This window comes from Danio aesculapii, chromosome 23 (genome assembly GCF_903798145.1).
Source record: "Danio aesculapii chromosome 23, fDanAes4.1, whole genome shotgun sequence".
NCBI lineage: Eukaryota > Metazoa > Chordata > Actinopteri > Cypriniformes > Danionidae > Danio > Danio aesculapii.
Window position 1 is genome coordinate 12,354,555 of NC_079457.1, and position 72,089 is coordinate 12,426,643.

At 36.6% G+C, this 72,089-nt stretch overlaps 5 protein-coding genes across 7 annotated transcripts in view; 2 read left to right on the forward strand and 3 right to left on the reverse strand.

The window, feature by feature from the left end:
• Positions 1–7,261: 7,261 nt before the first annotated feature.
• LOC130216792 (tubulin alpha-1B chain) lies at positions 7,262–10,781 on the forward strand. Its single transcript, XM_056448666.1, has 4 exons — positions 7,262–7,383; positions 9,043–9,265; positions 9,377–9,525; positions 9,601–10,781. The coding sequence occupies exons 1-4, from the start codon at positions 7,381–7,383 to the stop codon at positions 10,579–10,581; spliced, it is 1,356 nt and encodes a 451-aa protein (XP_056304641.1). The 5' UTR covers positions 7,262–7,380; the 3' UTR covers positions 10,582–10,781.
• Positions 10,782–11,252: 471 nt separating this feature from the next.
• pmelb (premelanosome protein b) lies at positions 11,253–24,483 on the reverse strand. The gene is made up of 12 exons (XM_056449675.1): positions 24,423–24,483; positions 23,591–23,704; positions 20,185–20,331; positions 19,974–20,105; positions 19,730–19,891; positions 17,303–17,665; positions 15,793–15,987; positions 15,544–15,681; positions 15,356–15,461; positions 11,875–12,080; positions 11,707–11,797; positions 11,253–11,527 (listed from the first exon to the last, which is right to left on the reverse strand). The coding sequence occupies exons 1-12, from the start codon at positions 24,475–24,477 to the stop codon at positions 11,389–11,391; spliced, it is 1,848 nt and encodes a 615-aa protein (XP_056305650.1). The 5' UTR covers positions 24,478–24,483; the 3' UTR covers positions 11,253–11,388.
• Positions 24,484–33,230: 8,747 nt separating this feature from the next.
• On the reverse strand, positions 33,231–49,455 carry ccnt1 (cyclin T1). Of its 2 annotated transcripts, XM_056449600.1 has the most exons (10): positions 49,268–49,455; positions 48,423–48,504; positions 48,203–48,331; positions 45,140–45,200; positions 41,939–42,001; positions 41,776–41,821; positions 41,367–41,530; positions 41,200–41,270; positions 39,017–39,524; positions 33,231–36,152 (listed from the first exon to the last, which is right to left on the reverse strand). In XM_056449600.1, exons 1-10 carry the CDS (start codon positions 49,435–49,437, stop codon positions 35,419–35,421), a joined length of 2,028 nt encoding a protein of 675 aa, XP_056305575.1. In that variant the 5' UTR covers positions 49,438–49,455; the 3' UTR covers positions 33,231–35,418. The 2 variants fall into 2 exon arrangements, with proteins under 2 accessions (XP_056305575.1, XP_056305574.1); XM_056449599.1 differs by having other exon boundaries at positions 41,776–42,001; positions 49,268–49,445.
• A 3,579-nt stretch (positions 49,456–53,034) lies between these two features.
• On the forward strand, positions 53,035–57,555 carry tmem18 (transmembrane protein 18). Its single transcript, XM_056449276.1, has 5 exons — positions 53,035–53,208; positions 53,347–53,464; positions 55,325–55,379; positions 55,475–55,568; positions 57,085–57,555. The coding sequence occupies exons 1-5, from the start codon at positions 53,116–53,118 to the stop codon at positions 57,181–57,183; spliced, it is 459 nt and encodes a 152-aa protein (XP_056305251.1). The 5' UTR covers positions 53,035–53,115; the 3' UTR covers positions 57,184–57,555.
• Positions 57,556–69,733: 12,178 nt separating this feature from the next.
• Positions 69,734–72,089, reverse strand: part of LOC130217843 (uncharacterized) — a 7,583-nt gene continuing 5,227 nt past the window's right edge. For both annotated transcript variants that reach the window (XR_008835907.1, XM_056450057.1), the window contains 4 exons: positions 71,773–72,089; positions 71,534–71,692; positions 70,601–70,693; positions 69,734–70,382 (listed from right to left, as the gene is read on the reverse strand). The exon at positions 71,773–72,089 is cut by the window's right edge. Coding sequence is in view for 1 of the 2 variants with exons in the window: in XM_056450057.1 (XP_056306032.1) it covers positions 70,068–70,382; positions 70,601–70,693; positions 71,534–71,692; positions 71,773–72,089 (884 nt within the window). In the remaining variant the exon portion in view is untranslated. The remainder of the gene's footprint in view (positions 70,383–70,600; positions 70,694–71,533; positions 71,693–71,772) is intronic.

The window sequence follows — 72,089 nt, forward strand, 5'->3', positions numbered from 1 at the left end:
TAAATCACCTTTCCTCCCTATTCTGATGCTCAGTTTGAACTGCAGCAGATCGTCTTGACCATGTCTATTGTCTACAACAGTTGGCTGTTCATTCTGCTGTTGCAATAAATCAGAGATTAAGCCGAAGAAAAATTAAATTAAATTAAATTAAATTAAATTAAATTAAATTAAATTAAATTAAATTAAATTAAATTAAATTAAATTAAATTAAATTAAATTAAATTAAATTAAATTAAATTAAAAGACAGTTGTCATAATTTAACCCAGACTCTCTGTCTGTGTATGTGTTATTAGAGTATATACGTGAATCGTAAATAGTTGCAGCAATTCTCTTCAACTCAGACACTCTGAAGACACTAAAACTAAGGTTTCTAGTATAAACAAAATAAAATATTACGAGGACACCAGTTCTTCCTTGAGTAAATTTCATGTGAGCCCAAAAAGCTTATGTTCTTAAATATCAATATATGTTCTGAGCCACACATGGTTGCGGGGCTTTGAAAAATGATGGTTCTCTCTTAGGAATGTGCTGTTTGTCCTCTGTCATGGTTACCTGCTTTGTTTCTGCTTCTGCCGTGCACACATATAACGTCTCGCACATACATCTAAAACATCGGATTGCAATTCATAAATGCAACATTCATACTTTCTCCTATTTTAGTTAGGTTACTAGCACATGCTCTTCTTTTCTCCTCCATCTTTCCTTTCCTTGTTTTATACACGAGTGTTCATTTTTCTGTTTATAGGCTGGTTGCTAACAACAGTTGAGCAGTGAAAACAATAAAGCCCACAGGTATCACACAGATCTCTCTACATGTTTTGAATAATTATGCCTTCCTTTAGCTAAGGGTTTACTCAAATTATTACTAATTACTAATATATCTGCTTTTATTTGTATTATTATAAATTACATTATTCATTCAATTATAACTATTTCATTCGGTCATTCATTTTCTTTTCGGCTCATTCCTTTTTTTAATCTGGGGTCGCCACAGCGAATGAATGAACCGCCAACTTATCCAGCATATGTTTTACGCAGCGGATGCCCTTCCAGCTGCAACCCATCACTGGGAAACATCCATACACACTCATTCACACACATACACTACGGACAATTTAGCTTACCTAATTCACCTATACCACGTCTTTTGGACTTATGGGGGAAACTGGAGCACCCGGAGGAAACCCACGCCAACACGGGAAGAACATGCAAACTGCCAACTGACCCAGCTGAGGCTCGAACCAGCGACCTTCTTGCCGAGATGCGATCGTGCTACCCACTGCGCCACGATGCAGCCCCAATTATAATTATTTGATTGAATTTAAATTATTCAAATTATGTAAGAAACTGTCTAAGACTGTCTTATGTGGCTGACCAGCCTTTATGTGTGTGTGTGTGTGTGTGTGTGTGTGTGTGCATGTGTGTGTGCTATGATCACCAGCAGTGTTGCTCTTGCAGGTTGCTGGACAACACTTACATTCAACTGCACTACAAATCCCATCATGCACTTCATACACACACCTGGCCTACATTCCCCATGATTGCAAACAGACACAGTTGAAGCTGTTTAAGACTAATTACACAGACTATTTCTACACCTTTCAAACACACACACCTTTCTGAGTCTTGTAAGCTGTTAAGTGAACATTATGACATGTGTTTTGCCTTGCCTTGTACCAGTCTTTACTTTGTTTGTAAATTTTTTATGTTGTTTGCCGCCCGAATCAACCACTCGCCTGTTATTGACCACTCTTCTGGATTTGCCTGTATGTTATCTGTATATACATATACAGGGGCAGCGCTAAGGGGGGAAGTTAGGATGATTCTAAGGCCCCACCACGAACCACAAACCCCCACCCCCTCCTCCACCCTTTACTTCCGTCTGTGACAAATCCACCATTCCACCCCCCCACCCCTCTTCACTTTGGTCCTCGACAACATCCCCCACAGTCAAAATTATTAGCCCTCCTGTAAATATTTTTCTTCTTTTTCTAATATTTCTCAAATGATTTTCAACAGAGCACAGAATTTTTCACAGTATTTCCTATCATATTTTTCCTTTTGGACAAAGTCTTATTTGCTTTATTTCGGCTAGAATAAAAGCAGTTTTTTATTTTTTATAAATGCCATTTTATGGTCAATATTATTAGCCCCCTCAAGCTATATTGTTTTGATTGTCTACAAAACAAACCATCATTATACGATGACTTTCCTAATTACGCTAGTGAAGCCTTTAAATTGCACTTTAATGAACACTAGTATCTTGAAAAATATCTAGTAAAATATTATTTACTGTCATCATGACAAAGATTAAATAAATCAGTTATTAGAAATGAATTATTAAATCTATTAAGTTTAGAAATTAGTTGAAAAAATCTTCTCTCCATTAAAATATAAAAATATAAAAAACTCAAATTTAACAAGAAGGCTAATAATTCTGACTGCATCTATATAGTTCATAAACAAAGGATGTCCAAGCAAATTTAGTGTAGTTCTTTGATTTTCTAGTTTTTAAGCCCAAATATTACACGACTGCCCTGAAACAGACTGCATCTCTGTTGCTTTTTCAGCATAATCTCTGCTTCTGTTCACTGCAGTGCACAACCCATTAAGACAAGGACCAAAAATCAATACTGTCAATGACGCAGGCCTAAAAAAGGCCTACAGCTGTTCTGCAAAGATAAAGGGGTATAACAGGAAGACATAGCAATACACCGATAAGCAAATTGATATGCAAATACTGAAGGACATCGTACATGATTAGCTGCTCTTCCGCCTTTACTACTTCCGGATGTTAACTGCACTGGAGATATTTCGATATCAGAACAATAGGGCTTAAATAAACATTACACAGAATATTCTTATTTGATATATGTCAGTGTTTGAATTTCTATGTGTAATAAATGTGACAGAATGTTGTATAATTGGCCTATAAAGCTTCTGCATTATTATAACAACATTGATTTCCAATTACATTTTTTTCCCTGAAAAGGAGCAACACGAACTACTTACTGTAGCTCTTTCACCGCCAGAGTTTTGGTTTATAAGGTTGCTAATTTTTACCCCTAATTTTTTTAATGTATACACTACCTGACAGAAGTCTTTTGGTCAATCCCAGTAGTAAGAGCAACAAATAATAACTTGACTTCTAGTTGATCATTTGGAAAAGTGGTAGAAGGAAGATTTTTCAGATAAATCATCTATTGAACTGCATCCCAATCATCACAAATACTGCAGAAGACCTATTAGAACCCACATGGACACAAGTATCTCACAGTAATCAGTCAAGTTTTGTAAAGAAAAATTCATGGTTTGGGTTTACATTCAGTATGGAGGTGTGCGAGAGATCTGCAGAGTGGATGGCAACATCAACAGCCTGAGTTATCAAGACATTTGTGCTGCCCATTACATTACAAAACACAGGAGAGGGCAAATTCTTCAGCAGGACAGCGCTCCTTCACATACTTCAGCCTCCACATCAAAGTTCCTGAAAGCAAAGAAGGTTAAGGTGCTCCAGGATTGGCCAGCCCAGTCACCAGACATGAACATTATTGAGCATGTCTGGGGTAAGATGAAGGAGGAGGCATTGAAGATGAATCCAAAGTATCTTGATGAACTCTAACTATACTGTACATTATTTCTGTTAAGTGACAAGACTTTTGTTTAAGCAAAGTCAGACCTTAGTGTCCTAAGTAAATAATTAAAAATCAAGGCATGCTCATATTTGATTTTGGTAAAATAAGCTTAATCTAGAGGCCTTTGCCTTTCATATAAGCCACTTCTGATACCAAATGATCAACTAGAAGTCAAGTTATTAATTGTTGTTCCTAAAACTTGGAAAGTTGACAGGACTTTTGTCAGGTAGTGTATATGACAATGTTATATATCAAAATAAAAAAAGTAGTTTCTGCATTTAAACAAAAAAGCTATTTATTTTATCTTCATGTGTGTTCATGTTTTATCAATAATGCATTTTCAAGATAATATTATATATCATTATCAGTGTTTGTTTGCGCATGTGCATGTTTGTGTGTGCGTAATACACATACCTATAAAACTTTGTATATTTGCGTAATACACACACACATATATAAGTCCATTGCTCACTTAATATGAGTTAGAGACTGACATTAAGTACACACAGTCAGTGGCAGGACACCAACTAGGTTCTGTAGTTTATGTTGAAAGTTTTCTCACCACTGGCAACTGCACACAGACCCCATCCCTCCAGTCCTATTCTCAAAGCAGCAGCTGTGAACATTCCCTGCAGTATCCCAGCCAATAGGACACTTCCGATGGACTTTTGCCATGTTGTCAGCACACTATTAAATGTACAAACAAAATGCGATTATAAAAAAGTATGTTAATAATGAAAGGTTATTATACTGTTAAATTTATTGAAATAAGCTCAGGAAATAAGAGTCAGAAAGACTAAGCAAACAGCCTGAAATACCAGTGATGGCTGAGCTGGAGAAATAAGTGTGAGGTTTAAACCGATCTTTGTGCTCAGACATCCAGACCCTGCAATTAGGAACGTACAGTCATGGGTATGTTTAAACACACAAACAGGCTTCCAGTTTTGCAGAAACCCAGTTTCAGCTGTGAACAGCGGACTGACACTGACAGGGCAAAGAGGGGGAAAAAAGTCAAGTCGATCACGTGACAAATGCGATGACATCATTTCAGCAAAATCTAGGACACGGAGGGAGGAGAGACTGCAAGCAGGACAGTGGGAGGGTTCATGGTACCATGCAACACTAGGCCTGGTCTGATAGCATCTACTGTGAGACTGTCTCCACAGATTTACTTTAAAGTGCACTGCTCACAAACTCAGTGGTCCCTGTGGATGATAAGCTTTAATTGAACTTTTTCATTTTAATTCTCAACCATGTGTAATAGTCAAAAATAATATCTAATATGACTAAATAAATGTGATGCAAGACTATTGTCTCTAATGGCAAGTCAGGGGTATTGCAATACAGTAATAAACAGCTGTGTTTGTGGCAACCTAGAATTTACAGTATGATTTATATTAACCATATACAGAAAATGCTCATCTTTATTGTTTAATTCAATTTTATTTGTATAGCACTTTTCACAATAATTATTGGTTCAAAGCAGCTTTACAAAAGATGCACATTATTATTTTACAATCAAAATCAGAAAAGTTACTATAATTATGGTATTAGTTACCATAATTTTATTAGTTGCTAATTACTTTAATTAATTTGTATCTAATAGCTTTTAGCAGTTAAAGCTGTTAGCATAGTTACCCACATGGAAAGAACCTATATGAGGATATATGCGCATATATGAAACCTATATGCAGTATATATGCACATATATAATATATACGCTGCATATATGCGTATGTATGCCACATATAGGCAAAATTGAGGTGAATATATGTGCATATACAGGCCATATAGGTCTCCTGTATTGCTTCTTTATATCCACATATAAGCCCTATATGTACATACATGTCTCCTATCTCATATCACACTTTGGCAACTGTCATACATGATACCTACTGTAGCTCATATTTTCTATTATCAAGGCAATGACTAAGAGCTAACAAAAAAAAACGCAAAAAAAGTATGTATGTGCGAACACTTGAAAGTGGTATCACATGTAATTGGCATGTTATGGAATTTACCTATGGCAAACACACACACAATATATATATATATATATATATATATATATATATAAATACATACACACATATATATATGCCTGCGTGTGTGTGTATGTGTGTGTGTACTTATAATATAAATATATGAACATATAATATAGGAAAATGTCAAATTTTATGCCACATATATTAAAAACCTATATCAAAATCTGTATTAAAACATTTGTTTATATAGTTTCTTTCCGTGTGGGTAATCTGCAGTTATTTAGTATATATGTGATGTTTATGTGTAGATGTTCAATGAAGTGTATTTGTGTATTAAGTGTATGTGTTGTTCTCAAAGTCTTCAATGGCTGGCATCATGTCTGTACAGGTCTTGGATCTATTATGTCTATTAAAACATCAGAAAGTTATTAAAATATTATTTTTAGTGTTTTTTCTACAGTAATGTGATATTTGTTCTTTCATTAAATGATTTGAAAGTTGATTTGAAACATGAATCTTATATTATCTGCAAACTGATCATTACAATTATCAAATTACAGAACATTATTCGTTTTGGTTTTGATGATAAAATAAACATCTTCATAACATGTTAAAATAATATTACATTTTAAGCAGGTGAAAGAAAGCAAATCCAAACCTAAAGGATGATAAAAGGTTTCAATCTTAAGCACAATTTAGTGTTATAAAGATTCACAAATATGATTTAATATTTCAGAATTCATTTAAGATTAAGAACAGAAAGTCACAGTTTACGAAATACTACAGTGCTGCAGTTAAAGTCTGTGTCCATAAAATTAAATTTCACTGTATAATTTACAGTAACAAAAAAGGGCGCCACAGTGGTTAGCGCTGTTGCATCACAACAAGAAGGTCGCTGGTTCGAGCCCCAGCTGGGTCAGTTGGCATTTCTGTGTGGAGTTTGCATGTTCTCCTCGTGTTCATGTGGGTTTCCTCCACAGTCCAAATGCATGCGGTATAGGTGAATTGAATAAGCTAAATTGGCCTTATGTGTGTGAATGAGTGTGTATGGGTTTTTCCTAGTACTGGGTTGCGGTTGGAAGGGCATCCGCTGTGTAAAGCATATGCTGGATAAATTGGTGGTTCATTCCGCTGTGGCAACCCCTTAATAATAAAAAGACTAAGCCGTATAAAAAAAAAATGAATGAATGAAAACAAACTACATAGCATAGAAAAACGACGAGGTTTCATAGGCCCATGTGTTCATCACAAAATATCAGATAGCCTAGATTTTAAAGGTAGCTATTAGAAATATTAAATAAATTTGACGACTTATATATTTTAAACTATTAGGGAGATTTGAAACCTCACACAATACAACATTAAATTAAAATTAAAGTAAAATATCGATGATTTCCATAATTAAACCAAACGTTTTAATAACGCCTCACTATAAAAAACCGTGTGTTTTGATAGCTCGCATGAAAGGAATAATTTACAAACCTAAATGACGACAACAGCTTTCAGTCTGAAGCACATTTTAGCATGTGTATCAAGTGTAAGCGAGTAAAGGAATATCAGGTGTGCAGTTCACTGCACTGATTTACATCGCTCTAATCCTCCTTCCTCGTTGGACGTCACGCTGACTTTGGCTCCTCCCCTTCATCCTCCACACAGACTGCCTCAATCTTGGACAGCGGGTTCACAGTTACTCCCAACTATATAGAAATTTCCTCCTGCCTCCTGACACCCGTCTCATCGCTCCATCCCCTCCAGAACAATGGTGAGTGCACATATTTTCCCGTTCACTTCATATAACGTCGCGCCAAGCATTCGCGTCTATAAGTGTGTGTGTCATTTAATCCTCGTCTGGTGTTTTTCAAAGCTGCTTTTCTTTGTCATTCAGCGCGCGCCCTTTGCTTAAAATGGAGGCGAGGCTCGCGACATTGCGACGATGTGACGCCGCGCAGAGATTTATTACCTTTTTACCTGTAATTATAAGTATTAGGATGAATGTTGCATTTAAATCTGTTATTCATCATGCATTTGGCTTTTAAATGCCTTTACAAGCGCACAGCAGATTACATTCATCCATCCATCAAGCCATTCATTCATTCATTCGCTCATAATGGTGATTCAGAATATGCTTGACATTTCAAGCTGTTTGTCAAGCGTCATTATAAATAACATAATGAGTATTTTTTCTTGTAAATGATGCATAAACCCTTTTTTGTTTTTCACAAAATAGCTATATAGGCTATTGCACCTGTCTCAAGGGTGCATCTCCATCTTACATGATGAAATGGAATTGAAATGCATTGCAGTGATAACCAAGAGAGCGTGCATTTGTCTCAATCGTTATACATTCTTATAGAATATAATAATGCATTATCTTTTTATTTAGAATTTGGTGTTATTTATTTATTTAGAAATAAAATCATAGCTTTTTAACTTGCAAAGGTGACTTAAATGAGATCTTAAAAATGCACACAAAGATTTACATTTCCTCCCCATTTTTTGGGTTGCAAGCTCTTCTGTCAACACAAATTGACAGAATTTTCTTGAAATTTGCATCCACCCCTCCTCCCATCCGCATGAGGAGTAAACTGGGTGGGGACTGCAGCTGTCTGCAGAAGCTCATGTCTGGCCTGTGCAGTAGATGACTGCATTTCTATTCCTGTATTCCTATTCCACAGCTGTTATTATGCCCATTGAGATTTTACATTAAATGCTTAAAGCTTGTATTTATTTTCTGAGATTCTTTAAATTACATTTCTGTGATCTGCCTTCATTCTATTGCCAGGGCAGCTTGACAATGCAATAAAATATTCAAAATATATATGACCATATATAAAAATGGAAGAAATGTTTATTCAAAAAGACACACCGATAAAGCAATGTTCTAATCTTGCTTCAAATTGTCATTAAGTGCATCCATTTCTGCTTCTACAAAAAATCATATGAAATATAAATTCCTCCTTATTGAAATCCACCATCTTATGTAAACCGTCAAGGTGACTTAAAAAGGGAAAAAGGTAGTTTTCCGTCAAGGTTTTTATTGTTCTCTTTCAGCGGCTTGTCGTGCATGGTTTGGCAAGCCTGTTCTATGTGGGTGGGGCATCTGCCTTGTTCCCATTCTGCTGCCTCATTCCCTTTGAATAAAAAGAACTGACTGCTTTCTTTGTTCTTCCTTTTGGTGACCATCAAGTCTTTCTAATGCTATTTTACCACTTTATGTGTCTGTCCATAAGGTAAATATAATTTAGCAGGGGATTACATTGCATCTGTGGTACATTTCTCATGCAGAGATGTTGTTTCTATTGTTGTACCCTAATGACGCTTGAATAGAATGATGCTTTTGCACTTTTTGAGAACCAGCAAAACTGTCATGATTATGTTATTAACTATAATAACAGAAATTCTTCCCCATTGCTCTTCGCAGCGTGAGTGCATCTCTATCCACGTCGGTCAGGCTGGAGTCCAGATTGGCAATGCCTGCTGGGAGCTGTATTGTCTTGAGCATGGCATCCAGCCGGACGGACAGATGCCCAGCGACAAAACCATCGGAGGAGGCGATGACTCCTTCAACACCTTCTTCAGTGAGACCGGAGCTGGAAAGCACGTCCCCAGGGCTGTGTTTGTAGACCTGGAGCCCACTGTCATTGGTGAGATCATGTTGCTAAATTTTAAAATAGATCATTATGTATTATTTTGTTAATAATTTATTAATTTGATTGGCTAGTTTAATAACATTTCTTCTTGACCCGTCTGTCCAGATGAGGTGCGCACTGGGACATACCGTCAGCTGTTCCACCCTGAGCAGCTCATCACAGGAAAGGAAGATGCTGCTAATAACTATGCTCGTGGTCACTACACTATTGGAAAAGAAATCATTGACCTGGTGCTGGACAGGATTCGCAAACTGGTAGGTAGTTTTCAATAAACAAACATCAAATTAATGAAACGTTATGTTGCGATTGACCAATTGCTTTGTTTTTAGGCCGACCAGTGCACAGGTCTCCAGGGTTTCCTGGTCTTCCACAGCTTTGGTGGTGGTACCGGTTCTGGCTTCACCTCTCTGCTGATGGAGCGTCTGTCCGTCGACTATGGCAAGAAGTCCAAGCTTGAGTTCTCCATCTACCCCGCTCCTCAGGTCTCCACCGCTGTGGTAGAGCCTTACAACTCCATCCTGACCACTCACACCACCCTAGAGCACTCCGACTGTGCCTTCATGGTAGACAATGAGGCCATTTATGATATCTGCCGTAGGAACCTTGACATTGAGCGCCCTACTTACACCAACCTCAACAGGCTGATCAGTCAGATTGTGTCCTCCATCACAGCCTCCCTTAGGTTTGATGGTGCCCTCAATGTGGATCTCACGGAGTTCCAGACCAACTTGGTGCCCTATCCTCGTATCCACTTCCCTCTGGCTACCTATGCCCCAGTGATCTCCGCAGAGAAGGCTTACCATGAGCAGCTCTCTGTGGCTGAAATCACCAATGCTTGCTTCGAGCCGGCCAATCAGATGGTCAAATGCGACCCACGTCACGGCAAGTACATGGCTTGCTGCCTGCTGTACCGTGGTGATGTGGTGCCCAAAGATGTGAACGCCGCAATCGCCACCATCAAGACCAAGCGCACCATCCAGTTTGTGGACTGGTGTCCCACTGGTTTCAAGGTTGGCATCAACTACCAGCCTCCCACTGTGGTTCCAGGTGGTGATCTGGCTAAAGTGCAGAGGGCCGTGTGCATGCTGAGCAACACCACAGCTATTGCTGAGGCCTGGGCTCGTCTGGATCATAAGTTTGATCTGATGTACGCCAAGCGTGCCTTTGTGCACTGGTATGTGGGTGAGGGTATGGAGGAGGGAGAGTTCTCTGAGGCCAGAGAGGACATGGCTGCCCTGGAGAAAGATTATGAGGAGGTTGGTGTCGACTCCATCGAGGGTGAGGGAGAAGAAGAGGGCGAGGAGTATTAAAATATTCACTAAATGTCTAAAACTGAAAACAGTAGACCGCTAATTTACACACGATAAACATGAGGTATCAAGTGTAAAGTCTACTCCTAAATGTTAGAGACACATTCTTGATAAATTGTTGTGTTGTTATGGCCAGTATGATTATTATTTGTGGAATTTGCTTGCCAAATTTGGAATAAATTGATGGTGATGTGCTACAATCTGTCTACGTGCAGTTCTTTAAAAATCTTTCTTGTACATGTTAACATAAGCTTTTGGTTTTAAGACATTCTGGGCATTGAAGATAAGTAATCTGCTTACTAACCTTTGGCAGGTTTGGCTTCCAACCACTTGGGATGAAGGAAAAGTAGATTAGTAGTCACTCAGTGGTCGGTATTAAGGCCATTCTAGGTTTTTAGGGAGGTGCAAGTGAGTAACAGCAATAGTTTGGTAGCACAGATGAAGGAAAGCAGGTCATGATATCAAAAAGGACTTATAGTAAACAGCCTAAAGATAAGATAATTATCTAAGATAATGAGGCCAGAAAGTAATAGCAGCTTTTGTGATATTTTATTCAATTGTGTTTAAAAATGAATGCATGGGGAATTTAGGTTTCCTTCTTAAATTCAAGTTTAAAGTACAGATGCTATAATTAAAAACAGTTTTTGGTAGAAAAAAGTGTTTTGTGGTCAAATGTTTGTACAAAAATAATACAAAATCCAATTCAAACATTAAAGATTGAAAAGTGGTACAAAAGGTTCAAATTTCTTAATGCTATTCAAAATAGTGCCAATGCTACCTACATTCTTTCACCATTGAATGTAAAATTCACACTACTCCTTTTTTCTGATCCACCGTCTGCTGGTTCATCAGGCTCCAGAAAAGCGCTGGCATCGAGCACACGCCGGCATCATTTGATTGGCATGCCGCAGGATCCTCAGTCAGCCTTTGGTACCCTTTAAGATGCCTAGAAAGGTTAAAACATCAAGGCCAGTCAGTGTTTTCCAACTATGTTAATGTTCACACAAATCTCTTAATGATTAAGGGGAAGGGGGAAACCTAAAGCATTGCTTGAATAATTCATAATACTTCACAAATAATTAATGCCAGCTAAATAAATCAGTGGATGCTTTAAAAATGACTCACTTATATGCAAAAGCTACAGCCGCCATTGCTGATACGACAGTCAAGATGCCCAACAACAGGGCAGCGGCACCTGCGGGTGTCAACTTGGAACCTGCTAAACGATATAATTGCACAATCACTCTCGTTTTGGATTACCATGCATGGTGTTGCAAGATTAAATAAGCTCACCTATGTTAATGTTAACCCTGGCATTTGTGACAGCCATACTGACGTCATTCGCCATGGACACGTTAATGCAGAAGGTTCCAGAGTCATTGAAGAAATGGCGAAGGATGAGTTGGCAATCTGAAGATGGGCTCACGGCATTGCAGATGGTCATAACTGGTGCGTGACAGTCAGCATCCGACACTATAGTGCACACTTCAGTGGGGATGCTAAAAAGACAAGGCTCATGAATTCTACACTTCATTCATATATTGCTTAAAATGATTCTCTGAAGTAAATACTACACAAAAACAAATGCTAATTTCTACATTTAGGGTTTCCGCAGATTTCACAAAGTTAAATTTAAGACATTTTTAAGACCATTATGAATGAAATTTTAGACTTACACAGGGCTAAATGCTAAAGATTTATTTCCAAATATCCCAGTTGGAAAATATTTACACTTAACCTATTAAAAATGATTATAATTTAATAATATAATAATAAAAAATATAAGTCAGGTCAGTATCCTCAGCAGTAAATAAATGGGAAACTTTTAAGCAAATTTTACTATAAGTAATGATATGCTATATTTAAATAAATAGTAAAACGTTTTATTGAGATTGTTGGTGATTGTATGGGTGTTAATGGCGAGTGTGGGCAGCTATACATGAACAAAGGAAAATTAAGACCTGTTAAAAAAGATCTAAGACCTATAACACAATATTTCAGTAAATTTAGGACTTTTTAAGGTCTAAAATTTAGCTTTTGAGATTTAAGACTTTTTAAGACCCCACAGACACCCTGATGTTATATAATTTAGTTCTGAAAAGTAGTATATGATAATAGAATAAAAGAAATTTTAAATTGTATATTATGTTTTGAGAAATTAACTTGTAGGTGTATATTCATTGGAATTGTTTATGGTTACAATGATTTTTATTTTTTTTAATTATGTAAAATCTGTGATATCTTGTGTTTTTCACTGTTTTCTAGTTGTATTTACACAGTTTTTTAGTAGTTGTTCATTTGTTTTGTTATGTGTAGTAGTCATCTGCTGTTTTATGACATTTAGGATTCATTTTCTACTCAAATTGACACATTCATACAAAACAAAACTTGACTGCTAGCCTTGTGCATCGAAGATTGAGTTCTCTATGTTCGGTTATGTACTTCATAGCATTTGTGACAGTATGTTCAGTCATTCATTCTTTTCCTTCAGTTTAGTTCCTTTATTCATCAGAGGTCGCCACAGCGGAATGAACTGACACCTTATCCAGCATGTTTTACACAGTGGATGCCCTTCCAGCCGCAGCCCACCACTGGAAAACCCATATACAACGGCCAATTTAGCTTATTCAATTCACCTATAGCGCATGTCTTTGGACTGTGGGGGAAACCGCAGTACCCGGAGGAAACCCATGTCCCAACTGACCCAGCTGGGGCTCAAACCAGCAACCTTTTTGCTGTGAGGTGACAGTGCTAACCACTGAGCCACCATGCTGCCCTGTCGGTAAAGTATCAGATTGTAATCTGTGCATAAGTCAGACCTTTCAAAAAAACTCTTCCTCTGAATTCACAAATTCTTCATAAATATAGGAACTGATAGAATGTTTACATTGTTACGTCAAATAATCAAGTAAAACCTACTTAACAAATATTTGACTTCTATAAAACTTAGTTTAGTCATCCAAAAATTAAAATTCTGTTATTAATTACCGTCATGTCATTCTAATCCAGAGATCTTCAGATATTTTTGACAAAATCTTGCTTCATAGACAATAAGGGTTCGGAAAAGTCTAAAACCAAAACAGCCAAAAGTCCAAGTGACTTCATTGGTTCAAGAACACTTTTGTGTGCCAAAAAAACCCTGTAAAAATGACTTTATTTGCCAGTGCCTTCTGTCCCAGATCAAGGTGCATGTTTATGTGGATTTTCCCCTTATTACAGTTGGACCACTGAAGTCAAATGTTTTGACATGTTTTTGTTCCTTTATTAGACTTTTAATGTCTTGGGACCATTGCTGTCTATGGAGGTTGAGGGAGCTCTCAGATTTTATCTAAAATATCTTAATTTGTGAAGACGAACGAAGGTCTCAGAGGATTGGAATGACACAATGGTGAGTAATTAAACAGAATGTTAATTTCTGGGTGAACTCATTAGTTATGTTACCATCTACATATTTTTAGCCAGTTTTGGATATGCACATTAAACATGGTTAATGGAAATACCAAGATGAGCATACATTTTGCCATACAATTTACAACATTGCGCATGAGTAAAGGTGGGTCCTAGTATCTGCGCCACACTAGCCACGATGGAAAAAATTGTCTTGCTTTTAGCTCTGCGAAACATGCGAACATCACCCAACTTTAAAATGATTTTGAGGCGGAGAAAGGAAAGGGCAGTCATCGCAGCTTGCGCCTATGGTTTATATATGGTGTCCTCCACCATTCACAGGAATTTGTGGGTACGAGAGAGATCTCATAGCTGGTGGTAGCAAATTGTGGCAGGCTTTAATGAGGAACAGTGGGTCCAAAATCTTAGGATAAGCACACACATGCTCTTTCTTCTACGTCATTAAACCGTGGAGAAGTACCACATTGTAGCAAGTTTAATCTCGTACAAAACGGGATGCCTCAATAAATCCGATCTGCCTGTTTACATGATAGTCACATTGTCACATATCCTATTTATATCTAATTTATTTCCACATATGAAGGAGGCCTGAAACTGATCTCTGAATATCCGAATGCATGTATTTTTTTTTGTGTTTACACTGTCATACAGATCCGATCTGTGTCACATATGAGAAATAAATCGGAATTGGGTCACATTTAACTGGCAGTGTAAACAGGGCCTTAGATATTGCTTGATATTAATAGCAGGTTTGGCATGCTGTCCCGGGAGGGAACCCTGAGGTCCAAGATAATTAAGGCCAGGGCTCCCGTCTGGTCAATGAGCATGTAAGGAGGTCTGAGATCAGGTAGTTCTCGATAACTCCCATTGGTAAAGGAGGAAAAGATGGGAGGGGGATGGGGTGGATGGGGGATTCTTTAGAAATTAAGATAAGGGAATAAGGTGAGACTGACTATTTATTGTGAGTTTGGAATAATATGACTGGTTTATTAATGATTGCAGATGAGAGAATGGCTGCAATCCATCACATCAAGTACTCCTCCTGAAATTAGTTTGTGAAACTTCACAAAGAAAAGATTTATGCGGCTTCTCTTACCGCAGTAAATTCAGTTTTTAAATTTTATATTTGGCGCCAGTTTACCAGGAAGTGACTATTTTGTTTTCTTTGACTCATTCGATGCAAACTCTGCTTTATTCGCACATCTTTAATGCGATATTCCAGTTTTGCACATAAATTTATTTAACATTTTTGGATGGAAACATATCTAGTGACTTAAAAAGCACAAACAAAAATCTGGCTAAAAACAGATTCTTTTTTCTCAGTGTATATTTTATGGATCCAACTGCATGTTTTGGAAGATCTCACCTTCCTTGGCAAGAAACAGTGAAATCGACAGCATTCTGCTCCATCTCAGTTAGCAGAAAGCCATCAGCTACAGCCACCTGGACGATCTGCACACTCTCAATGCCCTCTGAACAAACAAGCTTACATTATTCTTCAAGGCCGATAGCGTAATGCAAAGAAACATGATCTGATAAAGGGAGGAGGCTCACCGATAATCTCGATATCAGTTGAGAAGGATCCATAGCGGTAAATCACACAGCCATTTATGTTTGGGGCCTGACGCTTTATTATCGACACATGGGCTTGGTTTTCAATAGACTCATCCTCCACCATTGCCATGTCTGTGGCTGATGTTTTGGGAAATTAATTTTTACATTTATATAAAACGTTTGGTTTATATTATTACATCTGATAAAACATCTTTATTGAAAATATAGGAATAAAGAAAAACAACTTACCAGTTGCCTTCAGTGGAGTGTTTGTCACAACATTCAGTGTTTCAGACATCTTAAAATCAGGTATAAGATCAACAACCTGCTTCTCGAGGCCGGATTTTGATAGATCTCCATTAGTAGGTGCAGGTGGAACAGTTTTCATTGCTGACAGGGGTGTGGATTTCACAAAGGGTGCTGAAAAATGTCTGGTAGGATGATCTGTTGAATCATGAAGTAAACGATAAACACTTTGACTTTTACTTTGGCTGGTATTAGCGCTGAATGAAGCTTGTGTCAAGAATAAAAATGGTGACTTTTTTCCCCCTCACAATTCTGACTTTGAGCTCTTGCAGATGACTTTCAGAGAACATCCGAATTGCAAGAAATATTAAAATATTAATAATGTTTATTGTAAAGGATACCTAGCCTATACATTACAGTGAGGAGTACTAAATCTGCAGTAAAAAGCAAAGAAGTTGAGGACTTATACTTTTACATAACATTATACTGAGCTCAAACCTATTTATTTATTTTTTACAAAATTAATGTAGTTACACCATGGTAGCTGAACCACAAATTCATTACGATTTTGCTCCACTAACCATAGTTTCACCATGGTATTCATTAGAGATGCACTGAAACGAAAAACTCTGAGCCAAAACCGAAACTTCTGGATGCATTTGGCTGAAAAATGCAATTATTTCATAAGACTTTTTACATAATAAAATTAATAACCAATGAAATAACCACATTTTATTGGCAAAAAAAGTTATTGGCAGCAAAGTAGTGCTACTGCAAGAGGCAGCAATAAGTAAATGACATAAAAATGTCCTTTCAATGCATTATTTGAGTGGTGATATACGAGTGAGTAATTTTTAGTTATTTGACTTTTACACTGAGCATGTGCAGATCATACATTGAGAAGTATAAGTGTACAGGAGTGGAATATCCACAAAGTAGAATATTATGCTATTTTAAACTTGCGTGCATAAGCTTGTCGATTACATGCTCTTTAGCTCTTGTCTTTGGTAATAGAACAACAATAACCCACCCTTGCATGATGCAAGCCATTGAAATGAATGGGTTTCATAGTGCACTGCTTCCCGGGTCCATTGTGACACCACTTCACACAGCGCAGTGACAACGGCTGGAAGGAGATTAAAACCAGAACACTGCTACACAGAAATTTCATCTTATAATTTCAGCCATTTTTTTCTTTCGGCTGACAATTGGCTGATAATTTTTTTTGGCCAAAAATTCAGTGCATCCCTAGTATTCATAATAAAACTGTGGATAGTAATCCATTCATCAAGAAAACATGCGTAATACCCATGTACTATAATAAAACCATGGTTCACTTTCATAAGGGTGGGTAACTTCTATTTGTAGGACATTCGACTACAAGTTTATTCATTAGAACATTTCCTTTTAATATTTAAATTTATATATATATTGTAGTAAATTGTAGTAAAAAATACATAATTTGTGTATTTTGTCCAGCAGTGTCAGTAAAGAGTTAAAGCATGCAGTGCACCTGTAGCGAGGTGTTCGCTGGGGTGTTTGGGGCTCTCAGAGGTGAAGGTGTTGGCAGTGGATCCTTCAACTGGAGGATTCGGTGGTCCCGAACAAGACGGATCTGGAATAGCTGCCTGCACAACAACTTGTGGCTTGAAGGGTCCAGATGCAATGTAAGTGTGTGTGACGGTGGATTCCCTGGATATTACAGTGCCACTGCCATCTCCGAAGTTCCAGTTGAAAGTCACGTCAGATTTGCTCAAGTACTCACTGGGGTCGTGAAGGGTGATGCTGAAGGCCACTGCTCTGTTCTGGACGAATTTGTGATCGCCTTGGTCTTTGTCGTTTACCTGCGTCAGAGAAACCGCAAAGGGAATCTGGTCTAGAAATATTGGGATGAAATAAAGTATAATGTCATTCATGGTAAGCTTACAAGAAATGATGTACTAAAATCTGTCCTGCTTTTGAAAAATTACAAAGCAACACGATTACCATTCATTCATTTTCTTTTCAGCTTATTACCTTTATTAATCTGGGGTCATCCACAGCGGAATAAACTGCCAACTTATCCAGCATATGTTTTACGCAGTGGCTGCCCTTCCAGCTGCAACCCATCACTGGGAAACATCCATACACTCCCATTCACATACATACATACATAACATGCAAACTACACAGAAATGCCAACTGGCCCAGCCGGGGATCGAACCAGCGACCTTCTTGCTGTGAGGCGATCATGCTACCCAATGCGTCACAGTGCTGCCCGATTACCATCCATCCAGCTAAAATTATTCATTATGCGACAGACCAGTACGTGGCAATCTACAAGTGTTGTCACCTAATTTAATAGCCAAATCGTAGTATGTAGTGAAAACCAATAACACTGGCTATTAAATAAATATATATATATTTTTTTTATTAGAAGTCATATGCCTTCATAATCTTTAATAAAAAATAAGAGGCATCTCTAGTTTCTTGTGTGAGAGTGGGACATGCCAACCCTATGAGATTAACCAATGGACCCTTTTCACAAGACTGTTATGATTATCTTAAATACTTGAATGTTTATAATATTTTGATTTTAAAAAAATGTATGTTATCAGTTTTACAGACGAGAACTGGAATGAGGTAATATATATAATCTATAGATCCTCTATTTGTGCTAGACATAGCCTTATTCAATTTTAAGTGGTACACAGACTTCACCTTTCCAAGGTCAAGCTGGCAAGGATGTGTTCCTCTGTTGACCCCATCTGTACAAGATGCAAGCGGTCCCCTGCTAGATTAGCCCAGATTATCTGTATTTTGATCAAATATTTTTTTTTATCTTACCTCAGAATAATTTGTAAAGATGTTTGTGCAAATCCCTTAAAGTCTGTCTTGGGTATAGTACGTGTAAATAACAACTTGTCAAAAAGTGAACTGGACTGCATTGCCATTGCCTTTCTCTTTTGGCAAGACGTTTGATTTTAATCAATTGGTATCAATAATTTCCCCCTTCTTTTAAACAGTGGGCCAATGATGTGTTGCATTTCTTTTGTCTGGAAAAAAATTTGACTTAATTTAAATGGTTCTGGGTTCAGGTTTACTGCCATGTGGCGTCCTTTCATAAATTACTTCCAAAGCCAAATGTAATTGCAAGTGGACAAAATGATGCTGATGCTGAGGTCTTGAATGTATTGTACTGATGTTGTCTTCATTTTTTTGTCTTTGTTTATATGTGCACAATGTTAAACCACTATGTTTGTATATTTGTTGTGTTGTTAGTCATGTTGATTAATGAATGTATGTTTTGTGACTATTTAAATAAATAAAAAAGGGAAACAAGTTTGTACATTTATATGTATTTATGTATGTATTATATCATTGTGTCAAATTGACGCTTGTGCAAGATGTTTCTAATGCAGCGTCTATGGGGCTAAGAGTAAATTGGACATTGTTCTTTCCTCTGGATGCCCTTATAAGTCTCATACTTATTCTGTAGGAAACACATAGGATGTAAAAGGTTTGGACACCCCTGAGCTAAAGTATTTAACACTTATTATTATGGCAGTATGAAGTACAGTAAGGCTAAAAGACGGTGAAGCGAAAGCAAAATGCTGAGCAATTGCTGATGAGAGACGACTGCGATGTGGTATGAAATCAGCAGAGCTTTTATTATTCCATAATATACCACATCCTGTTCTTCCTAGTGATTTCATAATCACGCTGTTTTATCATAGTACATGCATTTGCAGTCTAATAAAACACACAACATATCAAAAAAGCATGCCGTTTCCCTGTTTTCTGTAAAACCAAACCGGAAATCAAGGGTTCATGTTATCATTAGCATGAACACACAACACAAGGTCCGTTGTCACTACTTAAAATTGCTTGTTTTTATGAAAAAATCTTACATATTTGCCCTTTAACTTCTGCTTGATGCCAACATTTGAGTTAGACTCACCAATGATCGAGAACTGTGTGGATGCAAATCCAATGGGGATGAATCTATCTTTTTGCCTGTAGTGATAGATGACAACATCCATTATATAAGAGCCGAGTGGAACATCATCAGTGTCGATGGTCAGCGAAGAGGATGGACCGTCGCAAACCTGCCAGTATTTACCTATAAATCACAAGAGGAGACGCTAAAGTGAGTACACTAGCTGTGAAAATGCACCTTGCAATACAGCAAGTGCTTTCCTTACCCCAAGTTTTCCATACAAACACATATGGAGGTGGCTTGTCTCCCTGTCTGGAAAAGAGATGAGCATTTGGAGACACAGCGTTCCATGAGTTTTCCTCTGGATACACAGGCTCGCCTTCGTGAAACTGCGTGCCTAAATTAGAAAAGTTTCCATATTATTAAGGTGAAATTGTGCTTTGTAAATAGTCTGAGATTAAGATCAGAGAAGATACCATTGATGGTGCAGTTTTTTGCCCAAACAACTTGTCCATCAGGCAGGACCTTCTGGTTATGAGGGAACACGATGTCAATGGTGAAGCTGATTTTAGCACCGGTCAAGGTGGGGGCATCATTTCCCACATCAAACTTCAGCTGGCCACCTGTAGAAAGGCACATTTATGCATATGTGCTATTAAAAATAAGAGTCCTAAAAGAGGATTTTTGCAGTGATGCCACAGAAGAACGTGCTGTTTCAGAAATGTAACTTTAATAAAGACAGTGATATAATAAATGTGAAATTTACTTTAATAAACGTACTGTATGTTGATTATTAAGCTATAACCAGTGGTCCTAAGCGTTTGTATTAAACTAATTTATATTTTACTAAAAAAAATAAAAGCATTATGTACTTGTAATTATGTATTGTATTATTGATGAGGTAAAAAAGTATGGACAATAGCCAAAAATACATGCATGGGTCAAAATTAAAGACATTTCTTTTATGCAATGAAGATTTTGTATAAATGTCCTACTGCACATGTATCAACACTGAATTTTTGCTAAGTAATGTGCTTTGCTAAGCACTACAAATAGTAAACTTTAAAAGGAGATTTAATCAATATTAAGATTTCTTTGAACCCTCAGATTCCTGATCTTCAAATAATTGTATCTCAGCTACATATTGTCCTTTGCTAACATTCATTCATTTACTTTTTGGCTTAGTCTCTTTATTAATCAGGGGTCGCAGTAGATGCCCTTCCAGCAGCAACCCATCACTGGAAAACACCCATACACAGCCATTTACACACATACACTACAGACAATTTAGCTTACCCAATTCACCTATACCACATCTTTGGACTGTGGGTGAAACCGGAGCACCTGGAGGAAACCCACGTGGATGCGGGGAGAACATGCAAACTCCACACAGAAATGCCAACTGGCCCAGCCGATGCTCAAACCAGCAACCTTCTCGCTGTAAGGCGAGAGCGCTACCCACTGTGCCGTGATGTATGGATCTCAATTTGAAAATATCGACATTTGTGACTGGTTTTGAAGTTCAGGGTGACATACTATATGAATCGTAGTGTGAAAAATTCACATTTGATTATGGCTGTCAGGATAAACGGGGTGTCTGCAGGTTCTATCAAGTTAAATTTAAGACTTTTTAAGACCCTTTTATACCAGTTCATGAATTTTAAGGGCAGAATTTTAAAGGGCAGCCTTGGGCTGAAGGGGGTACAGTTCGGGGACCACAGGATCTCATCTTTGTTATTAGCAGACGATGTTGTACTGTTGGCTTGATCGAACATGGACCTTCAGCATGCACTAGGGTGGTTTGCTGCCGAGTGTGACGTGGCTGGGATGAGAATCAGCACCTCCAAGTCCGAGGCCATGGTGTTCCACCGGAAAAAGGTGGTTTGCCATCTCCAGGTTAGAGGAAAGTCCTTACCCCAGGTGGAGAAGTTCAAGTATCTTGGGGTTTGGTGCAGCGGCAGCAGTAATGTGATCTATGTATAGGTCCGTTGAGGTAAAGAAGGAGCTGAGCTGAAAGGCCAAGCTCTTAATTTACCGGTCAATCTACATTTCAACTCTCACCTATGGTCATGAGCTTTGGGTCATGACCAAAAGGACAAGATCTCAGATACAAGCGGCCGAAATAAGTTTTCTTTGCAGGGTGGCAGGGCGTATCCTTATAGATAGGGTGAGGAGCTCTATCACCCAGGAGGAGCTCGGAGTAGAGCCGCTGCTCCTCCACATCGAGAAAAGTCAGCTGAGGTGGCTCAGGCATCTGTTTCCGATGCCTCCTGGATGCCTAACTAGGGAGGTGATCCAGGCATGTCCCACCGGGATGATGCCTCGGGGAAGACCCAGGACATGCTGGAGGGACTATGTCTCTCGGAACGCCTTGGGATCCCCCCCTGAGGAGCTGGAGGAAGTGTCTGGGGAGAGGGAAGTCTAGAGTGCTCTCCTAAGACTGCTGCCCCTGCGACCAGGCCCCGGAAAAGTGGTTGAAAAAGGATGAATGAATGAAGACCCTTTTAAGACCATTATGAATAAAATTTTAGACATACAGTATACAGGGCTAAACACTAATGATTATTTCTAATGGCCCGGTTTGTCACCAAAAAAAAAAAAAAAAAGTAATTTTTTTTGTGGCATACTGTAATGAGTCAAAACAAGAAAATTATAGTTGCATATTTTCACTATAATATACCTATAACATTGATAAAAGTATATTTATTGTGGAGGAAATTACATAAATAATAATGCATTTCTGTTATATAACCTTAAGTTTCATGCCTATTTAAAAATATTATGTCTACTCCCCCTTATTTCTGTAAATAGTTTATTTGTATGAATGGAAGATAAAGTAAAGGGATAATGTATATTGCTTTGTTATTATCATGAGGAACTGTGTAATTGTTTGTTTTGTTTTCCTGATTTGAAGATGAATTGTCATACCTATTGCCTGGCTCCAAACCAAAGCATAAATGTAAATTATTCTAACAGTCATGTAGAAGTGCATTAACCTAACTGTAAGCCTAAACTTAACATAAACGATAAACTTAGCACTTAAATCTGATTGGCTGATTGGAATGTTGTTGCAGGATCAATGAGATGAGTCTGGCTGCAGACTCATGGCTGCAGATGCAACTTGAGCTGCATCCAATGCTTTTTAATGCGCTCACCTAACCCCACCCCTAACCCTACCCCGCACAGTAACGTCACTAGCTCCATTGAGTGCATTGTGTCTGAGATTGCATCTCTGAGTGATGCACTCTCAGCTTGCATCATAAAGGCTACATCCAGATAATATTTGGATCAACATAGATCAGGTTGGCATAAAACCACAATTAACTGTCAGTCCTAAAACTTTTGCTCATGCAGAAAAACATTCGTTTTATAGTGTAAATGATGAGGAATCAAACCCTTTAGTTTGAGCTTGTTGACAACTTGTAGAAATTGTATTTTTATCTTGATGCAAGTGTGGAGTTTAGACATTAAATTGTATAATTTATTATTAAATAAATAGGGGCAGCACGGTGGCTCAGTGGTTAACATTGTCGCCTTACAGCAAGATAGTCGCTGGTTCGAGTCCCGGCTGGGCCAGTTAGCATTTCTGTGTTCAGTTTGCATGTTCTCCCCGTTTTCGTGTGGGTTTCCTCTGGGTGCTCCGGTTTCCCCCATAGTACAAAGCTATGCACTATAGATGAATTGAATAAACTAAATTGGCCATAGTGTATGTGTGTGAATGAGTGTGGATGGGTGTTTCCCAATACTGGGTGGTAGCTGGAAGGGCATCTGCTGTGTAAAACATATACTGGAATATTTGGCAATTCGTTAAACTGTGAAGACCTCAGAATTAGAGACTGAGCCGAAGGAAAATGAATGAATGAATAAATAAATTGGTCTTACCCATCCAGCTGGTTTTGTAGCGTGGGTCTCCATCTTTCCATACTGGGAACCGTTTTGTATTCAGTGTCTGATACTGATTGAATCTGGAATTGGAGTTGCTTCGGTCAACTTGTCCTTAATTAGAGAATCAAAATCAGGAAATTAAAATCAGATCAACTAAAGAGAAAATGCATTGTAACTTTCACTGAGTCACAAGATTAAAGTCTTTGGTTGGTGGAGAGAATGAGAGGCAGGGCATGAGAGCAGATCTAAATCCTGTGCATGTGATGGTCAGCTGTACGGGGATCAGATTTTTGGCTTCATTAAAGACCGTATAAAAAGATAACTTGTTCTTAGAACAAAGCACATAGGCTAGCATAACTCAACATTTGAATGCAATGCTAGACTAAAACCTAGCGCAAGTCAAAACTATTATTGCTCATTATTTTTTTATTAAGATATTATAACGTAATGCACTTGGAGACATTCCTGGGAGATGTTTCGACTTTTAGTGAATATGAGTGGGTCAAGCAGATCAGAATGTGGTCGTGCAGCATTAAATCTGCCCGTAGGGAATTTAAGGAATTGTAGATGGGCAGGTTTAAACTAAATGACCATTCATCCACACACAACTATCCAGCCAAGGCACTGAAATATCCTTCAGCAACATTAATAATACTTAACTTCTTTCTTTTGACTTTCCTTGTGTCCGAAACTATTTTCAATGCAGTTAAAAGAACCCTCCAATAATCCAATACACAACAAAATGATGGAATCTACAAAGACACGGTTATTCGATCATTTTTATCTAAAATACAGTTTTATAAATAATATGGAAACAGTGTTTACTTACTTGTTAATGCCCCGGACAAACTGGATAATATGAATATTGAAGAGAGTAGCTTCATTGTGTCACTTTGTTGGCACTTTAATGACTTTCAGCTCCACAGGCATCGCTCTTTATAAAGCCACGTCTGAATGGCTCCTCCTATCACCTAATACCATTCACTCACTCTTTCTCTGTCTCTCTCTCTCTCACACACACACACACACACACACACACACCTGCAATATTCTCTGATAATGCTGAGCAAGATAATATGATTAATTAATAATTATACAAATTACATGAATTGATTGTACTAAATAACAGTTAAATGTGCATTTAGGAACAAAAAGGTTGCACATTGAACAATATTTAGATAGATTGATAAAAATTAAATAAATAAATACATTAAATACATTTTTAATCTCCTTTGTTGTCAATGTTGTTCTAATAGTTGCAGAAATGGCTTGATAATGCATTTCTTTTGCAAATGCAGCACTACATGCCCTCCAGAAGCTTATGCGCCCTGTCTGTATCACAGAAGTGCAACATTGTTTTCCAGAACCTTCTCTCTAACTGTTCCTTGCTTGTAAACTGATCCTCCAAGTACAATCACTGAAAACACATTGAGGTAAAGTTGGTTTTATATTCGTTCAGTGACAGCTCCATACATTTTTTACCATGGTACTTTAAATATATTCCAACTGAAATCACATGCAAGTATAACATTAAAACAACATTAGCACTATTTAATTGACTGTGAATAATGTACTTTGTACTTTTGTACAGGTTGTTGGCTGCTAATATGATTACACCATTTAAGAATACTTTTCTGAAATTATATTATTTCTGAATGTGCAAATATAAAACCAACTTTACCTCAATTAAAAACACCAAAGAGACAGAAATCCAGTCTTTTACCTGTATCCTGCTGGAGGGTAAAAACTAAACATTTTCCAGAACTCTCTCATTAACTGATCCCTGCTTGGTGGAATAATCTTCCCAACTCCATCTGAAATTAAGTCATGACAATACTCAAGATCCTGAAAAATCTTCCATGAACACTTACCTGCACCACAACAAGAAGAAAACTGAAGCAGGATTTCCAGAGCAAGAATCTTACGTTACCTCGTGTTTGTTCTTATAATTTCTGGTCAAATAAGTGATATTTTAGGCTAATTTGTTTATTAATACTCTTCATACTTATCTTTTATGACCTATTCAATTCAGTTAATCAGAAATATTGCACCTTTTTGCCTAATAACTCATTATCTATGTAAATTAGCAACTTCCACGCGATTTTCCCGGGGTTTGCTGTTGTTTACATCTGAGACGAGCGTCACGAGTATGACCGCGTGACGTAAATGCAGGCGCAAACCAGTGGAAATCCAGAACCTTCTGTTGAAGACAAATGCGTTTACGACCTAAAATGTAGTAATAAAAATATAAGAAACGTGTTTCAGTGAAAGAAAATAATCGCGTTGAGGGGAACATTTCTCTGGAATTCTCTAACATATAAAATCAATTGGAAAAAAGCTTGGCTCTTACCTTACAAATTGTGTGTTCCCAACTAGGTTAAACATCTTGTTACACAAGATCTACTCCACAAACTAGATTGTATCTAAATTTGGTAATCCTAATTCATATTGTCTTCTGTAACTCAATCGAATCGATTGATCATCTGATTCATCCGTCTTTTTTACATCAAAATGGAAGTTTAACATTGATTTTTCCATGTGTGATATAATTTGTTACTTTTCTCATGACAAATATAACAGAATTTATAGGCAATCTGTTTATTTTAATGGGTAAATATTATATATTTACAAATGTAAATCTTCTTCATCATTACCTAATTTGCAGAATTTTCTTTGTGACAAATAAATTACTTACAAAATGTTTTTGTAAAAAAGTTAAAAAAAAAAAAGTGCTAAAACTGAAATTTGATAAGGATTTTATAGTTTGCCTCTGTATTTTATTTTATAGTTTGCCTCTGTCTTATTTTATTATTATGTTTTTATTATTAATTTCCTTGTTTATTATTGTACTTGATGTCATCCATTGTTATGGTTAATATGATTGTATGGTTAAAACACAATAAAAAAGAACAAATAAAATCCAGAACCTTCTCGCTCACTGTTCCTTGCTAGTTGAATGATCTCCATCCTGAACAACTAAATAACCTTAAGAATATTATTATAAAGAATATCTCACATACTAACTACTAAGAAAAAGGAACTTTGTCGGTTAAACATGGTTTAATGATCTTCCCAACCTTACCTGGAAAGAAGACAAAATCCTTGTAAATGTATATCTTCTGTGAGAAATTAACTGCATAGGCTACATAACATGTAAAAAAAATTTTCCCTGTTCTACACTCACAAAAATAACTCATTGGTTGAACTCAATTTAATTGAGGGCAGGATTTCCATTTAATAAATTTGTTTAGCACCAACTACAAAACAACTATTTATCATAGGCTGTAAAAGATATTTACAAAATAAATGCAATCGAGTTGGTCCAACATGATTTTATCAAATCAAAGTTTAAATACATTTGTACTTTTATTTAACTTAAACTCAAAGGTCCGATAATATCATGTATGTCTACTATATGTCGTACATTTCGAAGTCTCTTCGTTTTATTTTAAGCTATCCTAAATTAACTAAAAGATGGTCATGACCGAAAGGACAAGATCTCAGATAAATGCGGCCGAAATTAGTTTCCTTCGCAGGGTGGCAGGACGTACCCTTATAGATAGGGTGAAGGGCTCTGTCACTCGGGAGGAGCTCGGAGTAGAGCTGCTGCTACTCCACATCGAGAGAAGTCAGCTGAGGTGGCTCTAGCATCTGTTTCGGATGCCTCCTGGACGCCTGCCTAGGGAGGTGTTCCAGGCATGTCCAACCAGGAGAAGACCTCGGGAAAGACCCAGGACATGCTGAAGGGACTATGTCTCTTGGCTGGTCTGGAAATACCTCGGGATCCCTCTGGAGAAGTGTCTGGGGAAAGGGAAGTCTGGAGTTCTCTCAGACCTCTGCCCCTGCGACCAGGCCCGGGAAAAGCAGTTTTAAGAAATAAATGAATAACTAAAAGAGACACTTTTTAAGCACATTTCATGAGTTACATATACAGTTGATTGAGACTGATCTCAGAACTAATTTTAGGACGGATATTGCTCACTGAGCAAAGCAACAAACTGCATTTTTGTTAATAAAGCTGCCAACACCTAAAGCATGGGTGCTTCTGCAGGGTGGTAATCTCAAAACTCAAAGCATTACATGACAAACTTCTAAACCTTCAAACTAAAGTGAAGATTAAACTCTAACAAGTCTTTTTATTAACTTTAAACACCTAAGATTATTTTTATTGTCAACATTTCCCTCTCTTAATTCAATCCCACGCAAAGCATATTGGGAACTACAAATCCCCTAACCAGGTAGTTGGACCAACACAATTCCTTCATGTTGTCCCAACACAAAACGCTTAAATTAAATTAATGGTTACCAAGTTTAAGTGGACTGAACATAAAACAAATAAACTGGCAAAAAAAAAATACAAAAATTTTGTTGTTTCAGCTCATTTCAAACAGGTAACAGCGGTATTGTCGTATTCCTCATTTGTAAAATGCTTTGAATAGCCGCCTGCTAATTGAGTCTATGTTGAGCCTAAAGAATCTCATCTCAAATAGGCCTAATTCAACAAGTAGGTTTTTTGCTATTAATAAAAGTTGCAGCAAGTAGCAACAAAAAGCAGCTTTTGTTTAAGGCTGCAAACTGTTTGACATCTTGGGGCTTATTTTTACTTTGAGGGTCACATTGAGATTACAGGCTCTTTGCCCAAGCTGAGCTTCTTTTAATGAGGAATGAAGCTGGAAAATGTTTTCATGTGATATCAGTGGAGCTGGACATCTGACGCGTTTACAAGCTTTCTTTCTTAACCGGGTCAGTGGTCATAAGCACCTTACACCTATTTTTTATGAACATTTTTTTAACCCCCGCCACTTCCATCATACAAAAAAACTGTGTTATGGTGCTAAAACAAGCATGCATGTGTTAACTTTGATGTGTAATGCAAACTAAGAGGAAATTGAGTCAGATTTACTATTGTCGGCTGGTACAAAATCAGAGTCATGCCAGATCAAGAATGGCTGACTATAAGAACAATGGAGTCTGTTCATTCACTCTGAATACAGCAAGAATGCTGTACAGTCTCTGAATACTAATGCACAGAGGTTAATGGGTGCATCTGTGCACTATTTTGATGAAACTGAAATATAAAGATTATAATATAAATGGCGAAATGCTCTTAAAGGCATCGTTCACCCAAAAATGAAAATTTACTCACTATTTACTCTTTCAAGTGGTTCCAAACCTTCACAAGTTTCTTTCTTCTGTTGAACACAAAAGATTATATTTTGAAGAAAGCTGAAAGTATATAAAACAAATACACTACCTGACAAAAGTCTTGTGGTTGATCCCAGTTTTAAGAGCAACAAATAATGATTTGACTTCTAGTTGATCATTTGGAAAAGTGGCAGAAGGAAGATTTTTCAGATGAATCATGTTGAACAGCATCACAATCATCACAAATACTGCAGACTTACTGGAACCCACGTAGACCAAAGATTCTCACAGAAATCAGTCAAGTTTGGTGAAGGAAAAATCATGATTTGGGGTTACATTCAGTATGGAGGCGTGCGAGAGATCTGCAGAGCGGATGGCAACGTCAACAGCCTGAGGTATCAAGACATTTGTGCTGCCCATTACATTACAAACCACAGGAGAGGGCAAATTCTTCAGCAGGATAGTGCTCCTTCTCATACTTCAGCCTCCACATCAAAGTTCCTGAAAGCAAAGGTCAAGGTGCTCCAGGATTGGCCAGCCCAGTCACCAGACATGAACATTATTGAGCATGTCTGGGGTAAGATGGAGGCATTCAAGATGAATTCAAAGAATCTTGATAAACTCTAGTCCTGCAAGAACGCTTTCTTTGTCATTCCAGATGACTTTATTAATAAGTGGTTTGAGTCATTGCAGAGATGTATGGATGCAGTCCTCCAAGCTCAAGGGAGTCATACACAATATTAACTCTTTTTCCACTGCAGCAAGACTTTATATTCTATACTGGACATTATTTCTGTTAAGTGACAAGACTTCTGTCTAAGCAAAGTCAGACCTTACTGTCCTAATTAAATAATTAAAAATGAAGGCATGATCATATTTTATTTTGGTAAAATAAGTGTAATCTAGAGGCCTTTGCCTTTCATATAAGCCACTTCTGATACCAAATGATCTACAAGAAGTTATTGTTCCTAACTTAGATAGCCGACAAGACTTCTATTTGTTGAGGTTTACAGCATTTTAAAAAAATCTTTTGTCTTCAACAGAAGAAACTCATAAAGGTTTGAAGCAAGTTAAAAATGAGTAAATGACAGAATACATTTTTAGATGAATTTAATCATCAAAAATAATGCCTAATGCATAAATCTGCTTCACTTCAGCTTCATTATCGACTGCGCAAAACATAAAACATGTTAAAAAATAACATAATAGCAAAATCCAAATGAATCCAGATAATCTTCAGGGTTATACGTGCAAATAAAACAATAAGTCCAAAAAAAAAAAAAATGTCTGGAATGGAAAGTTAATCAGGATTACAGCACTTGTGACTTCTTGGTTTACCCGGATTTTGGCTTTTTGGCATCCTTTAAATAAAAAACAAAACAGATTTTCATTCTCTAAATAGTCACATTCAACATTCCTGGGTTTTATTCTTGTATCTCTTTATTCCAGCACTGAATTCAAAGGCAAACCATGAAGGTGTTGACATCAGGTGGAAGCAAAACTGGTCAATTTCTGTCTTATAAAAATCTGAAAAGTGGAATTTACTGCAAGAAGAAGAAGCATGAGTAGAACGTCTGTCACATTATAACAATTTACACTGCAATCGGTAAGAAAAACACCCACAAGTTATGTTTCTCATAAAACATTACTGTACATCAACCACATTTATAAAAGGAACAGAGTTCACAATAAAATGCAAACCTTAACTTCAGACAAGAAACACCCCGACAGTTCAGTTCAAAACCTGAGAGTTCATGTGGTACCACTAAAACAGAGAAGAAAAAAACAAAACAAACAAAAAAATCAGTATATACATTTGATAAAACGCTATATTCTTGAGACGGAGGTACACAGAAAATACAGTGGTGACATGAATTGCATTAGACCCACAAAAACGCCTTCAGTCTTACCAAATCAAGCGAACACTAAAACTAAAACATGATGATAAACCTTCAGATTCCATTTAAAACAGGAACGGGGAACAAGGAGTGCATTGTATAGGGAAAATATATAGATATATATGGCAAAACTGTGAAATACAGATCTTTCATAGCTTATAGTGTGTTTTATATTATTTCACAATGTTCCTGTGTCCTCATCATCAACAGGCACGATCAGGAAAAAGATTAAAGTATGGACGAATCCCTGCTAACATTGCAATAAGAAAACACACAACATTAAAGTAAAATTTCATGCTTCCATATTTTGTCGTTGTCTGTATATTGATTAATGAAAGTCATGCCGTTGATTCAGTTACACAGAATGCGAACCATAGTAATCTGCCTATTGATGACACCAAAATATAAGCAAGATATGAATGTGAAGACAAAACTAGACGATTGGGTCGAAATATTCAGCACTCATCAGATTGGACGGTCTATTGGCCACCAAAATGAGCTTGATAAGAGTTAGGCCAAACAAAATACAAAGAGGTGTTTCAACAAATAACCAAGAACATGCTCATTTTGAGGATTTAAAACAGCCAAATAACAAATGTGAACCCAGAGGAACATTTTAAGCCTTATTTAAAGAGATAGTTCAGCTAAAAATGAAGGTATTTTAAAAATCGTTGAAATACAAATGTCAAAACCCAGTGAATGTGCACTTTAACAATAAAAAAAAGTCCATGAATAGTTTCTGTATTGATGTTTTCCATTTATTTATGGTTGTGAATTGCATTATTATATATATATCGATCTCTGCTGTCGAGTTTTAATGTTAAAAATTCAAGTCTAGGATTTAACAAAGGGATTTTAGTAGATTGAAACAATATACTGTATAAGACCTAATATATATATATATATAGACAAATATATAGACAGATATATATAATAGAATAAACAGAGATGGAAATAAGTCTGTAAAATAACAGAATACTGGCAGTTCATCACAAGGTTTTTGTACTGTATTTACAACAGCAATCCAGACAATATATAACTTCAAACTAGGGCTGCACAGTATATCGTTTCATATATATCGCAATGTGATCATTCGCAATAGTCACATCTCAAGCATACGCAATGTGGAGTCTGGATTATAATTCGTCATGTGCATGTGTTTTAGATGCATTAAAAGCATTCAGGCATAATAAATTGTACCATTTGTAACTTTAACAACGATTAATATTATTGACTTATTTTTATCGTTCAGTTACTGTACTTGAATACCTTTAAAACGATGAAACACTTTGTCAGTTGTATCTTTTTCTTGATTCTATTTATGGATTATTTCCTGATTGTTATGCATGAAAATCCTCACAACACATGCATACACAGAAATGCACTGCAAATAGCCACATCGAAAATGTGCCGGGAGACCCCAAAATGTTCATATATTCGATTTTATGGAGATTCACTCCCACTGCTGAATCATCCTAATCACTCTAACATTCGAAATTCTTTCCAAATGGAGATATTAGTAATAGAAGTTATCTGGTTAAAATGTACTCGCATCGCGATATATATTAGGGTTGTCATGATCCAGTATTCCATTTCCCGCTAACATTTGAGCTGTTGAGTACATTCTTAAACGCCACTGTTTTGCCATTGTGTTCACGTGCTCAACAGATATGACTGTGATTGGCTGTGAAGGTTATCAGTTCACCAAACTCACCGCTGTTTCCTGAATGTATACACAGATACAGAGACACTGGAGCGTTTCAAAGTCACATCGATCAGCTGGCTTGTCTATATACTGACTTATGAGCACTGATGAATGGCGGCTTTAAAATGCTCCAGTGTGCAAACAGTGTGTAAACAGCGTTGAGTTCAGTGTAGCGATGACCTTCACCGCTAATCTTCTGTTGAGCATGTGAACACAATGGCATAATCAGCACTGTTTAAGTACGTGCTCAACAGAGCTCAAATGTTAGCGGGAAATGGACGATTTTAAAATGTCAGTACCGGCTGGTAGCAAATTCCAGTATCGTGGCAACCCTAACACATCACAAAATACAAAAAAACATTGCAATGCTCGATTTGTCTAATATTGTGCAGCCCTACTTCAAACTATTTTAAAAAAATCACTTTTTTCAAACTTTTCAACATTAACATCAGCTGTTGGAGGAACAATCAAGGTCCTATATTGCAATTCAAAAGCATAAACAAACAGAAGGAAAAACAAAAATATGTAAATCTGTTCATTTACGGGGTGTGGGGTCTTTACACCATTGACAAAAATCATTTTTTGTTTTGTGCATAAAAACATTAAAAACAGTTGATTAAACAATGACAATTATTAATTTGTGGTGAACCATGCCTTTAAATCATAAATAGGGCCAGACGGAATCTGTGGACGGATTTCTGCAGAATTATTTTGGGAGTATCATAACTAAAGCCTTAATATGTGAAATAAAAAATAATATCTTTTAAATTTTTATTTAATGTTTAAAATGAAAATCCAATTAGATTCACTTTATTTGGTCAACAAAGCAAGTCTCTCATATATTGACTAAAAGACAGAAAATATTACTGGACAGACTGCATTGTACATAAATCATATTAATATTTTCATATTAGTCAATAATATTACTGTAATTAATTTAAAAACGGAATAAATATAGATTTACACACATTTACTCAATTAAATAAACAGAATGAATGATGGGCTAAAAATCTGCAGAAAATCTGCGCACGCAGATTCCGGGTGGGCCTAATCATAGGTCTCAAACTCAATTCCTGAAGGGCCGCAGCTCTGCACAGTTTTGCTTGAACCCTGATCAAACACACCTGATCCAACTAAAGAAGGTGTTCAGGACTCTTTTGAACACCTCAATTATTGGGATAAGCTGTGTTTGAATAGAGTTGGAGCAAAACTGTGCAGTGCTGCAGCCCTCCAGGAATTGAGTTTGAGACCCTCATAGGTAAAAAAAATATGTTTTACTGTTGTGTTATTCTGCGTTAATCAAAAAAATAATAATAAAATAAAATTCACAGACAAAACACACCAGTTCCACTAAAAATTGGTTGAAACAGGTTTCATCAGATTACATTTTTGTCCATCGAAGGGGCTGAGAGGCCATTTACAAGTCAGTTACATTATAAAATGCCAAAATAGACTCATATGAGATAGCATTTGGGTTTGTGCTGAGAAAAACAAAAACAGAAATAAAAGGATTAAACCAGTTTAACGAACATTAATAGTCAGCATGCTCCCTAGTGGCTCTACAAGTGTCAAGTTGAGGGTTTGAATGCAGGCATATACCATATATGAACCTAAAAGACCATTTTAGACATCATATTTAAGAAGATATTTCATCCAAAAAAGATTTCTAAGAAACGCTGGGATCCAATAACCACCAAGGCCTAATGATTAAAATGTTTCGGCTTACTAAATAATGACAATATTAATTTGCTGATGAAGTATCCTTATAAAACAGGTCTCGAACTCAATTCCTGGAGAACTGCAGCTTTGCACAGTGTTGCTACAACCCTGATCAAACGCAGCTGATCAGGGTTGGAGCAAAACTGTGCAGAGCTGCGGCCCTCCAGGAATTGAGTTTGAGACCCATGCTATAAAACATAGGTACGCTGGACAAAAAGTATCACAAGTTCAATATGAATCATTCATAAATACAGAAAGAATGGATGTGATTTGCAAGTAAACCAATATTTGTCATACTACTTGTACTTTCAATCATTTCTGTCCATCACAGATTCATTTAAGTCTGAGGGCCCATTTATAGGTCAGTTACATTAGGAAAAAACTGTCTATACATGAAGAAGCTGAACTGAAATAAATAAAAGGATGTAGAGAGTCCAACATACTGCTGTGTATAGTGTATTATAAATGAGTGTGATATTCGACAACCATTTAAAACAATGACTGCATCAGCTTCAGAGGCTAGAACTGTAAGTCTAGTGATCATATCTTTCAAAAACGATTCATTTTCTTAATTGTTTTTTTCTTTTAAATAGTCGTCAATTTTCATCATTAATAGAAAGTAAAAAATATTTACCAAACAAAACAAAAACGCAGCTATTCGTAATTTTAGGAACGCATTATGATGCAAATATTGGTGATTTGTGTTTGTGTGCGTGTCCATTTCTCATGACGCGCATCAAGTAAATACAGACTGGGAAGCAGGTTTACTTACAACAGTATAAAAATAAATCCAGATATCGTCTGGAGACGCATTCAAGCAACGACTGCTAATAACTATGGATTTAAAAGGCTAATAATAAATACCATACTCCATAAAAAAAGACACATATATATCGTTAGCGAGACTTAAATCCATACATAAAACATTTTCCATTTTGCATTCAAGGTTACACTTTTTTTTTCTTTTTTAAAGAGGGCCGCGAGTCCCTCTCATTCAGTAATACATACCCTTAATTCCATTCTGCTTTTCTGTTAGCGCGGATATAAAAGTGAACAACATCAAAAAAATAGTAGTATGTACAATTATTTTTTTCGTTTCAATAAATAACATTTTTGCCTTTTTTTTTTGCAATATTTTGTTCTACTTTAACATTATTGCCACAGATGGGGTGTTGTGAACGCACTCGCTTGCGCACGCACACACACACACAAAGACGCAAGACAACATTAGGGCAATCTTTTTCCTTTGCCTTACATTACTCCGCTGTCAAACGCAACATCACACTAAAGTTAGGCGCACACAGGACTCCCATAAGCACTGATTTGATCAGCATGTGTGGACGGATGATACGAGCGCTTTATTTGGGCAATGGAGGCAGAGGTGGAGGTGGTTCTGAGGGTAAAGGTGGCGGCTGTGCTCCTCCGCGAGCGCTGCTGCTATAGCGAAACTCTCCGTATTGAGAGCGGTAGTCAAATATCTGAGGTTGCGCCGGCTGGACGCCCTGCGCACTGAGCAGCGAGTTCAACATGTCAAAGGTGTCCTGGTACTCGTTAGACTGTCCGGCCGTGTTGTGACCGTTTGTATCCGCTTTGTCCGTCTTGGAGTGCGAATAGTTTCCCTGATGGTGCAGCGAGGGAAGGATGTCGGGCATCACATGAGACGGCACTCCAGGGAGCGTGGGCAACTGAAATGAGTTTCTGGATGATTTGCTGACTTTTGAGGATGAGTGGGTGCTGGCGGAGGAAGGATCTGGCATGTGGGTTCGTTTTCGTGACATCGACGATGAAGAGCTCGTCCGCACTGAATCACCTGAGAGCTTTTTGCTACTTCCTGAAGCGCCGGCCGAGTGTTTTTGTGCTGAGGATGAGGAAGACGATGCTGAGAGGGAACCCGTGCTGGAGGAGGAAGAGTGGTGGTGGTGGTGGTGATGATGGTGGTGGTGGTTGGATCGCTCTCGGTGTTTTTCACGACTTTTCCCATCTTCTCCGGATCCGCTTCGCCTGTCTGGAACCCGAATGCGCACTTTGATGTCCTGGTCTGATCCGCGGCTGCTGCTACTGCTGCTGTGGCTGTGACCCCCGCCGGACTGACCTGGCAAGTTCAAGTTTGGCACATCAGCAACATATGGATATTTCATGACAAGATCAATGTAAAGTTGAAGTCAACTTAATAGCCCTGCTGTGAATTTTTATTCTTTCTTTTTTTAAATATTTCCTAAATGATGTTTAACAGAGCAAGGAAGTTTTCACAGTATGTCTGATAATATTTTTTCTTCTGGAGAAAGTCTTATTTGTTTTATTTTGGCTAGAATGAAAGCAGTTTTTAATTTTTAAGAAAACATTTTAAAATCTATATAAATATAAATAAAAAATAAATAAAAATATCTAGTAAAATATTATTTATTGTCATCATGGCAAAGATAAATAAAAAAATGATTAGAAATGAGTTATTAAAACTATCATGTTTAAAAATGTGTTGAAAAAAATCCATTAAACAAAAATTTGGGGGGAAATATAAAGAGGGGGGCTAATATTTCTGACTTCAACTGTAAATAAAAAACATTTTGCAATAATAACTTCAAAAACAGCATCATAACAATAAGAGATAATACAAGATAAATAAAATTACATTACAAATTTACAATAAAACATAAGTTATAATGTTTCCGTTAAACTTTTGATAACTTAAAATTCATCCTGGGATAAGGGGGGACATTTTTGGATGTAATGGGATTGCTGTTGTCAAACAGGCAATGACTAAGGCCCAATCCCAATTCTACTTAGCTTGAAGGCGTAGGGCTAAGAGGAGAGGGTAGATACTTATTCGAACTGAGATTTTTCAGGACCACGCTCGAAACCAAGGGGTAAGAAAATTTCCCAGAATACACCTGCCACAACGGTAGCAAAGCTGCACCCGGAAGTAAGGAGATGCACAAATTTGTATTGTTTTTGTCATTATTACAAATTTTTACAACAAACAAGCATATGTTTTATTACATTCATAAACGCGCTCATGTTTTACCATCATGCTTTTTTTTTTAAAAAAAAAAGAAAAATGCTAAAATAAAATAAAAAGCTAAATTTCGCTATCTATAATCCATAATCATAACTCCTGTATAGTAGTCCCACAACATTTTGTCACTCGATGACACTCGAATACCCTGTCAGAAAAGTCTAGTGGCTGGGAATGAGCTTTTTACAGTGTCTGATGTAATGTTAATGTTGTTGTGTGTTTACATAGATGAATATGGCCACTGTGTAAATGCACAGTACAGTTATGATCATATTGCCAACATTAGATCGTTATGATAACATAATATACCCCTTCAGTGATTTCCTGAAGATAAATAGAAAAAAAATAACAAAACTGGATTAACTAGCAGTCACGATCGTCTGATTTTATATGAAGTAAAAGATCGTGATGACATATGATGATGTGTGCTGGCGCTGTAGTGCTGTCCCATTTCTTAGAATTAATTTTGAAGCCCTTCCCCTTCACACTGTTTGAAGCGCCATGGGGAGGAAGTAGTGGTACAAAAATAGAATTGGGATTGGGCCTAAACCTCAAGATTTGCACTTATTCATAAGTGATTTTAGTTTTTCTATAAGACCTTGTATTGTTAATTATTACATTTCTTTGTTTAGTTCTGCTTGTTCCTTTTCCTTATTCTTTTCTCCTTTTATTACTGTGACTATATTTGCTTCTGCTACAGAAATCTCTGTATATGCTCACTGTGGATACTAAAACAGAAAATGTTTAAAAAATAATTCTTAAAATGTTGATAAACAAAATCAAAGTACTCCGTATAAAAATTGTATCCATAAGTCTTTAAAATGCCACATTCTAATCAGGGATGTGCTCTAGCTATCAGTTAATCAATTACTCTACCGTGATCGATCATGTACACAAAGATTTTAAAAGTTTTTCCCCCAGTTGTAACAGCACATAGGGCAGCGCCTTTAGCACTGATTGGTTAGCTTGCCACAGGATTCATCAAAAGACGTGCGAAGGGAGAGAATTATGGCCTTAAAGTGATACTTTTAACACTTCTCTGTCAGCACAATAAGAAAAAAAGAGTCACAGACAAAAGAAAAACAATTAAAACAACATCTGTTAAAATTCCACGTTGAACGTCCACACTTTTCTGTCATACTGCCGTTTTATCAACAACTGCCTGTTCTACACAGCACAGACCTGCAAATCAAATGCATGAAGCAGAAAGCACTGGACCATCCGTTCAGTGCATGTATACACAATCCTGAGGACAGCCTACCTGTGGCGGATATGTGATGAAATTTCACGCCTATGAAGTCAGCTGAGACTAATGCAGAGAAAACCTAAAGTATAAATCCAGTTTAAAGTACAGATATGATTTTCTAAAAGGAACAGGATTGCCATTTGTTCGACCGCTCAGTCCTGCAGGTTTTATGCAAAATAATTCCTGTGTCGCAAGAAAGCTGGCGAGGGAATGCTGACCTCTAATATTAAATGTGAACTGAGCCATTAAGAACAAAGCATGCGATTGTGCAGATGCAAGCTGTAATGTTACATCTGTTATGTTTCAAAGTCATCTGATCTATCATGTATTCAGTTTATAAGCAAAAAATTTACTCTTCACACCTGAGCAACTATTCCTTTCTAGCTGCTTCTTCTCATAATCAAAGTGCTAGTCATGTGTTCTTGGTTTCATGGATAGGATTTCATATCATATTTCTAACATTAATTGTCATAACTGATCAGATTTTTTTAATTATATCCATTATGGTCATGTTGGCACAATTAAACGATTCATGCTTTAAAACTTTTTTTTTAAACATATCAATGATCGAAATGAAAATTATTCCAAAATGGCCATCCTTAAATCTAATAAAATATGCCTATGGTTATAGAAGCTAGGCAGTGGTTAAATGTTGGTGGTATATCATTAATCAACAAATACAAACAAGTCAACTGACCTGGCACAGGTAAGCGCATTTTTATGGAACTTCGCTCCGATCGCTCATCCAGCGGGATCTTTAAGACGATTGGGGATGGGTTGTTGGTGTCTGAGGAGCTGGTCTGTTGGTGGTGATGGTGTTTATCTTTCCTCTGCTGGTTCATTAGGGCCTGGGCGGCAGTGGCGTATCCTTGTTTCACACTTGCCTCCATGTTCTTCAGCTCCCGCTTCTGTGCCGCCAACTCGTCCGCGTGCTTGGCCCGATACTCGCTCAGAGAGACTTTGGCGGGTGCGTGGAGCTCGTTGGCGGTGGGCTGCTCTTTGCTGGGAGGCTGCCAGTGTTGAGCGGAGGCTGCGGCACTGTGCTCGTCTGCACAAGAGTCCATGGAGGAACCGGAGGGTGGAGCGGAGAGGCTCGTCAGTCCTGCCAACGTGCTGTCGGACGACGACATGGAGATCATGTTCATGATGGCTTCAGACTGATCTCCATCCTGCACTTTCGATTTCTTGGCAGTTTGACCTGCAGCCTAAAGAGCAACAAATGAGGAAAAATTAGAAAGATGCATTTGGATTGTTAATGTATTATGTAAGTTTTACACCCAGTGACTGAACTAGATATCGCACGCCTGGTTCAAAACACATGCAAACGCAGGTTGCCAGATTGACGTCATCAACAGCCTGACTATTGAGCCTAAAGGCTGATTTAAGTCGTGTGCTAAATAAAATCAACGGCAGGCGATAGAAGGGATATTTATCATATTAAAAGGAGTTTTTGTCCTAACCAACATCTGAAATTAATATTTTAGAAACGACTTTCTATTTTTCACAAAATTTACTTCTAAAAGCAGCAGCAGAACTTCAGTGCAAAGCAACACATATCAGTGATTCAGCATCTACATTCAATAATGTTAAAGAGGTTTAATATGTATTAATTAGATTAGAAACAATTTGGTTGGACTGCAGTGAGTGCATATTCTGTGCTTCTGAATGGCTGTATTTACATTTCTGCCATTTTTCATCTGGTGCAACCAGTCCAATTGCTTATCACAGTGTATCTCCTCACGTAACGTGTTATTAGGACACGGGGTTACAATGAAACCTGCTCGCCTAATGTTTACGATCATAATATTTATATTATTTGTTCATTAATAAACACATCATGTGGAACTCTGAATCCGTGTCTCATTTCGGAGTCTGCTACTGTCCACCAGAGGTCACATTGCGGTCAAGGACACACACTTTCAGAGCCTTCATGACTGAATGAATGAAATATGCTGTTTTCCACCAAGGCAACCCTGGGTGCTAAAATATAACTGGCTAAACCGGCATTGGGTGGGTTAAAAGAACCAAAACAAAAACAGCCGTTCCAGCAAAATTATCTGACTTCAGCATTGTTTTTCAGAAAAACAAGACTGTTCACTTAGCATGTTTCTTAAATATCTGCAAACATTTTACGGTATTTTTATGCTTTAAAAGAGTCAAAAACTTACATCCAGCACCTTTAAAATACACCAGAAGTATGGGCTAAGATTTTAAAGTAACTAACTTTCTACAAAAAAATTCCTGACAAAAGTTTTGTTTCTGTAAAAATACAGTAGTCAATATTTGAAGGGGATCAAAACTTTAAAATTGTCCTGTGGTACAATACTATTATACTGTATATAGTACTATTATACAGTATATAACACTACTATACTGTGGTATAACCATATTCAAGATATTTATCTTCAGAATTTGTATAATTTTGTCATTCATTGTTCTTGCGTTGATATGCATGTATCCTGAGCTCCTGATAAAACACAGAAAATTCAGTGTGTTTGTGCGCACACTTGGTGAATAAAGATCATTCAGATTCTGTTTTAAAACTACCTAAATAAAAGTTTTTGATTCACTCATCACCACAACGAATATTTACAACATTGATAATAATAATAATAATTGTTTCTGATACAACACAATTCTGAATTTTATGTGACACTAATGAATGGAGCATAGTCTTCAATTGTTTACACACTTCAAAACATAGTAAATTTTACTCTAAGGTAAAAATACTTGTTTGTAATTTTTGTTGAGTTTTTCTTTTACGTTTTTAAAGATGTTCACAACTCTACTAATCCTTCACAAACCTCTGAACTGTACTTGCTATCCAATACAAAGAAGTTATCTGTAAATGAATGCAGAAACTGAGGCAAAGCTACTTACTTTCCAGTTTCTGGTGCGTTTTAAGCGGCTGGGTGTCTTTTCCAAGATCTGCAGGAACTCATGAGTGAGCTCTGTGAAGTGAGAATTCATTTATTAGCATTAGTCACTCAATATTTATAAAATTAATTCATAAAAATGAAAAAAAAAAACATGCTACATGTACATACCATCCAACAGCTCAAGGGTCACAGTGGGGTCAACATACTGCCACCAGTGTTTGCCATCTGTGGAAACGGGAATCTCCCAGTTGGACCATTTACAGGCCAGATGAATACAAACACAAGCTACAATTGGTGGACTATACTGCAGACAGAACGTAGTCAAATGAAGACTGCAAAAACACAAGAAAAAAAAAAAAACATATATTTGAGAAATCATTAATAATCTTGTATTATTCTTGTATATTACATCTGACATTACTTCTACATTAATTCAATTTGCCAGTTGAAGGTTAATGTAAATTTAACCTCACACTTCTTGCATACAGTACAAATCGTGTACTTGACTTTGCTAGTTTACATATTTGGCAGAAAATGTATTAAAATAGTAAGGTAATAGTCTTAAAAGCCGACATACCTGTTTGTTGCCATGAAATATGAAGTCTGAGCCAAATCCTTACTCGCTGGAACAATAAAAGGAAAGCTCATGATCAGACGTGAAATCTGTGAGCTTGGTGTGCTAGACGTACCCTTTACTGAGCAATACGAAGCACAGTTTAGAGTGAGCAGCTGGTTCTCACCTCGCACAAGCTGGGTACACTTGACAACATGTGTGTGAGGATGATCAATGGTGATCTCAAAACCTGAAAGCAAGAGAGCAGATGAGAGAGGGAGAGAGAGAGAGACTATTTTAGCTTTTCGTCTGAACTGTAATGGCTCCTTAGACATGAAGCCCCACACACAATCTACAGGATGAGTGAGTGAATCACAAACATGGGTCTTCCTGCGCTCGAGCGGCCAGAAATCTGAGCCAAGCTCCATGCAAGTGGCCTGTGGGGCGATTTGGTTATAGTCAAAATGCTCAGACCAGAACACCATTACGAACATGAGAACAGAATTTTCCAAAGTCAAAGCGAAATAAACACTTGAGGGTTATCATGATAAGATGTAGGCAGGTATGATTACCAGTGAAATAATCAATTTAATATACTATAAATCGTCCATCATAAGAAAGGGTAAAATTCATATGAATTAGTACTAGAACAATGATAAATATTGGAAAGCTGCACTCTAATAAAAGTAGAAAGCTAAGCAACAATAAAAATCATCTTTTTCCAGTCAGACAGATAAACTGATTTATCTTATAGACCATTTCAATTTGGTAATATCACTGGCCCATGATCATTTCCTGCTTGCTGTCAAACTATTTCGTAACTGTAACAAGAGGCAATTCAATCATATATTAACGTTAAAACAGCTGTCATAACATTATCAATATGTGGACATTTCTGCATTTTTGGAAGCTATGGAAATTAAAAATGTAATACAGGAATTAGGTTAGCTCCATTGTTATTGTTTACATCCCTCAAAATGGTCTATATATGGGTTGAAGACATCAGAATGTGTCCTGGTTATTTCAGTAATCACAATTTTCAATTATTTAGATAAGGCACCCATTAAAATGTCATTCAGTGTAACAGTTTATATGAAACAAATCTTAACAAATTTAGAAGAATCATTTGATGAATATATTACATGTTGAGAACATAAAATGGTACTTTTAAAGATCTCGATGCAGCTCTAAAATGCTTTATTTTTGGTAATCATTACTTTCATGACCCACTGGGTTTAGGAAATTAGTATGCTACTAAATGACAATGGATCAAGAGTTTTATTCTGATTTTTATTTATATTTTTAAATTAGGGCTGCACAATATATTATTTGGGCATTAATATCGCAATGTGTGAATTCACAAAAGTCACACTGCTAGATATGCAATGTTGAGTTGGGATTGTAGAGGACCAGAAACCACAGGTCAAAACACACAAGATTTGTTTAGAGACTGTACAATTGAACCATAATAGAGTGAAAGTTTATAATCTGCATGTGTTTTAAGGCCTGTGACTATGTGAGCATTTTAAGAGACTTTAAAGCATTTTAGTTGTGCATAAAGAAGTTTAATAAAGATTATTTTTGTTGAACAATTTACATGATGAAGACTATGCAGTGTTATTTTACATTTGATTATGCAATTTCTGTACCCGAATACTGTTAGACTCTCTCCAGAAAAAGAATAAAACAGGTTTTATTTTTCTTTAATATTTGCTCCATTGTGTTCATTTATGACTGTAGTTTGTTTATTATATGTATATAATAAATTACATTAAGATATTTATATATCACTCCCATACAAAATCATTCCCATTAACCTAAAGCAGTGTTTCTCAACCACATTTCTGAAGGACCACCTGCTCTGCACATTATCCAAGTCTCCTTAACCAAACCCATCTGACTCAGAACATCAGAGACTGAAAAACCTGTAATGGGTGTGACAAAGGAGACATGCAAATCATGCAGTGCTGGTGGTCATCCAGGAACGTGGTTGAGAAACACTGATCTAAAGCAATTACTTTGCATATAGAGCTATTTAAGTCATCTGGTGAAATTGAATTTATATCGCAATACAAATCACAGTAAAAAAATGTTGCAATGTAACATTTTTCCAATATCATGCAGTCCTAATTTATTTATTTATTTATTTATGTGTGTGTGTGTGTGTGTATATATATATATATATATATATATATATATATATATATATATATATATATATATATATATATATATATATATATATATATATATATAAATAAAATACCAAAAGCTGAAACATAACCTGATGCATTAATAGCATTTCATGCTTTCTATTGAAAATGTGTTTGATGTGCAGTAGCGAACACTAAAATGGGACATCTCGTCTTTGACCCATATATAGTACGAAAATAAAACTTATTAGTGTAAACTATTATTTCCTGTCTTTGGCAGTCAGGCATTTTAAGCAGATTGAGGCTGACACTCGTATATAAGGCTGGTACTAATATCGCAGAAAGATTGGTACTGTTCCATGTAGGCCTGTCACAATAATCAATATATCGACTTATCGTACAACATGTGGACATGAGCTCAATCATTTTTGGTGATGCAATATATATCCTGCATACATAAACAATTCTAGCAACATTTTAGCTGATTGTGCAATCTCTATCAATTTTAGAGGTGCGAGTGTCAGTATGGTTAAAAAAACCACTATATTATTTACTTTAGTATGTTTTCATGTGGGTGTCTGACAACTGAAAATTGATCTGGTAGCAGATATCACAGCCTCTGTTATTTTTTTACCTTGCACTTTTTTTGTTAACATTTTTTATTATTATTTATTTAGGATATCCGTTTTCACATTCTGATTCTAATGCTTAATTATTAAATTGTTAAAATGGCTATAATTAAATGAAGAATAAAAGAGCGCAGAAGAACGCACTTGCATTGTTAATATTGACTAATATTGCATTGATGATATTGTATCGTTTTTTCATTCTGGCATTATATAATAAGTACCATAAAATGGTCCTAAAATGACAATAATATAATTTATTGCAATATATTTTGGTGCAATATATTGTACGACAAAAAAACAGATATTGTGACAGGCCTAGTTCCACGTTTTTAATTTAGCAGCAAAACTTTTGGCATCCTAAGTGTAGTTGTCAAGATTATACTCAGATTAGCACAAAAATCGAAGGCTTTGTAAAAACTACAGAAAGGGTGAACGGCCAGATTGGCATGGCATTGAATTAGAAATGACAAAAGTATGACAGTAGTGATGATGCTCAATAGTCCTGTTGACCCCTGTGAATTATCAGTGAATGGGAACAAATGTGGTCATTGGTGCATCTCTCTAGCATGGTAATTCACTGACCCATTCTCTCCTCTCCAAACTTACCCAGGGTCTGGAGTATTATGCTCTCAAGAATGACCAGGTCTTGGGCTTGTTGCAGGTATGTCTGAGATTGAGAGGACAGGCAGGTTACTCACATGGTCTCTTGGTCATGGACTACACGCTCTCATCACATTACTAAGACCCTCTTTTTGACCCAAGCCAATGAGCATCTTATCAAACAACTGTACACTCATCGGCTCATCAACAAATGACATTGAGAGGTATATGAATGAATCTAACACAACAGAATGAGGATTACACATATCCAACCTAAGAAGAAAAAAACTGTATCATTTAGGCAGAAAAAAAGGATAATATGTGGGTTACACGACCTGTTCAAAAGAAAAGCAATGTTACTGCTTCTGCTGCTTGAGAATAAAGGGCATTTACATGACACTGATTCAACTCAGAAAATGTTTATACATTTAGACAGTCTATTTACATAGAGCAGCATATCAGGGGCCTGTAAATTGGTTTCAAGGTGAACATTTTTAAAAAAGGTCAAATTATTGTATCTGCGTAAATGACGAACACAATTTTGTGTGACTTCATGTGCATACGTATAATGCATGGTTTCCGCTAGTCATTCTTCCATGGCGGGGCACCACACCAAAATTCATCCTGCCATGGCTACATTACAGCCTCTTTTTCAAAACATTCAGTCGTTGTTTTTTAAGGTAACTGAAATGTAACAGTGCAAACTTTTCTGTAATTGTAATAGTGCTGTGCGTTATTTGTTTAACCCTTTAAGGTGACATGCTGACTGACTGACAGGGCTGCGCAATGTGTGAGGCCAGCAAACATGACGTAGCCTTCAGTTAAGATGAACACAGTTTCCATAATTATCCTTTAGAGATCAAGGTCTATGGTGCTGCATACAAAAACTTGATCTTGCTGGCGTTTATAGCCGTTTTTCTCTTTACTTCAGGACACATCAATGCCGCTCTGTAGGTCTATGGGAGACATTCATAAATATTCCTAGCAAATCTAATAAATGCTGGAGACATACTTGTTACATAAACGCACTAAATCGCACTTCAGCAGCGTTAATTTGAGAGCGCACAAGAAAATCTGCACTTGAGCAGCGTATATTTGTAGGTGTGCAAGACATTTTGTGCACGAACAGAGGAAAACGGCAAGCAAGCAGAGATTTGCATGCTCGTTTTACATAAATGCGATCTCGACTTGTAATACTGCACTCATGACATTTGTCATCGAAATAACGCAATATGTAGTTGGTAGATCTGCCACCATAGCTGGAAAAAGTCCTAGAGGAAACACTGTAATGTGTTCAATCTACTGCCCTGTATGAGTACAGCCAAATTAAAAGTAACAGATGCGTAATGCTTCATTTTTCTTATTTTCACAGATCTATGAAAACATGTTGTTTTGACTATGATTGGCTGTCTGAATGCAAAACATTTCAAATAGGAATGCTCCGGTTGATTGGCTGGAAATCAGTATCGGCTGGTAATCACATTTCATGACTCAGTCGGTGACTGCTAAAACTGGCCAATCTCATGAACTGATCACAGTTTGACTTAAATAGAGGAATCCGGGTTAGCATTAAAAGTATTTCCAGTGAAAACAAAACACCCCTGAAGAAACTCGACAAAGAAAAATATAGAAGCCCCCCTGACAGCGTGCATTTCGGAAGTGTTAAGACCCTTGCACACCAGGACACTTTACGTTTGCGTTTATCGTCAGCGTTTTGAGACTTTTTTCAGGATTCATATCAAGCGATTTTCACTGGCGTTGAGCAGAAGAGTATGCGAAATCACTCCTTGACGTTAGAAGGTGCTACACAACTTTAAGCTTCTGACACCCGCTTGTAACACAGAAGACGACAAAGTTGACACACTTGTTATTATGGATGGTTCAAGTAGCAGCTCCAGCTCTAGCGATGAAGAACTAATTATTGTTCACCAGTGCAATAAGCAGCTCCATATTCATATCACCTCGGGGCATCTTCTTCAATGTGCGCTCTCATTGACAGTTTTGCGAGTGAGCGCCTCTAAGTGCTGTTTACTGTAACTTCAGCAGCTCCGTGCACGTGAACAAACGTGCCAATCTGATTGGTGGAGAAGGTTGACACAGTGTGTCAAAACCAAAAAAACGAGCATGAGGTGTTTCTTTAAAAATTATGCTTTTACACCTGGCATTTTGCGCGTTGGTGTGCACGATAACATTGGCGCCCTTTATTTAGTCACAAGGCGTTAAACGTCGACGGAAAACGCGAGCAGAAAGCGTTATGTTGTGCACGGGCTTTAACAGTCAGCGCAACACAAACAGAAACCAGAAGTATAAATGCACAACTGCATGCAAGTCATGCGCCATGGGTTATGGCGATCACTCAATGCAGAAGTATAATTCAGTCTTTAAGTGTCATACTTGGGGAAAGGTGCTTTATTTATGCAATGGCACAGTTAAAGTCTAAAGCATCGGAATCGGTACTTAGTATCAGCCGATCATGACATTTTTGGCGGTATCGCCGGAGCATCCTAATTTTTCAACGAAGGAAAAAAAAAAAAACTGATTTTAGTAGACCATTGTCATGTAAATGTACCTGAAATTGGATTACCTGAAATTTTTGATTAGTTGATATAAACTTCTCTGACCTGGTATCACGGAATTATAAATTGTTGGTCAATTAAATAATTTAGACGAAACAACTACAGAATAGTTACATTCAGAAACAAAAATAGGTGAAAAAGACAGCACTCACTCAGGACTCTAAAAAATTAAAGCAAGTCCACTCCCAACAACACTATCATTATTACTTTAGTTTTATAGTTTAGTTTTAAAATATAATTGAATGAATTCAATGCTGTACAAAAAAAAAAGGCTAAACTACATGCAACTAACCCTAAGCCAAACTATTTCAAACCCTATAGTAAATACACGGTTGTTAATTATCGTCACTCAGTACTTAAATACAACTAAACTCTAACAGCAACACCTTAAAATTAAGTGCACACAAAAGATCAAGTAACATTTAAACAAATAACCTAGACAAAACCAATGGTTTTTAAGGCCATAATCCAAAGACAGTACAGTATTACTTACATCACTCCTGGTGTCTGGTGATGGGTCCTGAGGATTGAGACACGCATGGGTCACCTTAATCACATGCTCCAGCTTACGGGGCTGTTCCTCCACCTTCGCTGCTAAAAACAGAGCTGCAGGAGCAATCACCTGAACAACACAGGACATAAAGAGGTTATTATCCTGTCCAATGCAGCCAGCATGTTTTATTTGAAACGCTTATATTAAAAAAGACACGTACATTCCGGTGGAAGCGAGTGAAGGACTGGACCATGTAAAAGCGATGCATATACACAATGGCAGTGTTAATTGTGAGTTGTGACCTGAGTGTCCAAAGTTAAGGATTGTAATACATTCAAATAGAAAAACTAAGCATTCCAATAGCATTTCTGTCCAATATACCATGTAAAACATGACATTGTCAGTCATAGATTCATATTACCTAAGCCTCTGGTAGTTTAATTTCAATTAGAGATAACATAGTATCGATTCATTTGACACTTTAGCGCCACAAAAGTTAAAAGTGAAAGTACTCACAACGACGAACAAGAAAAACGAAAATGGCTGTTTTTCATTCATCTAAAGCACATTAGTAACCTAAAATAAAGCCGGAGAGCTCATATTTCATCTGAATACTAAATGTTATGTTACTGTAACAGAGCCACCCTGGAAAAGGGAAAATGAAACTATGCTGATTTCTATATTACCATATATTTTGGAAATGGCATAAATGACACAAACACCTCATTTTAGAGTATAAACAAATGGTGTAATGAAGTAAGCAGAGTCAAATTCATAGTGGGAATGGCTGTGACACCGGCTACGCTATTGTTCAATAGCAGAGACACCTCCAGCTAGGCCTTGAGGCCTACACCAAACCAAAAAAGAAACGCAAAATTGGGACATTAATCCTTTATTCCGTTCGCCTTAATCCACAAGATTCACAATAGAAAAGGCGTGTATACTAGTAGACCCGTTTTAGGTCATTATAACGCTGAAATTCAACACCACTCGAGCCGCCCAAACCGGCGTCAGTCTCCTCGGAGCAGCTGCCGAGACCGACGCCTGCCTAACTGAAAAAGATACACGTTGAGCCGCTGTCCCATGTCCTGCAGCAGGTTAGCAGCTTGCTGTCGGTACGAGAGCTCTTTGTCGGGATCAAGTCCCGCTCGGCGAGATGGGCTGTTTTCGATTTGTTCGCGCGTGAAGTACCATTTATTGTTATTTAGCGAAGGCGAAGGGAACGTAGCCGCCATTACTGAGAAGGACAATGTTTTAAAATCTCACTGCGTCACAGGAAGCGCGTCATCGCTGGCTGGAATGCGACTGCGGCGCTGTTGGACTTAACCCATTCACGTCTGAATAGTATTAATAACATTGTATATGAATGTACAATTACTGATCAAAACCTTTATATATATATATAGTTTGGGGTCAGTAGGATTTTTAATGTTTTAAAATAAGCTTCTCCTGCTCACCAAGGCTGCATTTTTAAAATTAAAAACACAGTACAAACTGTACAATTATGAAATGTTGTTGCACTCTAAAATAACTGTTCAAAAGTAGTTTGTAACTCAATTTATGAATTTATGATTTTAAAAATGAATTTTCTGCTTCATTACTCCAGTCTTCAGTCACACGATCCTTCAGTAATCACTCTAATTATTATTAATAATTATAATTTATTACTATATATTAATAAAGCAATAATGACTGAAGTAATAATTTCATTTAAAACTACATACAATAAGAAAGCAGTTATTCAAAATTGTAATAAATATTTAACATTTTTTCTTACCTTTAATAAATGCTGCCTTGATGAACAGAATAATTTTATAAAAAAAACATAAAAAAAACTGACCCCAAACTTTTGACCAGTAGTGTGTGTGTGTGTGTGTGTGTGTGTGTATATATATATATATATATATATATATATATATATATATATATATATATATATATATATATATATATATATATATTTAAAATATAAATATATTGAAATTAATTTTAAAATACCAAATACCTCAGTTTTACATGTATCAAATAAAACTACAAAATACAGCAGCCAAAAATGTATCATAATAAAATACTGTATTTTGTATGTTAAAAATACAAAATACTTTACAAGGGATCATGACATTTCTTCACAAACCTTCTATCAATAGGCATATTCGATCAATCTCTTCACCATTAAATTGACTTAGGGAAGTAAACTGTGTTTGACAGCAACAGCATTTCTCTGAGCAAGTTTAATTCAGCTTCTCGGCCAACTTCTACTCTTGCACATGAGGAGGTATTCATAAACCTTTGTTATGCTTTCAATTTAAGATAAATTTTGTACAAATTTCATACAGAAAGTCCTGTCTTGAAGATGATCTCTTTAATTACTGAAAAACCATGTAATGCAGATAATGAGTTGGAATATAGTACTATATTTCTCTATTGCGTTTCCATCCATTGGGTGGCCAGGAAAATTGACACCATCTCTTACTGTATATTTTAAAATAGTGATATATGATGAGTTTTACTTTAATAAATATAGATTGTTTTTTGCAATTGTACTCTTCAATACACATTATAAAACATGATATTTCTATAAAATGGAGTTATCAGTTTTTGCAAATAAACTCTTCACATACATCCTGCTGCTGCCGTTTAATGGGCGTCTGGAGTTTTTTCATTTTTACAAAAATATACATGCCAGAGGGTAAGTTTAAATAAAATACAAATATAAAGAATGTACATACATAAAAATAAAATAAATATATTATAGAGTTCACAAATTTTTGAAGTGCGTAGGGCTTTCTTATTTAGTGAGTCTGATACTAACACAAGCATATTTCAGTCATCAATACCTTAAAATTTGGTTTCTTATTAGTAAATTTACATTAATGAATCTAAAATTTTGTTAACATTTATTTCATTTTCTTTTCGGCTGAGTCCCTTTATTAATCTGGGGTCGCCACAGCGGAATGAACCGCCAACTTATCCCTTCCAGCTGCAGCCCAGTCAGGGGCGGATTGGCCATCTGGCAATTCTAGCAAATGCCAGAAGGGCCGGACCATTTTTTAAATGTGGGCCGGTCAGTTTATTTTATTTTAAGTTTTTTATATGTATTGTTTGTACATGCAGGCATCTTTTATCTCTTGCAAGATGTGAATATGATGATGATAATAGTAATAATAATAATAATAATAAATGTTAAGCATTTGGCCTAATCGGCAACGACCAGCTGGTTTCGAGACGGGCTGACCCAATCAGAAGTTACGCGGACATAATCAAAATCTAGCAAGCATGTCAAACAATCAGTAAGTGCAACACAAGCTAATTGTCAGAGATGGACTGTAAAAATGGAAAGGCGGTGCGGAAAAACTGCAAAAAAATGGCTCTAACATCAGACGCTGCCAAATGCATAAAATGAACTGAAATATTCTTGAAAGGGGGAACGCGGTGGCGCAGTGGGTAGCGCTGTCGCCTCACAGCAAGAAGGTCGCTGGTTCAAGCCTCGGCTGTGTCAGTTGGCATTTCTGTGTGGAGTTTGCATGTTCTCCCCGTGTTGGCGTGGGTTTCCTCCGGGAGCTACGGTTTCCCACAGAAGTCCTAAGACATGCGCTATAGGTGAATTGGTAAGCTAAATTGTCTGTAGTGTATGTGTCCGTATGAATGTGAAAGTAAATTGGTGTTTCCCAGTACTGGGTTGCAGCTGGAAGGGCATCCGCTGCGTAAAAGACTTTGTTCGTTGTGGCAACCCCAGATTAATAAAGGGACGAAGCTGAAAAGAAAATTAACTAATGTATGTAGAAATTTGTTATAAATAGGTTGTTATAGTTCCAGTCACATACATTAAATGTTTAAATATCTATTACATATGGTACTGCTCATATTATTTCACCATCTGTACACCAATGAATGTGCGTCTCCGTGGGTGGGGCTGTGTCAGTGTGGTAATGTGGGCTGGTCTGGCTACAGTGCCAGGGCTAATTTTTTGTCCCAGTCTGGCCCTGAACCTAGTACTCCCATACACTCCCATTCACACACATACACCACGGCCAGTTTAGCTTATTCAACTCACCTATAGCGCATGTCTTTGACTGTGGGGGAAACCGGAGCACCCGCAAGAAACCCACATAAACACATGCATAAAACTGCATTTCGTTGCCTTGTACTTGTACATGTGTAATGACAATAAAGTTGAATCTAATCTAATCTAATCTAAACATGCAAACTCCACACAACTCGAACTTAAACCTGTGACCTTCTTGTTGTGAGCCAACAGCACTACCCACTGCGCCACCAACAATATAAGTAAATCAGTTAAATAAAAACTATTTTCCTTTTGACTAGGGTAGACAGTAAAGCCAAAAATTACATTTTCCAACAACAATAAGAGAGGTTTAGAACACTGAAAATTGTTATTTATACATTTCGCACCTCACCCTCACCCCATAAGTTGACTGAGTATGCACAATGCCGAAATACGTGTAAAGCTGTCGCCTCATATTGATAACAAAAAAAATACAATTTACATCAATCACACTTTTAAATTTTTGTAAGTAATGTTTTGCTGGATAAAATCTGTGGAGAAGTTTGACGTTCATCTGTTAATAAAGCAAAATAAAAGTTTGCCGAGAACTTTTAACTTGAAATATGCCGCTAATAAACGCTTTGTATTTCGCTAAATTTGTTACTTCTAATTTCACTCGGGTATTTTGATATTCTGTTTCAAAGCCAGTGTCAAATTTTAGAGAAAGGTATTGGAAAAGAAATATTTGATATAGGGTTTACGTGTCTGATTTTCAAAGGAGTAACAGCGCCATCCATCGGTGAAGCGTCAGAGTTTCGGTCGAGAACGAAAGAGAAAAAAGTGACGAGTGCGGAAGTATTTGTTTTTGTGCTTTAGCTGCTAGCACAGTGGCGTGTAATCAAGTAAAATGACAGTATCAAACACTAAAAACGCCAGCGCAATTCCAATCGATAAATTCAGCAATGTTCGCATCACATCAATATGGACTTTCCTACAGTCTGTGAGTAACATTGGATTCTCGGTTTGTTCATATACAGAGACGGTTCAAGGAGTCGCGTCGTTGTTTTTGAGAGCACGTGGATTAATTGAGGAATATGTTTGTTTTATCTAAATAATAATAATGTGATTTTGTTGTCAGGTTGACTGGTCTGAGTCCTGGCTCATGGCTCTTCTGGCCTTTCATGTCTTCTGTTTTGCTTTCACCCTCCTGTCCTGCAAATACTACCGCATTCAGATCTGTCATTTTCTCCTGATGGGTGAGTGTTTATGTTTATATTAACGTTTTTATATTTGATTAATTATAATACATGTAGTCATTCACCTCACAGTATGTAATACTCATTAAATGTTTAAAATAATCTACATTTTTAAATGACAGACTTTTTGATTCAAAGCTGATGAAACTAATCACTATTTTTATTCTATATTTATGTGTGTGTATACATATATACAAAGACACACAAACACATTTTCTTCTTAAAAATAGCATAAATATTAATATTGTGTGTATATATAAACACACACAGTCAGAGAGATAGAGAAACACACATACAAGTACACACATTCACTAACACACTCCCAAAGTTGGATAGATGGAGACAGAGAAAAAGCGGGACATACAGGTACACACATCCTCACATACTGTCAGAGACACACATTCACTAACACACACACACACACACACACACACACACAAAGTTTGATAGATGCAGAAACACACACACATACATAGAGAGAGAGACATACAGGTGCACACATTCACTAACACACTCACAAAGTTTGATAGATGGAGAAACACACATACATACATAGAGAGAGAGACATACAGGTGCACACATTCACTAACACACTCACAAAGTTTGATAGATGGAGACACACATAAAAAAAGAGTGGGACATACAGGTACACACATGCTCGCATACAGTCAGAGACACATTAACTAACACACATACACTCTTTGTCATAAACACACACACACTCGTACTCTCTCTTGCATACATGTGCGCACACACAGAGATGCATTTATACTGACAAATTTTGAAACAAAATAATGGGTAAATAAAATGAAAATTAAAGAAATATTTCATATTTATTTCATAATTCATAAATAAATAAAATTGAGGTCTTACAGTGATATCTTTGTAATATTTTCAAATATAATAAAATATATTATGATGTGACATGATGGCTCAGTGGTTAGCACTGCAGCCTCACAGCAAGAAAGTCGCTGGTTTGAGTTCCGACTGAGCCAGGTGACATTTCTGTGTGGAGTTTGCATGTTCTCCCCATGTTGGCGTGGGTTTCTTCTGGCTCCAGTTTCCCCCACAGTTCAAAGACATGCGCTATAGGGGAATTGGGTAAGCTAAATTCCCAGTGATGGGTTGCAGGTGAAAGGCGGGTCATTCCCCTGATTAATAAAGGGACTGAGCCAAAGTAAAATGAATGAATGTATTACGGCGACTGATTATTTTATACATTTAAAAAATATGGCAGTCAATTTTCTCATAAATATATCTGTTACACAGAATGGCAGTGTTATATAATTTCATTCATATTTTTACATTTTATTTTCCTAAATATGATTTGAAACAATAGCAGATATTTCACTCTCATTTAAATTACTTTAATGGAGTTAGATAGTTGTGTGAGGTTCGGCAGCAGGACCACGCCTCACTTTGCCTCCTTAACCAATCACCTACTCCCTAAAACTTATTTAAGGCAGACCAGCCCTCTATCACTGTTCTTGTTCTCTCGAACCCACCCTCCCTCCCTCTATTTCCTTGCTTCCCATTAACAATCCTTATAACCCTCGCTTCTCTCCTAGGTTGAATTACTCAACCAATTACTCTACCAAAATATTACAGAGACTGTACCCCCAAACGGAGTCTCTGGGCATCATCGTAGGACGCCTGATCTACCTGTTCACTATTTATCCTCTCACTTCCTTCCCCTTCATCTCACTTTTCCCTTACCATCCCTTTCATCCCTACAATAAAGTCTTGCTCAAAGTGTGGCGTGGTCCATGCTGGTGAATATGTATATAAAGTCATGTTTGGATATGTAATATGATGCGGACACCTTTGGATTGTGTTGTAAATGTGATCAATCTTTTGCAGTTGCGATGGTTTACAGTGCAGAATACCTGAATGAGCTGGCAGCCATGAATTGGAGGTGTTTACTATTATTATAATACATTCACCATATCCCATCGACAAAGTTAAATACATTTAGTGGTTCCACTCAATATATCTGCATTTTGTCTTTAGGTCTTTTTCAAAGTTCCAGTATTTTGACTCAAAAGGAATGTTCATATCATTGGTATACTCTGTCCCGCTCTTGCTCAACACTGTTATTATTGTGGTAAGTTTCGAAATTTTTTCTCATATAATACTGCAGTGGGCGGTACGGTGGCTCTGTAGTTAGCACTATCGCCTCACAACAAATGTGGGTGTATGCATGCATCAACTTTATGAGTATATACACCCGAAAGTTTCATATATATTGTTTTGAACATCCAATAGTATACATTCATCGGCACTTAATAAGGTACACATGTCCGACTGCTTTTTAATGCACATTTCTAATCACATGGCAGCAACTCCATGCATTTAGACATGTAGGCATGGTCAAGACGATCTGCTGCAGTTCAAACTGAGCATCAGAATGGGGAAGAAAGGTGATTTAACTGACTTTGAATGTGGCATGGTTGTTGGTGCAAGCCGGGCTGGACTGAGTATTTCAGGAACTGCTGATCTACTGGGATTTTGACACACAACATCTTCTAGGGTTTACAGAGAATGATCTGATAAAGAGAAAATATCCAGTGAGAGGCAGTTCTGTGGGCACAAATGCCTTGTTGATGCCAGAAGTCAGAGGAGAATGACCAGATGTATTTGAGCTGAGAGAAAGGCAACAGTAACTCAAATAACTACTTGTTACAACTGAGGTATGCAGAAGAGCATCTCTGAATGCACAACACATCGAACCTTGAGACGGATGGGCTACAGCAGCTGAAGACAACACTGGGTGCCACTCTTGTCAGCTAAGAACAGGAAACTGAAGCTACAATTCACACAGGCTCACCAAAATTGGTCAATAGAAAATTGGAAAAACGTTGCCTGGTCTGATGAGTCTCGATTTCTGCTGCAACATTCGGATGGTAGGGTCAGAATTCATGTTGTTTTTCAACATGACAGCATGGATCCATCCTACCTTGTCTCAATGGTTCAGGCTGCCGGTGGTGGTGTAATGGTGTGGGGGATATTTTCTTGGCACACTTTGGGCCCATTAGTACCAATTGAGCATTGTGTCAACGGAACAGCCAATACTCAGGGTATTGTTGCTGACCATGTCCATCCCTTTATGACCACAGTGTACTCATCTTCTGATAGCTACTTCCAGCAGGATAAAGCACCATGTCATGAAGCACAAATCATCTCAGACTGGTTTCTTGAAAATGACAATGAGTTCATTGTACTCGAATGGCCTCCACGGTCACCAGATGTCAATCCAATAGAGCACATTTGGGATGTGGTGGACCGGGAGATTCACATCATGGATGTGCAGCCGACAAATCTGCAGCAACTGCGTGATATTATTTCCAGTACCTTGTTGAATCTATGCCACGAAGGATTAAGGCAGTTCTGAAGGCCTAAGGGGGTCCAACCCGGTACTGTTAGCCTAGTGTACTGGTGTTGTGTACCTAATAAAGTGGCCGGCTAGTAAGTGTGTGAGTAAACTTCTAGGTGTATATATGCATGTGTTGACAAGCGAAGTTTGATTTAAATCCTACACAGCGCCTCATATAATTTAGCATGTTTTAGGTGAACTATTCTTTTAAGTGTGTTTAATTTCAACTCAAAATCTGTGTTTTTAGGCTGTATGGGTATGGAGGACCTTCTCAACCATGACAGAACTTAAGATACTGCAATTAAAGAGAAAAGCGGCCAGAGAGAACCACAAGAAAACGCAATAGAAGGCATAAACCGGACATGCACCATTTTCTAATGGAATAATAATAGTTATGTCCAGTGGTGGAGGGCACGCACTCCATATGGGTCGATTTATAAGGAAACATGTTGTGGCGGAGGGTCTTGGGTGTTTATTTCAGACTGCCGATGGATGATTACTATACCTGCTATAGTAAAAACTCCTATCATATGTTTGATCTTATCAAAAACCTACTGGACAAAGGCATCACCTGTATTATGCAGCCATTTTGTGTATGTGTACTATAGATAGACCATTCCAGTGCTTAATATAGTTTTTTTTACATTGATTGGAATGTTGAACATGTAAATGGTGTATTTATGACATTAAATTGAATGTTGTCATTTTTTTATAGATACCATTGTGATTGTTTTTGGTGTTATTTGCTAGGTTACTACGTGTTAAATCATCTAGGACCATGAATTAGATTTTATTTAAACCCTGTTCACATTTATAAATTGTTTCCAAACGCTTATGAAATTGGTAGTTCACTCCTCTCTTCACCCAAAACTCTCGAAGCTTCAAAAACGTCTTTAAAGTGACCAAAAACAGTAAATCTACTTGAATGGACTGCATTAATTTAAGCATTCTGAAGAGACACAATTACTTTTTACAGATACACATTTAGCGAGAGGGATCTGGGCTCTGGAAAAAGAAAATATCCAGTGAGCGGCAGTTCTGTAGGCACAAATGCTTTGTTGAAGCCAGAGGTAAGAGGAGAATGGCCAGACTGGTTCCAGCTGATAGAAAGGCAACAGTAACTCAAATAACCACTCGTTACAACCGAGGTATGAAGAAGGCACAACACGTCCAACCTTGAGGTGGATGGGCTGCATCAGTAGACCACACCGGGTGCCACTCCCGTCAGCTAAGAACAGGAAACTGAGGCTATAATTTGCACAGGCTCACCAAAAATCGGATGATAGGGTCAGAATTTGCCATCAACAACATGAAAGGATAGATCCATCCTATCTAGCTGTCCTAGCCGCATCCAATGCTATCTTAATGTATTATCAGGAGCCTCAGGTATTAATTTTGTATAGCCTGTAGGTGTTTTTTTCACTCTTAGAGTGGCAGTAGACATTGACTTACATTGTAATTAAATAATTACCAAAAGCCAAAAACCTTCTATAATATCCAAATGAAAAAGGCACTTTGAATGACCAAACCTTAAAGTTTGTTTTGATTTAAAAACATATAAAACATATAAAAAATAAACACATTAAGAAGGTTTCTAAAAGTGCTAGAGCAAGCTGGAGGATTAATAGAAACATCAGGCATCAGTTACCTATGGCTGCTGCTAAACTTTTTATGAAAAAAACACTTTTTGACTTTTTTTTTTTTTATTCCTGGAGGGCCGCAGTTTTGCATAGTTTAGCTCCAACCACCTCCAACTCACACCTGCTTAATAGTCTCCAGTAGTCTTGAACACTTTGATTAGTTGGATCAGCTGTGTTTGATTAGGGTTGGAGCAAAACTGTGCAGAGCTGCGGCCCTGTAGGAATTCAGTTTGAGTTATGTGCTATGGCAACTTACATAACCTGAAAGTTACCACGATTTTAGAAACTAAAAGCTGAGGTTTTCAGCAAACATATCCTTAAACTTAGGATAAGCTTGAGTAAAAAATACCATGTATACCTAGGACAGGTCTAAATTACAAGCTAAGTTTCATTTTTGGGTGAATTAACCCTTTAAACCAGACCCAGACTTTACCATACGCAAAGTTGGCCCATGGTAACTTTTAATTTGGCCCTCCAACCAATCAAGATGGGGACAAATGATGGTGAAGGTTGGGGCAAATCCCTCAAACAGAAATCATCATTTCTAATTTTACATCACCATTTGTTTGTTTAATTGCTGAGCTACAACATAAGCAAAACTGAAATGAAATGTTTCAATGAAATGTTGTGAATTAATCAGATTTTTTAAAGGGTCTTCAAACCCTTAAACATTTTTTAAAGATGTTGATAAATGTATACATGTGGCACGTTGCTAAAAACAGGACATATATTACACTATAGAGTGAAAATTGATTATTTTTTAAAAATAAAAAACATTAAACTCCATTGTGTTATACAGGAGATTGTTTATGGTTTTATTGTAAGAAGTAGATTATAAAATGTAAAAAGAATATATATATACATATAATTATTAATATAATTAAAGCATTTTTTCTTTATATTTTTAACCATTAATAAATTAAGAAGTTACAAAGGCAACTTTAATGTAATACAGTTTGGTATATTTAGCTTCGGCCCACCACCCTCAATCAAGTTTGATTTTTGGCCCTTCATAAGAAAAAGTTTGGGCACCCCTGCTTTAAACCATAGGTCTCAAACTTGATTCCTGGAGAGCCTCAGCTCTACATAGTTTAGCTCCAACCACCTCCAACTCACACCTGCTTAATAGTTTCCAGTAGTCTTGAACACCTTGATTAGTTGGATCGGCTGTGTTTGATCAGGGTTGAAGCAAAACTATGTAGAACTGCGGCCCTCCAGGAATTCAGTTTAAGACCTATGCGTTAAACGTTTTATTAAAATGTCTTCCTTTAACCAGTAGAGGGGGCAGTGCATCAATTCCTGAAAGCTTAGCAAAGTCCATAGCAGCGCACCCAATATGGTTAAAGTCACAAGCATGCACGGACGGACTATCATAACCACTCTGAAGAGCTCAGGATTCATGGAGCAGATTCTCAAAATGCAAAGCTAATCATTATGAACGTTATGACTTTGGAACGATGGTGGTTTGATGGGCACAATCGGGCTTACTATTGAAACATGTACTTTATGAAGAGCATGTTTTACTTACATCTGTGTTGCTTTTATGCAGCTCTGTTTTATGTAGCACTATGGTTCGGGAGGAATGTTGTTTAATTTAATTAAATATGCACAAGAAGACAATAATGCTTTGACTTGACTAGACCTGACAATACTCCTTTCTCTCTTTCTCTCAACAGCAAAGCGAACACAGCTGAAATGCAGCTGTGGATTCCCAGAAAAGCTTTGTGTTTTATATAGGTGTGATATATGATGTTACATGATACTCTTTCCTGGAAAGCTGTGATGCTAACAATCGACCTTGAGGGATTTTGAGATTGACAGTTCAAGCATTTTATATGAGTTAGCTGTGGTCCGCTCTTCATTTCTCTTCTTCATCTGATTTTTCTGCCAATACGATGGCCAAGCCATCAGAAACAGGTGCTTTCTGCTCTCCTGGAAGGGTTTTCTGCTTTCTGGGGACTCATGGGAAGTGCTGAGATGTCAAAGGCGTGCACTTAAGAGGAAGATAAATTAGTTTTAGGATGTGAGAGGATTTGTGGTGCGCTGGCACATTGTGCATCTAGTACAAGCGTCTGTTGTTTTGTTTTGAACATCCCTGTATTTCACTGCCTTCATGGTTAAAATGCGAGCCAAGGCTATTAAAACTGACTTCAAGCATCATAGAAGAACTATGTTTACTTAGAACAAAATAAAAACTGAATGGGAAAAGGCTGACGATCTGACAGTATAATTTATGATAAGGTCTAGGTTCATCTTTGTTCTTTAATCTTAAGCTTCATTCAAACATGATGATAATATCAAACTATCACTCTCCCACAGATTTTCTCCACAGCTGTTTTGAAGGATCTCACATGCAGCATCTGTAAGTGATCCCACCACAAACTCCTGGCGCTCACCACTTGCCAAGAAAGCAAGTTAAATCTACAAAGAACTAATAAATATTTTTACATTCCACTTTTATATTTCCGTCATCTTCACACTTTTCCAATGCCTCCCCATCGTGACAATGAATGGTAGTGACCGTGACAAATAAAATGCTGCTACTGTCAATCGATCATTTATTAATAAAGCCCTTTAAAACTATGAAGGCTCACCGAACTGCTGTTCAAGATAGTTGCAATGACAATAACAATAAATTAAAACACATAAACCATAATATCTGTAAAAACGAATGCCTGTGTGAACATATGCGTCTTGAGACGTGATTTAAACATCTGCAAAGCTCTTCTTACTTAGAGTTTTTGTCTTGTTTCTAGTCCAAAGCAAAATAATCTTGTTTTTCCTTTTGACATAATATTATTTTGCTTACCCCATTGGCAGATCATTTTGCTTGTTTTAAGGAAAAACTCACTTAATATTGGCATATTCATTCTTAAAACAAATCAATATGTTTTGCTTGTCTAGAAAATGCTTCTTGATTGAAGAATTTTTAGATATTTGGACTTGAAGCAAGACAAAAAATATAAGTAAGAAAAGCATTATTTGCAGTGAAGAATGCGAACGAGAAAGCAGGTCCATTTCACAATCCAAAATTTAAAGTAAAAGGTAAAAAAACTAAAGAAATAAACTAAATTGATCATAATATCCATTGCAGAGTCCCCTCTTTTCTTATAGTGTCTGAAATAGTTTGTTCAGAATCTGTTTTTTTTCCAAACCCCATCTTTCTGAGAGTCCACTTTGCTCTGTAATTGGTTAAAGGGCTCAGTCTGTTGTGATCGGTGGAAAAGAGTACAGGAAAATCATACTCAAGTAAAAGTACCATCACTGTACCAAAAATGTAGCGCAAGTACACTACCTGACAAAAGTCTTGTTGTTGATTCCAGTTGCAACAAATAATAACTTGGAAAAGTGGCAGAAGGTAGATTTTTCAGATGAATCATCTGCTGAACTGCATCCCAATCATCACAAATACTGCAGAAGACCTATTGTAATCCACAAAGACCTAAGATTCTCACAGAAATCTGTCAAGTTTGATAAAGGAAAAATCATGGTTTGGAGTTACATTCAGTGTGGGGACGTGCGAGAGATCTCCAGAGTGGATGGCAACATCAACAGCCTGAGGTATCAAGACATTTGTGCTGCCCACAAACCACAGGAGAGGGTAAATTCTTCAGCAGGATAGCGCTCTTTCTCATACTTCAGCCTCCACATCAAAGTTCCTGAAAGCAAAGAAGGTCAAGGTGTTCCAGATTGGCCAGCCCAGTCACCAGACATGAACATTATTGAGCATGTCTGGGGTAAGATGAAGGAAGAGGCATTGAAGATGAATCCAAAGAATCTTGATGGGAGTCCTGCAAGAACGCTTTCTTTGCCATTCCAGATGACTTTATTAATAAGTGGTTTGAGTCATTGAAGAGATGTATAGATGCAGTCCTCCAAGCTCATGGGAGTCATACACAATATTAACTCTGTTTCCACTGCACCATGACTTTCTGTTAAGTGACAACACTTTTGCAAATTCAGACCTTACTGTCCTAATTAAATAATTAAACATCAAGGCATCATCAAAGTTTATTTTGGTAAAATGGAGTGTAGAATGGATTTGGATTGTAAAAATCAGTGTATTTTCAACATGTCAACTAGATGAACCAAACTCTACTAGGTTTCAGCTGCAACTACAGGCTGAAAGCAGACTTTATGAAAACTATAGACTGGTATTATGCAAATTAGCTTCAAATTTATGTAGGTTTGTGCAGGAAATAAGACTGGAATTATTGACGACTCATTCCAGGCCGTTCAGAATCACTTCTTTCATTTGAGAGGCAATGACTCTATTTATGCAATAAAGAATGAATCTGATTTATCATGCACTTTAATTTTTGAAGTTTTGCAGACCTTTACAGTAAGTATATATAAGTACACCCCTCACAAATCTCTCATTTAAATTCATATGTTCTATAGGAAGCTCCACAATATTTTATTTGTGCATATGCATTAGTTTAATTAGTACTGAGGCCAAATCTGGAGCTTATCTAACAAATTAACTTACTATTATTGGTTAAAAAATTAGTAGCCCAAATTTATATGTCATAGAAAAATATTATCTAACATTTTTAAAAATAGCAAAAGTCAAGAGAAACAAAAAATACATAAAATGTTGTTGCAATTTTGCAGTTTGTACTTTGTTTTTGCAATATTTTTCCTGAATTTGATTGTATTATCTTTCCATTTCTATAGATGTTCTGTGACTAAAATATTGTTTTAATAAATATATCTGTTTAATAAATCTGTTTTGTTCAAATGCACCAAAACATATTACCCATATTCACTGAGAAATGGATAAAAAATATATAAAAATATTCATTTTCAAAATAGGGTGTACTTAATTATGCTGAGCACTGTAATATAAAAGCACTTTAAAATTCTTCAAATCTTGGACAAACTGTTCATAATGTCAAATTCACTTGCTGAACGTGTATGCTGAAAGGTAAGAATACAGTATATGCTAACATTTAAAAAGGGGTTTCACCTGTTATGCTTTTATGGATGCCAGGTATTAATGCAGTCCCAAACATTTTGTCAGTCAAACTAGACTTAAAATATTTACATGAGTTTATATTAATATTTCAGTAATTTAACAACATAGTCTTGTTAATAATTAACTTATTTGGTGTCGGTTAATGGTCATGCAGACATATATGAGTACACCTCTCACAAATCTCTCATTTAAATGCATATGTTTTACAATATTATATTTGTGCATATACATTAGTTTAGTCAGTACTGAAAGCAAATCTGGAGCTAATCGAATTAAATAACTTATGATAATGGTCCAAAAACTAGTACACCCAAATTTATTTGTTAGAGAAAAATATAAAATTTTGTTGAAAATTTGAAGTTTGTAATTTTTTTTCCAATATTTCACATGAATTTAACTGTATTATCTTTACATTTCTAAAGATGTTCGGTGACAAAAAGATTATTTTAATAAATATATATGTTTAATAAATCTGTTTTGTTCTAATGCACCAAAATCCATGACCAATATTCACTGAGAAATTGATAAAAATACTCATTTTCATAATGGGATGTACTCAATTGAGTTGAGCACTGTATTTAGCTCTTTTTTGTATTTGTGAATGATATATTACTATGCCCTGTGTCATAATTACAATACTTTCTTCTTACTCAATTTGAAGTGCTGATATTAAAAGAACCACTGCTTTGCTTTCCCATCATATCATATGCATTATGTAGCATTTAAATATTATTAATAAGGTAACAAAGACTTGCATGTATTACATACTTTCTTTGAAATTAAGTCCACAATATCTCTTTATTATTTGATCTTTTGCTCAAAATACTAACTAAAACACGATCTTCCCATCTTGTGATGCTCAACAACCTTTCACCTCAAATCACAGCTTGATCTGTTCTTTCTGCTCCCATTGTGATGAAGGAGAGTGTTACAGTGTGTTACCACCACACAAAATAGCTTTGTGAAACAGGAGGTCATGGTTGAACAATTTCATGTTCCTAATAACCCAGATGTACAAGGACTATTAAATATTAATGAGAGTATACTTCAAAAATATATGAATTAGAATCCATAGGGGTGTCAATAACCATAGCACACATATATACAACATGTGAAGCTCCAAGAACACGTTTGTGCACCAAATTAAAAAAAGAAAGACTTTGCTAAAGTCTTCTCCTCTGCTGGCTCAGGTCAGAATGCGTGTTTACTATTGGCAATAAGATGCTTGCATTATGTTCTGCTACATCATACAGCATATGTATGCATATATGCAGTAGACATGCTCCCTAAAAGACTGAGAAAGAAAATACACAAATTTTGGTGCACAAATGTGTTCTTGGAGCTTCGAATGTTTACTGTTGGATTAATTTTTTTACAAATGACATTTTTTGACAATTTGAGCCTCTTGTTACTGTTGCTGTCTATGGAGGATGAGAGCTCTTGGATTTCATCTAAAATATCTTAATTTTTTTAATAATTAAACTTTTTTCATTATTTCACCAGCCAAGAACAAACAACACACTTCACACTACACATACATATGATACATGTTACATATTCAGCCGCCTGTCACACCAAGAAAATTCAGCTATCAGAAAAACAATATACAGTAAACATATATGGAAATTAAAGTTGTGGTACCTTTGTAAGTACATACTAATTTATCCTAATTTTAGATGTTGCCAGAGATTATCCCATTTTCTATGTACTTCTCCCTCATTATTTAATCTCCCCAGCATACACTCATACGATGCAATTTCAATCATCCAATCCACTCTTTCATTTCTGGCATTCTGGGACACTTCCTATTACGCAGGATCATCCTAGCAGCTGTAATGCATCCAATCTTAAAAAGAATAAAGGGATTTTTACCTATAGTAGGTATCACTAGTTTGTCACCTAGAAGACGTAGCCGTGGCTCTACAGGTAGCTCACAGCCTAGCCACTCCTCCATTATTCTTAAAATTTTACACCAGAATAGGTCAACTAAACAGCATTCCCAGATCATGTGTATATAAGTACCCTCTTCTTTATAGCATTTCCAACACTGATTATTTCCAGCTAGTCCCATCCAATAGAGTCTGGATGGTGTGTAGTAGTATCTATGTATTATTTTGCACTGAATGAACTTTCCTCTAATTTCTCTTATATTTTTACCTACATTGGAAAGGATGTCCAGCCACTCATTCTCCTCAATATCAATCCCCAGATCCTTCTGCCAAATTATTTTCTCAAATTATTACATACTTCTGAATTTACATTGAGCACCATTTTGTAAAAATATCTTAAATTGTGTTCTGGAGCTAAATGAAGGTCTCAGGGGATATAAACCTTTTAACAAAGATATTTGCTTTTTGATGAAACTGTGTTGTGTTTTTGTTGTGGTGACACGATGGCTCAGTGGTTAGCACTGTCACCTAACAGCAAGAAGGTTGCTGGTTTGAGTCTCAGCTGGACCAGGAGGCATTTCTTTGTGAAGTTTGCAGGTTCTACCCCTTGTCTGTGTGAGTTTTCTCTGGTTTCCCATACAATCTCAAGACATGCTCTATATGTGAATTGGATAAAGTAAATTGGCTGTAGGAAGGGCATTCGTTGTGTAAACATATGCTGGATTAGCCTTGTCACGATATTTATTTTTTGTTATGATATATTGCACCAAAATATATTGAAATAAACTATATTATTGTCATTTTAAGACCATTTTATGCCACTCATTATATAATGCCAGATTGACAATACAATATCAATCAATAACAACAATGCAAGTGCATTCTTCATTTAATTAAAGTAATTTTAACAATTTAATAATTAGGCACTGGAATCAGAATGTGAAAACCTATCCTAAAATATCCTGAATAAATAATAATTAAAAATGCTAAAGAGCCCTTATTATACATGAAATAGGGTCATATTTTGATTGTAAGGGTCTCCAACAACAGTCTAATATGCATGCAAGGTCAAAAAATACTTTCATGGTTTTATAATTCATTTATTTATTGCATTTATTTTCACCTAATTATCCCAGCGACTCCCATATGAATCGTTCAGTGATTCATTTGTTCCCAAACCCGTCCTTAGCGCGAAGATAATCTGCGCTGATTGGACCGATGACAGCCTGCTGTGCTGCGATTGGTCGACACTGACAGTCTTCAGCGTGAGACAGAGTGAAATGCCCAGCTGCTAATCAACAATATAAACGTAGTCACAGTGCAATGTCAGATTTTTTAAATATCGTGCAGCCCTAGTAGTGTGTGTCCAGCTGTAGACATGGTTTTTCAGCAAAGAATATCTCTCCATCCACCAAACATTCAGATGCTTAAATCAGTTTAAATGTTTACAGTAGAAATCTGCATTTGTCTCCTTGTTGAACTGTTCCAGGTCTCCGAGTCTATATCTGTCTTTGAGTCTTGCATGCTTTACTGTAACCATATCGGTGCTATTGATCGCTTGTGGGATGGTTTAGTAGAGGTCTATCAGCTGAGTACGACCGTGATGCTGTCCATCTAATCAGAGGCCTTTTCTTTTCCCAGCATCCCTGACGTTGACTGCATCACACTTCCGCCCAGTCATGTGACCCAAACGCTACATTTTCCCATCACAGAGCAGTGTGTCAGTGCGTTTCTTCCAGAGAAACCGGAGATGGCACGCACACACACTTACATCCAAATGCAGTCTAGACCCCAGAAAACCTCTATTAATGATTTCCTTGTAAGCATATCATTCGTAATATTGGTTTGACTGGCAGCATTAATGTTCAGGTCTTTGTTTCCTGCGTGCTTCAGAAAATCTGCATAATCTCCGCTATTAATACAGGAAGTACCGTGTTGATAACAGGAACTGTGCTGGCCCATAGCACTTATCGTAATGTAAGGGATATGTTTACTTAGAGGAAATGATGACAGAGATCACAAATACTCCCCGACGTTCCAGAAAATATTAACTCAGAGGCTGACGACTTGTGTGAATCTGGATATAGTTATGTTACAAACAGCAAAGGAGGTTAGCAATACGTGAGATGTAAAGATAAGTCAGGTTGTTCTCAGCGTGAATTATGTCACTGAGTCACATTTCATTTGTTTGAATTATTGATGCCAATAGCATTGCAGTGCCATGATCTCATCAGACAAAATATGCCACGTCACAAAACTAGTGCTTTACATTCTCTGAAAAAAAAGAGTGAGTCATTTGTCTCTTACAGGGTATATCGCAAGGCTAGAGCAATGCGAGTGTTTGCCAGGGTTTTGCAAAGATATTTTGACAGGTTTTTAATACAGTACAAGGGTGAAAAAGACACTTTTAACTATTTTATACTGAGTTCTGTTTGAATATTTGGGGTCTGTAAATTGAAAATGTTTAATGTTCACCAAGTTTTTTTATTTTTTAAATAATTTTTTTTTTTATTGTTTATCAAGACAATACATCATAGTATACAATACAACATAGGAAAAATTACAGACTGACTTATTTTTCTTATTTTCCCACTATCCCCTCAAAATAAAATAAATAAAATGTATGAATTATAAACAAACATCCTCTGATAGAAAAATAAATAAAATTAAAATATAAATTAAAAGAAATTCTTTAAAAAAAGAGCAAGTTTACAATAAGAGCAAAAAAAAAAATATATATATATATATATATATATAAGTTATAAAAGTTCACATTAAGGAGTTAATATTTTCTCTTTCCAATTCATTACTGTGTATTAGAACTAATATCAACTGAACAGGGTAAGCCTTAAACCTTTGATAAAGTCTAAAACAGAGTTCCAGGTCTTGTAAAAAGATTTGAGAGATCCTGCAAGTAAACATCTTAATTTCTCAAGTTTTATGTAACTAAAGATTTCTCGGATCCACATGTCATGTGATGTTTCCATTTGATAAGAATGGCTCGTCTAGCTAAAAGAGTAGAAAAAGCACTAACCTGGCGAGATGCAACAGTCAAGTCAACCCTTAATGTTCACCAAGTTTGCACTTAAAGATACCGTAAATTCAGTAATATTCTGAAATATACTATTTAAAAGAACTGCTTTCTGTTCTTATATCATTAAAGGTGGAATTTATTCCTGTGATGGTAAAGCTGAATTATCTGCAGCCATTGCTAGAGTTTTTCCCTAACGTTTTCCCCTAAGGGTCTAAAAAATAAGGATACTTATTGTATCCTTATTATAATGACTAATAAACACTTATTATATTTATTTACAATTCCACGTAAAATCTGTTAACATCTGTTAACCCTTATGTGCTGTTCTGGATGTTTTCATCCACTCTGGGGTGCTCTTGAGTTTTAACATGTCCACAACTTTCTCTGTGTTTCAGCTAATGGAAAGATTTTTGGTGACAAATCTTATTTTGACACATATTTTGGGAAAATGCTTTGAAATGATTGTTTTTTTAAATAATACACTCTGAGCAAATTTACTACCCTTTCGTTGTGTTCATGGCTGTTTTTGCCCCCATTTACTTCCATTATAATGACATTTTTTGATTGGAAATCAATGACACCATATAATCATACATTCTTGATTGTTGCTAGTTTTCCCTGTTGGGTAGGGATAAATTAAAAATGTTTACTGTTGATCATCAGTGCAAAAAAGCTTAGTTTTTCGATCAGAATTATATGGTTATATGAAGTATTGTGTGTGTGCGTGTGAGCCTGTGGGAGACACCTTTGCGCACTTAGCTTGATGTGTTTGAGAAAATAAAAAATAAGCAGCTCAGCTCTTAGCTCATAGTAAACATAGCACGCGTATTTATGCACGCACGGTATAATTTACTGTTTTACTTCATACACTGTAAAAAATTTTAAGCCAGTTCAACAAAAAAAAACTTAGTACTAATTTCCTTTTGTTTTTTCTTGTTTACTCAACTTTTGAAAACATCAGCTACACTGACTGAAAATAATTTGTCAGTGAAACAAAAAATGTCTAGTTGAGTCAACTTAACATTAGTAGTTTTCTGGAAACCTGCACCTGCAGGACAACAAATATTTTTAAGTTGTGCAAACTGAACATTTCTTGTCTGCAGGACTGAAATGACATAAGTTGAGTGAACAAGAAAATACTAAAGGAAATTAGTACTAAGAAATTATATGTTGTCAGAGCAAATACACATGGCTCAGTTTAAGTTGTGCTAACTGAACATTTCTTGTCTGAATAGCCTGAAATGACAGAAGTTGAGTGAATCAAAAAATACTATTGGAAATTAATACTAATAAATAAAATGTTATCAGATTAAACACACAAGGCAAAAACAAAACAGACACAAATTTTACCAAAACATTTATTTTCTTGCAGTACTTCACTAAAGTACAAAAACGAGGTAGTGTAACTACAGCAAACATTTTAACAATGCCACCAAATATAAACTGTGTGCCTAAGTGGCATGTAATACAGTAAGAACATACTGTAAGGTGAAAGTCCCTTGCTCACACAAACTGAGCAAGTTTACCCATTAACACTTTTTTAAGGTATTAAGGAAACAAAAAAAAAAAGACTGCATGTCTTAATTTCCAAACGCACAAGTCCACAGCATGCAGTCACATCTAGTCAAACAACAATGTAATGCAAAAGGTACACAAGAAAAGCACCTTTCTTCAAGCATCTTACAACTCTTACAAAGCAAAAAGCTTGTTCTTCAGGGACTGCACTCTGTTTGTGGACTTTACTCCCAGTCCTACAAAGATATTCTGCACTGCCTCAAATGTGTATTTTAGCCCCTTAGGGTACTCAATATTCAGTGCGTAAAGAAGTCCAAAGAGTACCATAAAAGCAGTGGAAAAGTCTGGTAGATCATCCATGACCACAGTTTCCTCCAGGATGATGCCAAAGTTTATACATCTCTTTGTTGCCTGTGAGAGGTCATCTTCCATCACTTCAAGGATGGCCAAATTCACTCCTCTAGTGTAGGTCTCCTCCAAATCAGTGTCCTAAGAATAATATAAATGTAATACAATAATAAATAAATCATAGTATAGAACTCTAAATAATTTTTTAAAAAGGCCCAAAAAAGATACTGGCAAATAACTTTTGTTTCCTTCCTTAAAAACCCATTTGCATGTCAGCACTTTTATTCAATAAAACAACAACAATTTCCATAAAATAAATAAATTAGAAATTTAATGAGATTTTAAAGTTAAACACCTACCAGACAAGTCTTGGTTATTTTGTCATATTCCCTGAGGTACAAGGGAAGTCCCTGTAGAGCAGTAGTTGCTCTGTGAATTATGATGTCTGTTGTCTGTAGGAAGGATATAAATAATTAACCATGGATAAAATCTTTTTTTTTTTTAACAATGTGTTTAAAAAAAAAAATACAAAAACAGTTATTTTACCTAATAATCATTTCAGAAGTAATAACAACATTAGGATAGAGTTGCTTAAAATTACTAAGTAATAACATTAGGATGGTGTTGTTTTAGAGATAAACTGATTGCAATTTTCTTGACTGATTTAAATTTCAGATTTTAAGGTCAAATGTGACCTGCCAATACAGATTTTTGCAGATTTTCTTTCTACAAACAAAAATATACTTTTATTCAATTTTTTACCATTTGACTGATCTGTCAAAATCTTAATGTCAGTAAATAGGTTACCGGACAAAATGAACATCGCTAAGATCATCGCTTCACCACTCTTCACCAAGTGCTTACACTGATACACGTACACAGGCATTTAAAAGCTTATATCTGCTTACGCACAGATCCTGATAAACACGGGTTTCAAACAGTTAAGTGCCCATGTGAAAGCACTTGGTGTAGAGCGGTGAAGCGATGATCACTGGAGCCAATCACGGTCAGATCTGTTGAGCACATCAACACAATGGCTAATCAGCAGTGTTTAAGAACCTGCATAACAGTGCTTAAATGTTAACATGAATGTTTTTAATATGTCTGTACCAATTGGTACGAAAGTCAGTGATTTTAACAACCCGTCATCAGTAATTTACTAAATGAAACAGAAATTAACAAATTACCTAAACATATAACTACACGTAAAAGAAGAGCTGTGTTACGAATTTGTTACATAAATTGTAAATATTTACAGGTAAAAACACCAAAAGGTTTACAAGGAATCATACCTGATTATCAAAATGGTCCAGTATCATTTTCATGTTGTCTGCAAGGTCTTTGCACTTTGTTCGATACAGTTTGATCAGGGCATTGCTGTGTTTGTGGAGATTCGCCATGAATGATTTTTTGAGGTCAACACAAGTGATCCTTTGGAACTCGGCACAAACCTGGGGAAGTTAACAAAAAAAGGTCTATGAACAATTATTTAAAAAGAAAATAGTGACAAATTTGACAAAATGACAATTACCTGCTCTTGCAAAAACAGGCCAGGCCATCTGTTTTTGACCACATGTACCAAGGGCTGCTCAGTAATAATTTCTTTTCTTCTGAGCGGGAAAGTAGTTTCCATCTTGGTTTTCAGAATTGCCATATCCATGTTCTTTCTCTTGACTTCTAGCTCAAGCTGTTCTCTTTCTTGCTCCAATGTAGCATCATCCAAGCCAACAGGATTGTCTGGAAGAAAGTTGATTTCTGATCTTCTTGGTTTCTTTGGTGGAATTCTTGATCCATCATTTCTTTTATTATCTAGCTCAAAACATCCAGAACTGCGTAATTTTTGTCTAT

Excerpts from the sequence above, each read along its gene's own strand:
- LOC130216792 (XM_056448666.1), top strand. Across the intron at positions 9,266-9,376 it reads CCTGGAGCCCACTGTCATTG|ATGAGGTGCGCACTGGGACA; the intron begins GTGAGATCATGT and ends CCGTCTGTCCAG. Across the intron at positions 9,526-9,600 it reads TGGACAGGATTCGCAAACTG|GCCGACCAGTGCACAGGTCT; the intron begins GTAGGTAGTTTT and ends CTTTGTTTTTAG.
- pmelb (XM_056449675.1), bottom strand. The coding sequence starts at position 24,477 with ATGAAGCTACTCTCTTCAATATTCATATTATCCAGTTTGTCCGGGGCA. Across the intron at positions 20,106-20,184 it reads AAAAAACTGCACCATCAATG|GCACGCAGTTTCACGAAGGC; the intron begins GTATCTTCTCTG and ends TTTCTAATTTAG. Across the intron at positions 12,081-15,355 it reads ACTGTTTCTTGCCAAGGAAG|CATCCCCACTGAAGTGTGCA; the intron begins GTGAGATCTTCC and ends TTGTCTTTTTAG.
- ccnt1 (XM_056449599.1), bottom strand. The coding sequence starts at position 49,437 with ATGGCGGCTACGTTCCCTTCGCCTTCGCTAAATAACAATAAATGGTAC. Across the intron at positions 41,531-41,775 it reads TATTTCATGGCAACAAACAG|TCTTCATTTGACTACGTTCT; the intron begins GTATGTCGGCTT and ends GTGTTTTTGCAG. Across the intron at positions 36,153-39,016 it reads AATGCGCTTACCTGTGCCAG|GTCAGTCCGGCGGGGGTCAC; the intron begins GTCAGTTGACTT and ends TGAACTTGCCAG.
- tmem18 (XM_056449276.1), top strand. The coding sequence starts at position 53,116 with ATGACAGTATCAAACACTAAAAACGCCAGCGCAATTCCAATCGATAAA. Across the intron at positions 53,209-53,346 it reads TATGGACTTTCCTACAGTCT|GTTGACTGGTCTGAGTCCTG; the intron begins GTGAGTAACATT and ends TTTTGTTGTCAG. Across the intron at positions 53,465-55,324 it reads CTGTCATTTTCTCCTGATGG|TTGCGATGGTTTACAGTGCA; the intron begins GTGAGTGTTTAT and ends AATCTTTTGCAG.